This window comes from Lipophrys pholis (assembly GCF_963383615.2).
Source record: "Lipophrys pholis genome assembly, chromosome: 3".
Taxonomy (NCBI): Eukaryota; Metazoa; Chordata; class Actinopteri; order Blenniiformes; family Blenniidae; genus Lipophrys; species Lipophrys pholis.
The window spans coordinates 10,216,036-10,288,124 of NC_137627.1; the positions used below are offsets into that span (position 1 = coordinate 10,216,036).

At 40.7% G+C, this 72,089-nt stretch overlaps 1 protein-coding gene across 1 annotated transcript; it reads right to left on the reverse strand.

Moving 5' to 3' along the window:
* Positions 1–16,623: 16,623 nt before the first annotated feature.
* smtla (somatolactin alpha) lies at positions 16,624–20,501 on the reverse strand (the record flags this gene model as incomplete). The annotated part of the gene is made up of 5 exons (XM_080459696.1): positions 16,624–16,818; positions 17,066–17,245; positions 18,816–18,929; positions 20,073–20,252; positions 20,418–20,501. The coding sequence occupies 5 exons, from the start codon at positions 20,499–20,501 to the stop codon at positions 16,624–16,626; spliced, it is 753 nt and encodes a 250-aa protein (XP_080315822.1).
* Positions 20,502–72,089: the final 51,588 nt, after the last annotated feature.

Consider the following 72,089-nt stretch of genomic DNA (forward strand, 5'->3'; position numbering starts at 1 on the left):
TTTGAAGCATGGGAGCAAACAAGGTCATAGCTCGGTCCCACTAAAGGTGCCATTAGATATAAAGAATTACACTTGCCTAAACTAAGCTTTGGAGTTCGTTTTTTTTTCAGTGGGTTCCTGCGGTGTCAGGCCTCAGTCAGGCTTGTAGAGTTCTTGCACTTTCCCATATATGATAATGCTCCCTTGCTTGAACTTCTTTTTAACCAAATGCATTTGTACCTAACCGTGATAACACAAGGAACCGTGGACCCATAGAGCGAAGTCTCCAAACTGTATTTCGCTTACATCGAGGCTCCCATTGACCCCCACTTCACTTATGATCAACTTCACACATTACGTATTTTTTTTTATCTCAATTCCTTCAAAAAAAAAAAAGGGGGGAAAAAAGACTAACAAAACTGTATTCTGGCTCAGATCATTGTGTTTTGGGTATCCACATACCTGACAATGGTGCTCAGAATCACTGTAAACATAACTTTTTGAGCAAGGTGAACTTTCTGAAAATGCTTTGTCTCAGTTGTCGTGTGGTCGCAGCTTTCTGGAAACACTTGGGCTCAGTCCTGAGGTGATGGCTGAAGCCCTGCTGCCACCACTGCCCGTGCCCATGCGCACTGCGCGCTTCTGCACATGGGTAAGTAGATGGACTATAACAACAATGGCGGCCCCCAGAATGTCATGACCCAATAATTTCATGGAACTTTGTAGTTTTGTCGTTGACAGTCACCCAATTCTGTCGTCTGTCCATACGAATGTCCGCGTACTCGCCACTGTTAATGTTTACAGTATTTTGTTCCCTGCACGCGTGTGTGGTTTTAGATAATGTAGAGGGTGGCTTGAGTGACCCTATAGCTCTTTTCAGCGTGAGGCTCACTACACAAAACTGCTTCAACTCGTGTATTACTACTATGATCACTATACACTTAGACTAATGAATACATTTTTAAACATCCATCTCAAAATCCAGCCACCATCTTGGAAATGTACATTTAAAGCCCTTGCAGCAGTCGCTCAAATACTATCCAGGCGGCATGAAACCTTGTGAAACTGTGGGACTCGTATAATTCTAAATAGGGGATCATGGCAGTATAACAGCCTGAAAAACAGGCTTGTGACAGGAAAGTTGTTGGCTTAGTCTGCCAGTAGGAAAAATTCTTCAGTAATGGTAGCATACCATTCAGCAAGAAATTTACCTGATCGAGCAGAAGTGTGTGTTAAACTGTGGTTGCATTGGAGAGCTCCCAGAAGGAGTATCCGTGCAGTACAAGGAAGATATTCCAAGTCGTGAAAAAAAAAAAAAACAACATTAACTCAAAGGAGAGGACTCCTCCTCACAGGATCTGTTGGAAACAACATCAAACAATATATCTGGTGTCACACTAACTAAATATGTTTCACCCCCATCTCGGATGATAGGTTGAAAACAGCTCCAAATGGAGTCTCTTTATCAGCAGACACTAAAACAACTGTTTACAGAAAAATCACAAAATGCAGACTGCTTGAAGAGAAGAACATTTTTCTCGGGAAACACGAGAGAGCACTTCAAAGTGGTCCCCCGTGAGTGAACTCGTAAATGCTTTGCCCCTCAAGTGTGCTCAGGGCAATCACTCTCACGTAGCGATGGTAAAGAAAATGAGCCAAATTGTTTGTGACAATTAGGTTGATGCCAGATAGTGCCCGCCATGGGCTGCACAATCACTTGTCCCCATCAGCCAACTCTGTTTATCAGTAATTGCAATTTGGAAAGAACTCTATGGCGATTAGGCTCAGGGAGTGGTCAGACAGAGCGCTCACCCAGCCCTAAACAAGAGAGCAGTGTTTGAGCCGATCTGCACGAGGTCCCACTGAGAGAGAGAGCTAGAGGTGAAGAGAAAGTGTGAAAGGAAGGAAGGAAATGAATGAAGGAAATGAGGAAGGAAGGCAAATATGCCGTCTATTTTGTTAAATACTATCTTAAACCTAACCCCGTTATCCTCTCTGATCATTGTCTTTTCTCTTCAGCGATGGTCGGCGATGGCAGCTTCCTTCGACACAACTTCTTCTAATAAAATGTTGTTCTAATTGTATGTGGTTGATTAGAAAAACCATCAATAGGATCTAACTCCTGCAGGAGTGCTTTCAGGGCATTGGGGGTTTGTCTGAGGGCACGTTGCTTCCTACACTGTTCCTACACAGTCTGACACACTCCTACAAGCCAGAAATACAAACAGGAACACACAGACTGGCAACATCGTCAGCGTAGCAGGGCCCCGAACAGACACTGTTTACTCTAGTCCCTCTGATCCCTTTGTGTTGTTCAAACCTCATTCCATCACTGTTCAGTTTCATATTTGAACACTGTAGTTGGTCTTTCTTTTTTTTTTTTTTTTAGCAAGAACACAACACAAATACTGTAATCTGGTGGAGAGACGCAGAGAAACAATGACAAAGACTGTGAGAAAAGGAACAAACCCACACAGCATCTGCTGAAGCGATTGAACAGCCATGCGCAGGGAACATACCATACTATGTTAACCCATCTGTACATCACATCAAAGGCAGCCAAAAGTGAACAGTGTTACCCGAGTGTCCCAATGAGATGCAGTCATTTCATTTCTTTTTTTTTTTTTTAGAGCTTCTACCTTCAAGTCCTCTCTCGTCTCAAGTACGGGGCATTCAAGGAGTTTGACTGACATCTAGTGGAGATGCTCAGTTGCTGCAATAGATGGTGCATGGTCTGTGGTTCAAAGTCAATTTCTTCTCATGGCACGTTTCGATTTTGCAGTGCGTCAAGCGCAACAGATGGTTGCGAGTCCAATACCTGCTTTACTTTTTCTCCTCTCCTGTGAATCCGTTCAACGCGCAGCGCAAACATAAATAGAAGAATGTCATTTCCTTGTCTTTTTCTCAGCAGCAGCAGCAGCAGCCACACACCATTAGACCATTCTGGAACCAGTATGAACATCTTGAATATATGTGTACGATTCAAGTATTTCACATTTTGAACATCAGATACTGTATTTTCAGCCCGGGCAAACAAAGAAAGGTCGACACATTCCCGTTGTTCGGGTAGCTTGTCAGACATAATCACCGACAAATAAACAGAAGACCTGAAAAGGTGCACGATAGAGAGAAATACTAGAGGGAACGTGTCATTTTTAATTGGTTCCAACTGTTCATTAAAAATCCCCTTGGCTTGCTTTTCGTCTTTCGCCTTCTTCCAAAGAAAACACTGAAAATATGATAGCCTGCTCATGTTTTCGTTTTCGGTGTTGCTGAAATATTTCCGGAGGATGTTGTCCATGTCACTGTGGGCAGGTGATCATAAGGGATTTGAGTCAGACTGAGTGTCCAATGGGATGGGGGGGGGGGGGGGGGGGGGGGGGGTTACTTAGGGCCTTTTGATGGTTTTCCTGCCTTTGATGTTCACATACAGTCGACTCAGTCAAAAGATATCAGCGGCTGGACGTGTGAATCCTTCACTGTAGTAATACCACTGCCTTATGCTGTCCATACATTAGAAGGATCACACAGATATTATGCAAACAGTGAGAAGTGAATCCATTTAAGACTTTTAAAAAATATTGCAGTTGGAATTAAACTAGACTTGAAAGGTTCGTGTATCATGTGTCAGCATGAGGAGTTTCGCTATAACAGCTGTGTATTTGTGTGTTTATAAGAAAAACTTTTTAAAATTTGTTTTCAGTTATAAAAGTGGTGCAAAGTGAGCCTTTAAACATTGCCGATCGCAATTGAGGACCTAATGTTCCCAAACAGCGATGTTGTAAACATTGAGGAATAATCTAAGGCGGGAAACAATTTGTCATGATCCCAGAAAAAAAACACTTTTTTTTTTTTTTTTTTTTAGAAATCACAGCACAACAAAGGGATATTCTAATAATACAAAATGAGTAAATTAGCATGGAAATTGAATCTGACTTATCTCTTCCAAAAAAAGAAAAGAAAAGAAAAAAAAAAGCTTCTCTGTTTTCCCTGAACAGTGACTTCAGAAAATGAACCATAAACACACATTTGAGCCTCCAACCTGGGAGGAAGCTCAAACGTTTCATTTTTAAGCCTAAAGCCAGGGGCTCAAGATGCTGCAGGCTGGTTCTTGACTCTGGCTCTGCCAGCTCGGAGTGCCTCTGACTTCTGATTGTCCCCAAAACCCTCTGGGAAAAAAAAAACCCCCAACAACAATCCGTCACAGAGCCATTTGGTGAGATTCCGCCACATCTAAACACAGACACGCACGTAATTTATCTCTGTGCATTTATCTTTGAGCAAGGGGCACAAAGGTGAACTTTCCGCATTGGTCACGTCTGGGAAAAAAAAAAAAATCAATTTAATGTCCAGCTATACCTCAGTGCCAAAGTGAACCAAAACAAACAACAAACAGATATCAGCTGAGAATTGAAAAGTCAAATAAATCACCCTTATCAGTTTTACGCAGAGAAAAACAGTGAATCGTTCTTCTGCCACACCGGGCCCGGTTTTTTTTTTTGTATCTCTAATTAGACGTTTGCCTTTTAGAAGTCACCAGTTGGCAGCCACGCCGCTTTGAAACGGCCAAAGTGAAAACAAAACAGAGGAGTGACGCCCATAGACGCAGCCACCAACGCTGCCTCGGAATCGCCCAAATGAGATTTTCGCTCATTGATCATTGTCGGAGAAAATGGGAACAATGCGGAACCCCGAGGACAACTGGACGGCCAACTACTTACTATATTGCATGTGTCAAACAATAGGCCGCTGCTTGACGGGTGGTGTAGTTGCACCCTTGGGCCCGTCCCATCCATCCTCCGGCCGTTGCTTTGCCACTTTGCCAATACATTTTGCTCAACCTTTGTTCATTTTCCCAAGCACTGCGGTGGATAAACACGAGATCTGCTGTCTGGCTGTCAACGCTTCTCCTTTATATTTGCTTAATTTGCCTTTATATTCCACGCTGGTTGAAAACACACGGGACCCTCATTGAGATAACCTGTCAACTTATCTGAAAACAACGGCCGAGGAGGCCCGTTTTATTTCATAAATAAATAACTAAACCAGCACTGACGCCAGACCAATGAAGTCAATACAATTAAATTGCGAGCTCCTTCATTTCTCTCTTATTCCCAGCTTACAGTACACATCTCACCAAGTTTTTCTTTTTTTTTCTTTTTTTTTTTCGGGAGTTTGTCATTCTCTTTTTGTAGCCTTTGCCCTCCCCCCCATCCGCCCCTCCACCTCCACCCCGCCTCACCCCCACCCTCACCCTTCCATCCTGTCTGCAGGCTGCCAGGCACAGATAAGGTGTCTTGGCAGGGAGCTGGAATGCTGTCCTTCGCCTCAGTGAGTGGGAATCCAGGAACCTGTGTTCACACTATGTCGCTGGAACAATAGGACAGGGAGGGGAAGCAATTGGGATGAGGAAAAAAAAAAGAAAAAAGTAAGGCAGTAAAAAAAAATAAATAAATAAAAAATACTGAAGGACTTCCAAAGCTTTTTGACTGGTTAGAAGTGCAGTCGAAGCTGCACTGATTGGGAGAGAGGAATTAAAATTGATTCAATTTCCCGTTATCATGATCATCGGGGTGCAAAGTGTTGCCCATGCAGTGGAATTATTTCCACAATTGTATTCTTAAAGCAATGAAGGATGTCAATGCATTCATTTCCGTTCTGATTTACTGAGTGCCAAATTTGTGAAACGTCTCCCTGTCATAATGTAACAAGTACAACTAATGTAAGCTCACATAAATAAATCAGCAATGGATGTAATAAACGACCCAGTAGATCAAATGGCTGTAAGGAAACCAGGAAACTGTACTTCACATCCGGTCGACGAAACAGAGCACGTCGTCAGGGCCTCGCCTTTGGTGTTACAAGATCTCCACTGCGGGGACAGAAAATCCATTTCGACTGTCATTTTAGTGACGAAGTTAAAACATGAGGTTTATGGAGACGTTTGCTTAAAAAGTTGTTTATGTTACTCGATCTATTCACATTACTTGTGCAAAACAAACCACATTAAACATGATCTTTAACACTAAAACTACATGATCCAGTGAGACGGAAACGGTCCATCTGAATGAGTTACATGAACGGAATGTTTTTGGCCCAGTTTCAGTAACTTTTTGACTGTCCATACTAGAATTCACTGCTCAGTTTCCACAGTGCCTGTCACAGTAATTCATTGCAACTTGCACTGTGGACTTGTTTTTACACCTGATGCTGTTTCTGCCACAAATGGGATTTGGACCCGAGTCCCCAGCATTAAAAGTAGAATATGATTACCGAACCGCCATTACAAGAGTTCTTAAATACTAATTTGAGGAACTATTTCTCAACACATCTGGGGACACTTTTAACTTTAAAGTCCACTGGCTCGCTGTCTTCTGTGAACAGGTACTTCTTGGACACCAGGATCTCAAAAACAACTCTTTCTCCTTTTGTTAATTTCAACAAAAATAATGGCATGAAGAAAGTGATTTGTTTTGTGAAGAGCCACGTTGATGGCAATTTAAAATTTTAAAGGCCCTCTGTGTACGGATGTTTTTTTTTGTTTTATTTTTAGTGATGAATGCTGAATAAAAGCTCAATCTTTGTCCAACTTCTTTGTCTTGTCATGGAATTTCAGAATTGAATGTGGTAATATATATGATTGGGCTACTTAAGTTTACAAATCAGTTTTATTCACTGATGTCTGATAGTATTTAGGAAACTGGCCATAAAAAGCCACCAACTCCAAATCTCAATACAAACAGGAGTTCATTTGTATTTTTAAATAAAAAAAATAAAAAAAATCAAGTCTTTCAAAGCTCAAACTTTATTAGTAGACTCGTAATTGTCTTGGTCAGGAAACCTGTCTGTTGACTAATTGTTTCCAATGTGTTTGGTTTTTCCTTCGCTTTGGACAATTTCTCTTGTATTGTTGCGGTCATGTCAGTCAATGGTCTGGAGGGGGCACTAGAGGGCGCTCGCAAGCTGAACATAGAAGGGTGTGTCACCTGGTGTGCAGGTAGAGCAAGAGAGCCTGGGGCCACGAGGAGGACGGGTGGCAGGTGAGCGTCATGCTGCTGCTGTCAAACTGAGTTTCTGGCTTGTCTGTAGAGACGCTGTTGGTTTGAGCAGGTGCATTTGGGTGTAAAAGAGGATTAAAGCTGAGATCTTTAGGGGTGACGTTGTGTAACATCGTTTATAAACTCGGGGTTAAGTTTGACCGACATGTAATATTCATCATGTTGTTTAAAATAAGAATCAGTGTCTGATTTTTGCCTTGGTATTAAAATAGCCTGGGTCTGTGGTGAAAGTGTAAATGTTGGTTTTAAATCCCTGACAAATGAGTTGGAAAATTCTTGATTTAATTGGTGAAATTAGTTTGCTTAGACTATATCCTAAGGCGTTAAATGCTGGACGGTTTGATTTATAGATGTTTTTTTTTTTTATTATTTTTTTATTTTTTCAGTTGCACACTGCTTTCTCTACAAAACAAAGAACAACAATGAGGCGTGTTGTCCAGCATCTTCTGTTGTCATACTTTACTGATTGGAATTTAAGTGTGCATTTGAAGCAGAAACACAAAGAGAACTGGACAATCTCTAAACAAAGCGCAGTAATGATGCTGTCATTGCAGTCAGGCGTGCCACAGCAGAGAAGGATCCGAACAAAACACGCAGGACAGCGAATCTCCAGGACCAGGATGGTGAAGAGTCGCAAGGAAGATGCTCAATAAATAAACAGATACTCAGCAGGTAAGAGCTGCATTAATCCACTCCAGTCACTTATCTTGTTTTAGAGTGATGAACATCTGACATAATTTAATTCAGGCATACTTGGAATATATTAAAATTATAAGTAAACTTGGAAAGTCATTTAAGGATCTCAAGGCTGAGCCAAGTGTCCCCCTTTTTTTTTTTTTTTTTTTTTAGGAAGTCAAAATATGGTCACCCTACTTTTAGGAATCTGGAGCAGACCTGGGAAATATCCCCTGGCTTTAATTTTTGAAGGTACTTCTTTCACAGACTTGCGCGAGTGGGTGTGTCCTCCAGCATTTTGCTTCTTTAATTTTATGGTAAGGGAGGGAGTCCACAGCCTTTCTCTGCGGCAGTGCGGGGGGGGGCTTCAAGGAAAAACAGGGTGGGGAAACCAGTGGTTACGGTACCAGTCGAACAAAACTTTCAACGACTTGTGATGGCGCAGTGGATGCATTTGATCCATGTAGAAGCTCTAAAACGCCTGACCAACAGCCTTTTAAACACGTCTGTGTCTTCCAGCCTCTCTTTCCAAACAGCTGCTGAGCTCACATGCAGCCACACGAACTGTCATCACCAGTTCCGCTCTCTGATTTGCAGCTGCACGTTAATCAGGCACATGCACACAAACACACTGTTTCGCGCTGCGTGCGCAAAGAGTTTGCACGCACAGATACTTTCACCATTGTAACCCCACCCCACGTTTCTGCAGCCTTTTCCCACTGTGCTGCATGTCTTTCCTTTCGGCCAGATAAGCCACTGGTATCCTGTAAAAAAAATAAAGTAAATCCTACCCTCATTGCTGCTACGCCTCGTCATATAATGCTCCGTTAGGGTGCCTTCAATGTTTTATCTTGCATCCTGATTGGAATTACGTTCAACAAAGGACGGCGTAAGGCTGTAAACTTTCCCTCACTACACCTTACACTCGTCCTCTCTAAGGCTCAGTCTCCCGTTAACACGATGGCAGGAACTACAAGTGTATTTTAATGTATAACAGTTATATACCATGAGTTGTTTTTGCAAAACTTTAAATCTGAGTGGTAAACATCACTGTTATCTATTAACTATAAAAGAAAAATTGAGGTGATCCTTTGAAATCGAGCTTTCATCAGACTTACTTTGTCTCTAATTCCTGTCTCGTGTGAATAATAAGACGATTCCGAAGACCTATCAAGTGACAAAGAAAAGGACTGAACAGCTCTGGAACGGATTCCACATTTGAATACAGCAGATTTGATGCTGTTTCGCCGGCATCACATCTTGCTTACATCAGTGCAAGGATAAGGTTTTCAAACTACACCCCGCTTACATCTTATCCAGTCTGCTCTGTGCAAAGTCCGGGGTATGGGTTAAATGTGGTTAAATTAAACTTGCAAGACATTCTTTGAAATACACTTTATTTTTTTCCATACCTGCATACACACTTTCTCATTAGCGGGGAAACTTTTGTATCCGCGTTGCAGCAGGTGTCTGCTAAAATGACATGAGATAGTGTAACCTTTTGTATTTAAGCTTTTCTGCTGCCACGCTGCATATATATCGGCGTCCTTATTATTCTCGACTTGTATCTGACTTCCGTCTGCCACAGGAAACTCGCACCACCATCACTGCTTGTTCTCGGTGCATGGAGATGATGTTAATATAAACAGTAGATCAGTGGGAAATGGGAAGAAGCCACACATTTCATCACGAGTCATGGGTTACCACAGCAAGAAAATACTCATCCACTCTCAATGCAACCATCCCGGATGAATCTTTAAATCCAAGTAAGATACGTGCACGCAGCGTGTTGCATTTTGCCTTTAATTGCAGAATGCACTTCAAAATCTGGCATGACGCTAAACCATAACTCATCTTCCTTTTCATTTTTAACTTCCATAGTGACGGGATACTGGACTGGATTGCTGTGTGCTTCCTCCTCCACATAGTCAACCATGACACCAGCAGCTAGGACAGGTTAAACTGCTTAAACTAGTTAAAAAAAAAAAACCATTATGGCTAAAATGTGATAAAATCATTCTTCAAACTTAACCGCTAAAAAAATAGTTAAGAGTCTATGAAATGGCTAAAATGACTTAAAATGGCTAAAATCTGTAAAACACCACAATCACTTAAAAACAGCTTAAATGACTCAAAATGGGTACAAGTGCTGAATCATCTGAAAATATAAAATGGTTTTCGTTCTGAATTGTAATTGTGAAATATATAAATAAATGCAACAAGAGCTGCACTTTATATCCTAAAGTGTGTGTGTGTGTGTGTGTGTGTGTGTGTGTGTGTGTGTGTGTGTGTGTGTGTGTGTGTGTGTGTGTGTGTGTGTGTGTGTGTGTGTGTGTGTGTGTGTGTGTGTGTGTGTGTGTGTGTGTGTGTGTGTGTGTGATTGCAGAACCTCTAACAAAATAGTGTTGAGTATACAAACTCTGAATGTCTCACATGTTATTGGAGGAGGTTTCTCATGTTAAAGGTCCATAGCGTCCAGGGCGTGTCCCTGTTGATCTTCTATTGTGTTGTCACGACCTTCATTGTCATTGCTGGAGTCACGTGGGGTTCAAAGGAGGTCACTTGTGCTTGACCGTGACCCCCGCATTGGGTGTACTGGGTCACTCCCCGAGTGAGTCAATACTGTCTTGTGGCGTAAACTTGCATTGGAACACGAAACGGGCCGGTGTTGAGATACCAGAACAGCCAGTCACAAACTTGATGAGATGACATCAGGGCTTTTACTTTGTCTCATTTGGTTTATTTTACGAGGCTTTACTGATTCACAATAAAGTAAAATTATATTTATTCAATATATATTTTAGGGACACTTTAAAATTCAGTGCTTGAGTTTTCACATTTATTTTTTTCAGTAATTGGTTCTTTTAGACAAAAATAAATCTCTCGTATTCTCATCAATAAATTTGAGTTTTTTTTTGTTTTTTTATTTGAAATGTGTTGCGTTTCTTCCCTCTTTATAGTGCCATATGTCAGGAGAGAGAGAGGGGAGGTGTTCTGTCGGCATACCTTTTTATATTTTGTGTCTCTGCCATCACGGAAAAGGCAAAACAAACAGGGAAGTAGGCAGAGGATGCAAGCGCTGCGTTGCTGGAGCCAAACCAGAGAGGCGGTAAATCATAATCCTTGAGCCGAAACTGAATTCACCTCACCTATCAAAACCCATTTAGGATCAGAGGCCAGAGGTCCAACCATTTACCATTTGTGAGCTCCCCCCTTTCTTCTTCAGTCCTTTTCTTTCAGGGTAAGAAAACAGATAAATGAAAGCCAAATACACATGGCTAATCCTCGGCGTCTTTCCAAAAAGGAAATTATTATATTTGAAGTTATGAAAGTGCTTCCTGAAACAGAGGAAATGCACGAGATTTTTTTTATTTTTATTTTTTTAGCTCCATGTCTTGATCTAAGAAAAACATAAGCAGACACACGCTGGCAGAAAGACAACTATGTGCCCTTGCGCAACCCTCCTTTCCTTTCACCGCCTCGGCTCCATGTGCATTTCGATTTACAGTATATCTTTTTTTGGTCCTTTTTTTTTTTTTTTTTTTTACAAAAAAGGCAAAAGGGGGAGAAAAAACTGAAAAAGTTCCTTCTGGCCAGAGACATGAAGAGAGGAAATTGCACTGATTTAAGCTCGGCTTCTTTCGGCATCTGTCCGCCTTCTTCTTTTTCCTCTGCTAAAGTGAGGGCGTTCGTTCCACAGCCGCCGGTCTAGATGCAGCCATCGGAGACGGTTTGCTTCATCTCTCATCATGTCCTCAGTCAGATGATGAGTGGCACTTACTGCGTGTGCTCCGTGTGATGTTACAGAAACTATTAGCGGGAACAACACTCATGGTCACAAACTGCGACTCTGATTCTCAAAGTTGTGCATGGGTTTGACACTTTTTTTTTTTTTTTGCTGGAAAAATGGACACATTTCTGCAAATCGGAATCAAAATATACTTAATAAAACACATTCCGATTGTATTAAAGAGTACATTGACATTTATTTTGCATAAGCTGAAATATTTTAGTTGTTTTTTTAAAAGTTTTTTCTCAAGTCAACCTTACAATATATTAAAAAGAAAAGTTCAAACAATATTCAAATTTTTTTCTTTATTTTAGATGCTTGTTAACTTGCTCCAGACATGATGTAAAAACTTTTGCTTTAGACCCCACTTATACAATAACGTTTCAAGTGAAAGCACATCGTTTTTGCATTTTCATTTCAGAAAAGTGTCACAGCAATTTTTGGAAATGATGTTTATTTACATGGCAACGGAAGATACAGTCAAAAAAAAAAATTCTGTAGGGCCACTAGTGGGTGCTGTTGGTTGTTTTTGTAACAAGACCACACACACAAATGCACGTGCAGAACAATATGATATACATTTTAACACTGGCGAGTACACAACCCTTTTGTATGGACCAAAGACCGAGTTGCACTATTACAGGTAACGGGGCCTTGAGGTTCACTATGTGAAGACTTGGGAAGTTTTTGTTGTCGCCATTGAATTAAGTTTAAGATTTTAAATGAGGATGTGAAAATAAAATCCATAAACAAAATTTGTGTAATTTAAAAAAACCCAAAAAAAAACATTGCCGTTAAATAGTTTACCTTTGCAAACTTTGTTGAGAAAGTGTTAAAATGAGTCTGTACAAGGTCGGAGCGCCCACATGCAACTGGTTTGTCACTTACTTTTAATCCGAGAATAAATTCCAGACAAAAAAAGCTGTCTTTTTTTTTTTTTTTTTTTTTACAACAACAGCAGCAGGTCGACTCGGAACCTGAGTTTAGACAATGTCTTAAAAGCCTCACATGAAATGTGAGCGCTTCATCTATAACGTTTGACTTTTTTTTTTTTTTTTTTTTTGCTGTATCTTCACCGCTTTTGAATTCTCCATAGGAAGACACATCAATGATGTCCAGCGACGGCGAAAAGGGTCCAGCTTCGGACAATTTGACGGCTGCTTCCGGCCCCGCTGAGTTGACGCGGCATCAGCTTGTTCCTCCACGGTCTCGGAGGTAATCACCTAATTTATTTGTGGTCGTAAATCCTGTCGCTCGCCACGTTCAATAGCCGCAGACCAAGAGAGGCCCAGTAGGGCCTCGTTTCACCGCCGCCACCGTATTCACCTGTTAATCATCGCCTCATGTTGCGCTTCCCCTTTTGTGCCTTGTGCCACATGCGGGTTATATAATGGGAACAACTGTGAAAGCCACTGTGGGGGGAAGCTTTGAGATAACGGTGCTCTGATTTAACGGATGGGTAAACAAAGGCGTAACACCGGAGAGGAGTTGTACTTGTGGCAAATTCTATTTGCTCATCGTTCTTAAGGCTGCAATTTCTGGAAAAAATAAAATAAAATTAATGAACGCGGGGGGGGGGGGGGATAACAAAATTCCAATCCTTGTAAATGACTTTGCCTGTTGTACTTGAACGTCGCTGTAAAGGCGGTTTTAGCCGTAGTTAATAGTCGCAGCTTTCTCACCTGCCATGATGCTCGGCTACGTCTGTGATAGTCTGACATCTTTGTAACATTTCAACAGCAGTTAGGACGGACTTGATCTCTCGTGACCTTTAGACCCTTGGCACCCATCTCCTCCGAGCCTCGATGGGATGCCTCGCCGAAGTGTGGCGAAGGGCGAGGCGAGGCTTGGCTTTGTCGCTGGTTCAACAGACACTCCAGACTTTTAGACAAAACAAACTATCAGATGCAGGCTGCTGTGAGTAACGTTGCCCCAGGTCCACTGAGCTCCGGATTGGAGAGCTGGATTCGCTTTTGACCTCGTGCCATTCGTTGACAGCCCAATGAATTTTTCTCTTCGGTTTTGCAGCGACGGGATAGAAATGATAGAAATGTCTGTATCTCTGAAGCAACAGCCTGGCCTGTCGGAAGGCAGCAATATAGAGTTGTTCATTCACGACTTGCTCCTGCTTGTGTAGAAAGCAGTTTTCCACACAACGTCATATATCCGCAAGTTTATTTAGGCGTCGAAGTAAAAAAGAAAATAAAAAAAGAACTGAAGTGGATGGACATGTATGGAGCTGTTGCTACACGGTATTCAGTGTGGGAGATCACAAAGGGGTAGTGGAAATGTTTCAGGTCTCTCCAAGCTGTCATTTTTTTTGAGCAACGAATGAAAGCTGAACAAGTGTGGGAGCCAACCGAGCCAGTGGAGGACTTGGTACTTTGAGTTTTGGTTTCATATCAAGCCAACAGCACTTCCACGGCCTAACTCCTCTCGCTGTGTACCTGCCTTCCAGCCATCCATTTCCTCTCTCGATCCAGCCTCCTTCTCTGCTTGTCACACTGCTGAGAGCTGCGCTCCGATCCCAGTCATTTCCGTTTGTTTCCTCCCATGCCATCGTTGTACTATTTTAGTTTTTTTTTTTTTTTTTCTTTTTGTACATGATTGACAAATTTCCCCTCACCACTGAGGAGAAAAGACGAAAAACAATTCCCATCCATTTAAAAAAAAAAAAAAAAAAAGTGTTTGCCTTCACTCAATCATTTTATTTACATTTTGTCCTCCTTCCCTCTCTCTCTCTCTCTCTCTCTCTCTCTCTGCCTCTCTCTGCCTCTGCTGCTCCACTTAAGCATCCCAGCAGTCTAGATTTCCTTTCCTGGGGTTATAATAGTTAGACTGTGAAATCACCCCGGCCCCTCATCCCTGCCTTCATCCCCATGTCCTTCTCTCCCCTTCCCTACATCTTCCTCTGCCTCCTCTGATCCCCTCCCTCCCTTTTGCTACTTATTGCCAATCTTAAATATTTATGGACTCAAGGCTCCCGGAGTAGGTGGGGGGGGCGGGGGCGTAGGGCTTTACCTTCGCCGATGTTTTCCCGAGTGTTGTTACGAATGGCGGTGAGGCCCGCTCTACAAGAGCAAGGCTGTGGAGCCGCGGCCCCGCCGAGCAGAGCGGGGTCCACCCTATCTCCTCCAAAGCCCCCATGCTGAAGTGATTAGGCCACAGGAAGCTGAACCTGACATTGCTGACACGAGGCCCCCCCCCCCTCACCACATCCTGCCTCGACATCCACCCACTACACATGACACTGCCTTCCTGAGCCGACACCTGACCCGCCGCGGCAACTGCTGCCTGATTTACATCTTTGGTTCTGGTGGCAGAGGATGGGAGAGGAGATCACGGAGCTGAGGATGCTCAAGAACAATGAGAAAAAAAAAAGAAAGAAAAAAAAAAAAACAAGAACAAACCCGAAATCAGAAATAACAAAGACTATGTTTGTGCATGATGGAAGGGAAATACTTGTGGCAACATCAACATTTATAATTCATCTGTCTCAGAAACAAGCGGCGGAGCATGCCAACTCCACAACATATGCGCTCCAAGTAGAATGAGGACAGCAGGTGCTCTATTTTGGTTTCTACAATCAAAATATGTAGCCGGTACTTTATCACAAAACTTTTTCTGAGGAGTTTTATGGACGGCTGTGTACTTAAGTACTCCAGGTGTGTTCTTTATTTATATATATATATATATATGGAAAGTTTGACAAAGTTTTCGAAGACAAAAACTTGCATCAGTGTGATCGTATTTTGCGTCACCTTTTTGGCTCCTTTAGAAATATAAGGTGAAATATGTTTTAAATGTCCCGTTGTTCAAGCAGATCCACTGATTGTGGTTGACCTTCTTGACAGAGCACCACTGCCCTCTTGTGTTGTGGGGTGGGGGGGTGGGGGTTGAAAACATAGGAAGGGTATTTGATTGAATATTAGTGAGAGAGAAAAAGACAACCGCCTTCTGTACAACACACTGACTGTTAATGTGAAATTTCCAAATGTGGTTTATGGTTTTGTGTCTTTATTACCGTTTAGGTGTACTAATAATTACAATGTGCTGTTGCCATCAAAATAAGATGACATTTTTTTCTTAAGTAGTAAAATGCCTTCAGCAATTTTAAATGCATTTTACACATGACCCTGTTCTTTTTTTTTAAATATGGGTTTCATGTATACAATAACACATTCCCCTTCAGCACATTAAGTACTTACTTTCTCTCATGATAACACACACACACACACACACACACACATTTTTAATTCTTGCTTTATTTGCTTCATAGATTCACAGCAGTTTGCTCAAAAAAGTTTCCACAGCAGGCTGGGCTTCATATAATCACACGAGGGAACTTTTCTTTTGGTTAAGTCAGACAATTTGACAGCATGTAATGATTGAAATATAAATCCTGAAACATTTCTGGCACATAAGGCACATACTTAATACACACTTCTTTTTTTTTTTTTACATTCACCACACTTGGTATAATTTGTTTCCTTTAAGAGGTGAGGCTGTTGTTGCTGCTATTATTTCCCTCTTCCGCAAACTTTCGTTCACCAATCAAGCGTCTCTTTTCAAATAGTGATTGCTTTCCGTTTGAGTCCCGTCTCCAGTGAAAGTGTTTCATTTCACTAATGCAAAAGTGAAACCTAACTCCATTTATCAAGGGAGTCCCGGCGAATACTCCAGGGGCCGTGGGAATAATCAAAACACTGCGAGAACCAGCAAGGCATACAAACGGTGCTTGAGAACAAAGGAAGTGGAAATCAATAGCTGGATATGCAGATTTTTCCGACAGCTTGACACACAAATGATCTTTTGGGAGTTTGCCCTCTGTTGCCTTTGTCAGGTTAAAATAACAAGCAGGGAATATATATATATATATATATATATATATATATGTGTGTGTGTGTGTGTGTGTGTGCAGTATGTTGAAGAAATGGCTCAGCATTACATCTACTTAGTTTTGTGTGAAGGTGTTCCAAAACAATCAATAAGGAACGCACTGCATTACAAGCAAGGCTGAATCGCCCAAGGCATGGTCATATCTTTAAGTGCATGCTACCAACCTTAGGAATTCATTTAAAGCTAAAAACACTGTATTATTCAAACGCTACGCCCTATGTTCTATGCACAGTTGTATTTGTCGGTTTGACGACATTTGAGAAGCTTGAGGAAAGACTCCATTTTATGGGCGTCCTTGGTGAAGCAGCTGAGCAAGGTGTAGTCTCTAATCACAGACTCCATCATTTCCGGCAGTGCGTCGTACTGGAACAAGCCTGGCTCGTTGTACGTTGTGGCCAGGGATCCTTCGTCCAACATCTGCATGTTTAACGTCACGAGACATGAGAAATATTTAGAACATAATGCACACAATGGTAATCAAAGACGACAAAACTATCAGGCAATATTTAAAAAAAAAAAAAAAAAAAAGGGCAGAGAATAGAGAACCTTATGGGGGGGGGGGGTTACTTTGTTTTTGCGAACACTAAATTGTGATCGTCCCAAATTGGAAATCTGTAATTAGTTGTGTACAATAACACTAATGCAGAATTGTAATTAAACCCACCTTCTTAATGAGAACCACCACCCCTTGCTCCAGGCTGATAAGTTTCTCAGACACCCACTTTGTCTTATTGAGCAACATCTCAGGGGCGTTGTCATAGCGATCAAGTGTGGTCTGCAGGTACACCAGTGGCTCAAGCCAGGATTGGACCAACATCAGCACAGAGTGGAGTAACCATTTGTCCTGCAGGACACATGGGTGGATAGAAGTCAGTGAATAAGTGGATACAAACTGTTTAGAAAAAAAAAAGAAAAGGGGAAAAAAAAAAAAAAAAGCACCATATAGCAGTGTTATATAAGAGTACAAACATGTTAGAATGTACCTTTTTAAGTGGACAATATACAGGAGAACCCTTAGGTTTCTCAGACATGTATACTTTCTTTGTAGACTTTGTATTACATGGATTCGTGAACTACTTTGCTGGGGGGAATATACTTCCCCTCTGGTGTATGCACTACTGCCTGTGATGAATTGTTTTACCAAAGGGAAGGATAGAATGCATCAGATAAATGTTTTGAACTTGAAGTACAGCGTGCTGCAAAGTCTTAACGCATTCAAGAGTAAATGTCATGGAATTAACTTTAACCAATAGAAGTGTGATGGAAGGCGTGGCATTTGCTTTTAGATTCAGTTTCTTGTAAGTCGGTCTTTTAAACTAGACTTCAATACATTTACAATATATTTTAATGTGTTGCAAATAAAATGCAGACACTGCACCCACATCACTCTGCTAACAGAAGCAACCCTACCATTCATAGACAATACCATTTTAACACCACATATAACAAATCTAACTTTTTGTTTTTCTATGCAATACATGAATAATGATATCTTCTGTGATAACACAGTGAAGTGTTTTGGAAATCAACTGAAGAGGTTAACAGCTTTGGCATTTAATCAGAGACTCATTAGTCATGAAGCTTTCTGCAGCACATAGTTTAAACATCACAGGTGAAACAGTTGAGCTTCTTTAATGGCCCCAGAAAAGACTATAAAGCCAGACCAACTGACCAGCATATACCAGTACTTTGAAACTGAATTGCAGATGATACTCCGGGAGAAAAGGGCAGGAGATGAATCAAATTAAAGAAAGCCCTTGCAGTATATGAACTTTCAAAGATCACAGTTCTTCTTATATGATGACATTAAGTTAAACCATCACTTTCAATATGGCTAAATATGAGTCCTGAAGGAGCACACTGCTGTGCTATTTATATGATGGGGTGTTTTCTCGTCGAATCACTCCTCAAAGGGCCTTTTCCTGAATGGCTCAATCTGGTGCCCGTCCTACAAACCAAGCTGACCTTTTCCCTTAAAGGCTCTCCCTTTCTAATTAGTAGTCCAAACCACTTCAGAGTAATTACTGCAAACCTTACATAATTCAGCGTCTGACAAGGGCAAGTCGTACGGAGAGGGTACTTTCAATTGCGCACGGAGGCGCAACCAGTAATGCATTCACATCACCACTGATCCTACAAATGTATCCATACATGTGCATGTAGTGCAACAATTATTAACTCTGTCAAATCCCACAAACACAGGAAAAAAAACGACACACAGCCAATAAAATCTATGCTCATTTCATTGGTATTCACATGCAAACGCTTGCTGCCTGTGTTAGCAAAAAGCTTCTGTTGATGCGTGAAATCAAAGGTGCACACAAACACACATACCTGCCATTTTCGACTAGTTAGATCAAAGCTCTGACAAAGAAGATAACAAAGTCTGTAGTGATCAGAGACTATGAGCTCACAGATATCTGTTGGATCTCACTCCTGGAGCTGGGGATGGGTAAAGCTTTGGTGATGCATGCATAGCCGGCCTGGTTAGTCTGGAGGCGCAGAGGGAATGGGATGAACATCTCCTCCTGTCGTCCAGGGGGAAAAGAAAGAAACAAAAAAAAAAAAAGAAGAAGAAAGAAACAGTTTAGGCTGTCCTTCATATTCAGTCACGTAAGCAGCAGTGTTCACATTTACTTACTGTTAGTTTCAGCCCACATTATTATTATTATTTTAAATGTCTTCACTCCAGTCTTAATCCTTAAACACATTTCCTACAGAAAAGGAGCGCGGCATCACAGTAGACTTCTCTAACTGATCTGAAAAGCTTTGTTCAAAAAAGACATCAGGAAAACAACGACAAAAGCTTTGCCTGTCGTTGCCACTGGAGACGTCGCAGAGACACATTTTGTTCTCCGCCATCTGTAGACCCCATGCCGCACACTCCCAGTAAGAAGCCCTACATCGTGTCAATTCAAACGGTGTTTTGACTCTCTAACCACAAACTGTAGGGAATTCAACAGGCTGAACAACCTGTGCTTTCATTGTTGCAGTGTTTCATTATCATGTTTGTATAACCCCACTCTTTTTATTTATTAACACATTTTTGGCTTCGAAGAGGAAAAACATCCCTTTGAAACTTGGTGCTTATTAAGCCAACAATCATGCAAGAATCCAAAGCAAATAAAGATAACAGTATACAGCTAAAGTGCTTTTGGGCCAGCTTTTTAGTTTTTTTTTTTTTTTGTTGAGAAAATACAACAAAGGCATTTTGCATTGTTCTTTTAAAAAAAAAAAAGCCCACTGCTACAACTATAAATGAACAAAGTCTTTTTACTACTGATATGTAGCTACACTGATTCCTCTTTAGAAGATCTTGTTTTCTCACAAACCAAGACATCAATATTGGACTTCTTTTCAAACACAGATTTATAGCTGTTGCTTTTGCCTCCCTTCATGGCCGCTTCTACTGTGCTGCTTTGTAAAATGCTGATTTCACATTTCAAATTCGAGGAAAAGAAAAAAACCAAGGCTTTCCCACTTTACATCCTTCTATTGCTTTCCACTTGAATCCTCTCACTTTCGCACCACAGTGCGGAAAAAATAAAAAACACTTTCTGCTGTCGTGAGAAGCGATTTAATTCACCCAATGCTACGCCGCACGGGGACATGATTTGTCAGTATTCTTTCAGAGCCAAAATAGTTTGGGGGTATTGATCAGGGTTACTCACAAACAAAGAACACGACTCTTCTGAGACTCTGTAGATCAGCTCGGCGTGATGGATGACTCGGTCGAGAAGTTTCTCTTGGGAGATTGAGGGGCAACGCATGAGGCCGTTCTGCTCTTCTTGACAGTCCAGCACCATGCAGGCCACCAGGAGAGAATGCCAGAGCAAAAGAACCCATGCGCTCTGTTGGAGGACTGGAGATTCACACACAAATATGAAATACAGACATTTACAGAAAACATCATGAACTCGTATCTCTACTCGGTAAAACCATCTCGTATAAAGCACATTCTTCTGAGGGGTAAAATCGCACAACAAATTGCAAGCGTTGGTTACGTCTTGCATTACCTGCCATTCTGTGCATGCTGCCAGGTCTTTCTTGCTCGTCCTGTCCTGCAGATTGTCCTTATAAAGCTTGACCGCGCCATGCATAAAGGCAAAAGTCACTTCAGACTTACGTGGGCTCTTGTAAAAGGATACTGAACTTCTCAAACCAAGACATTTCGCTTTTCATGCATATTACCTGGCCCTTATCCGATAAGCCAGGTCTGTGGCTTTATTCATGTTTTCAAGTAACAATTTATTTTTTATTGACTCGATACAACTGGCCAAAAAAGTCCAAATAAATTTAACAAAACTGCCATAAGTGTCCAACATAGACCTAAGCACGCATGATTAAGAAGGTCGCGTTGAACTATCAGTCAGATTTTTAAAGATGCTGAATGAATGAGACCTGGAAAAGAAGCCCACAAATCGCTCTTTTTTTTTTTTTTATTAAATTGACATCCAAATTCCAATCCTGCTCAGAAACAGTTATGGGAGTGTGAGGGGAGCTCTTCTCAGAAGCTACAGTTTCCCGTCATGACGACTGTCTGTCATAGAAGAAAGAACAACGTAGTAATCCATGAATCCTTAAAACGCTGCCAGTCATGGTGTGGAAGCAGGACTCTGTTAAACGCTCGATTTCTGGGTTTTCTTTTATTGCCCGGAGCAGTTGCTGCACTACTTACTTCCTCTGTTCTTAAATTAAATTATGTTAGAAGTCTAATCTAAACTGAGGCCTCGATTTCAGGGGAATCAGATGTATGACAATGTCTGGTCACAAATCTGTTTGCGTATTTGAGATGTAAATTATGAAACATTTTAATTCAGAAAAGGGATAAAACTGGCTGCTTCAATGCAATATAAACCACAATCGCATAAACATAATCGTTCTACGTGTTTTTTTGACTGGAGAAAGCATTGAGCAACACGTCTGGAAGTGTACATTGCTTTAGTGAAGCATGTTTAAGCATAAGCTAAAAACAGGAGATCAGGAAGTAGCAGCTGATGGGTGTCGTGTTACTGAACTCGGCGTCACGGACATGGTTGCTATTCAGGTTACGCTGAGCCGTCTTTCACGTTTTACCTGATTAATATGAATCTCTGTTCTAGTTTTGCCACCATTCTTTCCCAATGAATTTTCTTACCTCCTTCACAGTCCAAATGTTCAATCCTTTTAAATGTGCACATAACTTTAAGGTGCAGTAACAGCTTTGGAAAAGGAGGATGACATTTGTTTGGGTATATGTTCTTCATAGAGGTGCAGGGATATACTCTACTTCCTCTCTGATCTAGGGTTCCCATTTCTCCCGAATTATCATCGCAAAGGGGAGGGGTGAAATTTACCCCCCTCGTAGGGATGAAAGCTACCTCACCACCAGACCAGATAAAACACACCTAATTAATGAATTCTAAGTACAGTAGAGCCACCAAATCCCAAGTGTTGAGAATGAAACTTTGCGCAATTAACTCTAAAGTCACAATCTCATGCAACTCACACCAGAGAGTAGTTTTTCTTTTTGTTGAATGTTAGACTTTCACTTTTTTCCCATTAAGTTATTGTTCAATTGCGAGTGAAATCCAGAGGTCCCATCCCCTTTTATGTCATTTCGAGAACATAAATTACGATCCCTTTGCCAGTATTATGAATGACAATTAGTGACTGTGGGGTCATGCCGGATATATGAAGAGCAAAGAAGCCCAGACATCTTCCTCTGACTACTCTGCCGGAAACCTATGAAAATATCTCTCCAGTCGGTTCTTTGCCAACCCCAGGGCCTCCTCCTTGTCGGACATGCCTGGTTGACCTCTAATTGAAGATGACCAGGGGGGGGGGATCATAATCGGACTCCCAAACCACCTTAATTGTCTCATCTCGCCATGGGCGAGGGGGCTTTACTTTGTCTCTCTCGGTTGGTTGAGCTCCTCACATGAACAGCGACGCCAGGCCGGCCTGTGGTGAAAACTCATTTCAGCCTTGTGTAGCCACAACCTCGTCTTTTGATCCTGACCCAAGGTTCATGACCACAGGTGAAGCCCCCCCCCCCCCCTTCACCACAACAGTCCTTCACATCAGCAGCGTGGTTGGTGCTGGGTGTCCGAAACTACAGCAGATCACACAATCCCTCCCCATCGCATCTATTCTATATTATTTACTTCTCCATTTATACATTATGGAACCGTAATGTACTGCTGCTTGTCTTGGCCAGGACACTTTTGAAAAAGAGATTTTTAATCCCAAGGTTTTTTCTGGTAAAATAAATAATGCCTACAAACATGAAACATCGTCTAACAATTTACTGTTTAACATACATAGAGAATATTTAGCCAATTTGTATATGCTAATATACAATATATGCCAGTTTGTGCAGGTGCAGTTGTTCTCAATCTGTTACTATCGATTTGCTTGTTCCCGCTGACGTTGATGGTATCTTTATCACAGTACAGGTGTAGTATGTAGTTTTCAGTCCTCATTGTATTTAGTACACCAGGCAATACTGGTCTTTACTGAAATGTCCATATTGTCCATTTGATGAGAATTCACAACAAGTCCAATTCCCTCTGAGAGCCATCCATCTTCCATAAAGTTCTTTCTAAATTAATGTCACAAGAGGTCTAAGCTTATCTCGGCCAACATTGTGCGACAGGCAGGGATCGCCCTGGACAGGACATGAGACAACTTTAACAGCCTCAGTATTAAAGGACACCAATTCACATTGTTTAAAAAAGGCAGAACAAGCAAACATCTTACAGAAAGACCCTCAAGCTTGGAATGGAATGTTGTGAGGCAAGAGTGCTAACCGTTACAATTCTTTATCTCTACAACCCTGACCATGTGATTGTGGACAGGTGAAGGTAATTTTGAAAGTGCTTATTCAGTATGAACAGTTTTATAAATGGTTAAATTTTTTTGTTCTGTTTTTAGTCCGACCCTTGTAAAGGTTCTATAATTATCTGTTCCCTTTTTGTTTGCAAGATTTTTTTATTAGATAAGTCTTTCCTTCAGCAAAGCTATATTTTGGTTTTATTTCTTTGCAGAGTAATGGCCAAGGCACGCCTTCATTTGTTTCAATACATTAAACTTTTACATTTTGAAAATCTCCCTTATTTAGATTTGCATGGAGTCCAGACTAATTCGTCTGCTTGATAATGCACTGGATCGCTTCCTGGGCATGTGCTTTGTCACATTTCACTCTCCATTGATTAAATGATTCAGGCTGATTGGTGGTCCCATTGTCTACCTCCAGAATTACTTTGCGACAAGTCTCTTTGTCTCAAAGTAATCTCCAAGGTGCACCCTCACAGTTTTGCACAAGAACTAAATTAATTAGATTTTTACTGTGTACAGATTGACTTTGTTTTTCTTCTCCTGAACTACAATTGATTGCGATGTTGAAATTAAACAATTACTGGTTTTTGATCTCTCATGGGACAAAGTGTTGTGTCATTGTGTGTGAATTCAACAATGAATTATTCTGTGTGAAATATTACCAAAGTTAAAACACATTGTTTTTTTTTGGAGTTATTGATTAAACACTTTCAGTGTCAGAATCTTCATTATATTCAAATGACTGGTGTTGCAAGTGTGATTTTGGATTCCCATGCCTTTCTAATAGATAACCGTGCTCCTCCAAAACTACTTCCACAAATAAATGGAGCGCGTTTGACATTCAGAGATCTTTGTAGTTCTGTATATGGAACATTAAAGTAATTACTTTTGCTCGCTATAAGGTGGCTTGTGCTCACTTCAGCATCATCGGTCTTCTGGCTGGATCTGCATCGCAGTGTTGCTTTTTCATCTTTTTTCTGAAGGAGTTGATCCTTATGTGTCAAAATCGGGAACGGCATTTACTTTTATTGGCTTATAATGTTGTCATTGTCCTTTTTACAGTTGTTAAGGCCCTGGGCTGCATATTTTATATCACTTTGTTTACAGGCAAAATCTACATAATTGACAAATTTTCAGTTAAATCATCCATTTGTTCATCCAAAGCTGGTAGTTTTTTTTTTTTTCCCCCAGCGTTTCTATGGTTTTGTTTTATTTGTGGGGTTGCCATGCTTGGGCTGTATAAAAGCATCTGATTTGTTGTAATTGTTGTCGGTAAATCAAACTGTACTGCACTTTTGTTGTAATGTTTATGAAAGGAACATGCCAAATACACTACTTCTGAATCCAATATTACATTTTTTAACGGTTTGACTCATCAGGCAAAATAATGTGTTGCAATCAACTCTCATTTTTCGGCCAGGCCCTGCCTACGTTATAACTTTTTAAGTCTAAATTACCTTTATATTTTGCGGTGTAAGGCATTGTGCAGATTGCAAACCAATATTACACCACCTTTATCAATTGTCGATGTTGTAAAGTGCCTTCTTCAGCAAGAGTAAATGTTCTTCCACCCAGGTTTAAAACAAGCGTCACAGAATGCCTCATTGGTCCTCCAACTTTCTTCAGGAGTATATCTTCAACCGTTTCCCTGGGCCTCTTTTTAGAAACTATCATCAGAAGTGCTCCATCATATGTGGAGTATCTGCTGCTGAGTTGCTGGAAATGGCAGCTTCGCCTTCTCCTCAGCCGCCAGCTGGTTGGGAATATGACAGTACAACTGTTTTGTATCATGTAAGATGTCAGATTTTTCATCTCTTTCTCAAACTGAAGATACTGTCACAAAGGAGCTTTATAAGGAAATGAAAGGTTTTGATGTCCTGATGACCCTCTCCTTTGCATTCTCGGTACTAATCTGATCTCACTACAACCAAACCTTAAGGCACTTGCTGAAATCAAAATGAATTAAAATATTGTATAATTTTTAATATGGAGTTGTTTACAGTTATTAGAACATTTGAATTGAAAATAGTTTGCCACGCCGGCTTCTGACTCTAAGTAATATAAAATCTTAAAGAGTGTCATCTCATACATTTCAGTGTTATTTTTTTATTTTACAGTTTCATTTGCACATAGCAGGTGTACTCACCCTTGGGTACGGTTCCATTTCCATTTTGGAACCTCATCTGATTTCTGAAGCAATTTCTGGTTTAGAATATAAAGTGAGAATTGCTTTCATCAAAGTGACTTGCAAAGATATGCACTAATCAAAATACATGAAGTTGAGAACTGTGTTAGATTGTATATTTGCACCAAATCTTTGTTTTTGTTTGCAAATACAATTGCCTATGTGATATCGCGTCTCGCACCTACCGTATGTGGCCTGTCATCTTAATTTCCAACCAGTTCCTCTGAGAGGGGGGGAAAAATAAATGGCACGGAGTGCATGGATTTAGATGAATGCGTTAATACAGAAAGGGGGAAAAAAAGAAGAGCTTGGTTGTTTCAGATCTGGAATAACAACTAGGGTTTGCTTTGTTTTCTTTCCAATAGAAGTCTTAACTATTGCAATAAATGATGCCCTAGATTGGAAGACTGTGAAGTACTGCAATATTTAAATAACTCTCAATATTATGCAAAATAGCACGAGACATTATATTTGTCCTCTTCTGATTTGCTTTCAACTTTATATGCAAGTAGGGTTTCAATGATCCTCTGTGTATGCTCTTTGTCTGTAGGCGCCTTCAGAGTTTTTCACAAATTCCAGTCCAAGCAATCTATTGCTGTCCATTGTGTACATTTCCTGGCGCCTCTACAAAATTTAGTCCTGAAACCTTGGGCTGCTCCTGCTTGCTCTCCCCATACATTTTGTGACATAACCAGCATGGTGCAGGGATCACGCTGTCGTGCAACAATGGAGTGTGTGCGATTCTCTCTCCAGGGTTCCTCGCGATGCACACTGCACTTAATGGAAATTCATGCCTCACAGATTCAGTTTGTTCGAGACAAAATGCCATTCCGTGCTTAAAGTATCTGTGCACCTTCTGTTCGTCCCATATCTGTCTGAAAGTCAGAAAACTGAAACGATCACAAAAAAAAGCAACGTAAAACCAGCTTTTTATTAGAAAAACAAATAACATGCTTTTCCTTTCTGTTATCTCTATATTTGATGAAAATGCGTTCGCCAAGATCACCGAGATTTATTCTTACAAATGGAGAAGGTGGAGCGATGAAGTGTTGGGAAGTACAGCTCTGGACGAGTACTCCTACCGAGCCACCCATCCATCCTTTCCATTGAAATACTTTATGTAGCGTTATATTCAACTTGGGTTCAGAGGTGGCTGGAATCGACGCACTGGACTGGTGGTGGCAAGGGTCGACAGAAATGGAAATCAAACACTTAGGAGGAACGAAGAGTTCCCATTCACCCTCTAAAGCTTGTTTTTGGGCAAACTGAACTACCCAGTGATAATCTCATGCATACTCCGGAAATATATGCAAACTCCACATTGTTTTGCTGTGAGCCAAAGTTCTGGGTCTCCTCTACACTTTGTTAGAACAAATGATTATTTTCAGGTTGACACCCTCCTGCATAGGTTTGTTCCTGACGGACTGAAATCATGTACAACTAGTTTTAACATTTAACCACAATAGTACTCCTTCATTTCTCAAGAAATGGCATCAGTACTCTCTTTCCGAGGTAAATTAGTTTAATATATTGTGCAGCCCTTTGGTAAATGGTGGTAGTGATGGCTGCCATATCACCCATGTATATCTTTATCGCTGGTAAGAGGCTTTCCCTGAAGCCTTCTTAAGATGAACTTCCTCCGCCACTGTAAAAACTAACTGGAATTGTGCACGCTCTCATGATGCTTTTATCCAGCTGTTGTCACACAGTATAAAGTCTGCAGCTGTGCAATATATTCCAGCGTCTCGATAAAGTCCCTCACAAACCTAGTACTTTACACTGTACACTTTTTTCAAAATAAGTGTACTAAAATACTGGTCAGTGTTGCTAGAATCATCAATGTTTTAAACAAATTTACAATCGTTCTTACAGAATGCTGACTGTATTTCTAATTGAACGCAAATTAATGAACCAAATGTAAAAAAAAAAAGTGAATATATCAAAAACAAATCACAAGTTCCTCAAATCAGATCCTCCTATGGTTATGTCTCTTTACCTTATAGGAGCTCACATGAGTTTGAATTAATCAGTAAATTATTTTTTGACTGCACTTGAAGGGGAGGGTTGCCCTGATAGTTATAAATTAGTCGACTACGGTGAAATTCCAAAGTGCGTCTGAAAATAGTGCAACATGTACCGACTGCACCATATCAGAGACCCACAAGCTCATTTCAAAGAACAATGGGAAATAAAAAAAGCCAGGGGTATGTGAGGGTTTGAATTGTGATAAAATGCAGAACATCCTAGGAGCTTTAGGGCTTTGCTGGAATAATGTGGAGGGATGGTTTCAGCCTGGACCATACTCCAAAAACTTCAACCACGAAGGACTGGGAGGAAGACTCCCTATGTGGACACAATTATGGGAACAAAGATGCAAAAGACAACACCGATATCTGCAAAAAAAACTGTCGGAGATGTACCACATGTGGGACAGCGTTCTATGAATGGGTGAAATAAACATTGAGCTCTATTGGAATGCAGAACGTCGGTTTGTTTTGTAGGAGACAAAATGAAGCGTCCGACTGAATGAAAAACTTGGAGGTCCTCTCCTGCTGTGGAGCTGCTTTACTGCCTGTAGCATCAAACATGACCTCCAAATGAATGAATAAATACATATTAACATTGCCACTATATTTCAGAGAGAAAAAAAGTTGCCTGCAGTATGTTATACAGTTTGAAATAAAGGGCTTGTAATCTCTCACTTTTTAAGATACACTTGATCTAGTCGAACAATTCCCTCATTCTACCTGAACAAATGATCATGCTGGCTTAAAATCATCAGAAAGTCTTTGTTTTTTGGGGAAAATCTATTTTAAAAGCCTTTTTTGTTTCCCATTCATGTCTGAATTAATTGTTTTTACAATGTTTTGCCTCAAAGATAAACCTATAAAATTCACTGAGCACAGAGAGTGCCATCTTGATGACACCAACAACACATTCAGAATTATAGATTCAATCTCCTGAAAGGCTGCACGTATAAAACTGGACGTAACACGTGATCTTGTGCGCACAGCCATGGGGAAGCCGGTTCACTGTCTGGGCGCACCGAGGATTGGTCCGATGGATAGAGGGCGTAGGTTTGAGATTGTGCGAAATACTGTGAGGAGTACGTCTAAATACAGACTAATGTACAATCCGAAAATTGCGTGCATTTTCAGAGACACAGCTGTGGAGGCATTTCCTCTGCTGGAAGCGTACAGTAAACTACAACTTTTGTTTGCTCGCTTTCTAAAATATTTCCTGTTTTTACATCAAAATTAGACTTTGTGACAAATCCTTTCACACATTGCATCTTTCTTCCTTCCTTTTTTTTTTTTTTTTAATTTTTGCCAAATTCAAATGCATTTGCTGTAAGACTCTAATTACTTGAACCTAAGACGATTCATTTTTCCAGCTGATGGTCACAAAGTAAGCAGAGCCTCAAGAAAATCCTTATTTGAATACTCCCATTTCTGCAGGATTTACTCATGGCGTTAATCTTAGTAAATCATCTGACGAGAAAGCATGCAAACTTCAAGCATGATCGACTGTGCAATTTAGGACTCATTATGCAGGATTTTAGTAAATCGGGTCCTTTTTAGTTAATAATTAAAAGCCTTTAACTGCATTTCGTTGCCTATTTACCTCAGGAGCCGTTGACAAAGATTAGAAATCTAGAATGCCTTAAACTACCCAACTGTCAAACATGAATGTGGCCTCCTAATCCACCAGACAATGTGGTTTGAGAAGTAGTTGCAGTAAGGGACTCGAGTGAACCGAGACATGGAGGCCAGGCCAACATGGTTACACTCATTTTGAACGAGTCGGAGAAGGCGGAGTCCGTCCTGTTAAAATGTTCTTTGGCCCAAGCTTTGCCTGTTTTTAAGAGTATTTACACCATCTGGACAAATGCAAAATGTGAAGAAATCCAAATGTTTAATAATGTCTAAAACGCACTTGCAAAGTTCACTGCATTTCTATCGGAATATTGTTGTACGATTAGTTGACAACGTTTTCCACATTGCAGTGATCGTAAAGCTTTGATAATGTAAGTCTCCCTGTTGTCCTAATCCAACGATGAGTCTTTGTGTTTTTGTTTTTGTGGCTTCTCCAACTTCTGCCTTTCCATCCATACTTCCTCTGGGGGTGTTGAATTTAATCAATACCACTATGCAGATCTGGACAATTCTGCATTGATGCAGCGACAAACCAATCGGTTATAATGTAGTGATGCTGTTTCTTGATTTTGCGGCGGTGGCGCAACAAAGTTCCCAACGAATGCTACGTGAGGCCATGCGTCAGCAACGTCGCCCGCGGGTAGACAAGAGAGCACAGATGACATCAGCGGTTTGGACATTCCTGATATTTGAATGAGAATGACAAAAGTAAGACGAACTGTAAATTATGTTCTGCCAAAATATCAAGAGGAGGTGAAAGCCAGTTCGTGCAACATCAGCAACTTAATCACCAGTGACATCTGGACCAGCTAGAGTTAGTCTGATGTCGCTCATTAGTTTAACTGCACCGCGGTATCACTGCATCCCCAGTTGGCAATTTAATTAAATGTTTAGACATTTATGTATGCATGAAAAGGAAAACGTAGCCGTGTGCCGTGATAAAGAAAATTGAGGGTTATGCTTTGATTCATGGAATCGAATCAGATTGTTGACAAGATAATCCAATCGTGAGACCAGCGAGGACGCGCAGCCACTTCACTGTGTCATGTACTGCTGGGTTCAGTCTGTCTCTTCCCTCAAAGTGTTCCCTGTTCTTGATCAAGTCCCCACCCTAATGTTCTCTGCCTGTGCTTTAGTCTCTTCTCATGCATTAAGATCTGTTTTTGTTTACTTGCTCGTCCTCAATTTTAGACGTTTGCTCAGAATTCTTTGGGGTTTTTGTTCCATTTCCTACTAATATGAGGGTTTTTGAATTTCTTCTGGATAATGCTCATATTTCAAAATGTAGGTCGAGACATGTGGACCCAGTCCTTGAGGAAACCCCCAATCCTCTTCAACCCATTAATGCTGCAACTTCCCTCAATATTACCATCCTCAACAAAAATCTTTCTTTATACTCTCCTGTACCTCAAAAAACCCAGTTATGGATTCTTTTTTTTTTTCCCCCCATATTTCATTTTACATTATTCATGGTATTCCTCCACTGCTTTTGCTCCTGGATAAGCCAATAATTGGCCTTTTTGCTTTGACGCCTCTAACTCTACCACCTGCCTCGGTCCATGAACCTTCCTGTAAACTATTGACAAACCAGCCTCCAATATTATCTTTTTACATGTCAATTTCACCTTTTCTCAGCGTAACTAGCACATATAAATGAACAGTTATCGGCTTACCTTTCTTCCTTTGTAACACTTTTAGTGCCTGCCACGGCTCTTTCACATCGATCTTTCTGAGGATGTCTTTTGCTTACAAGAGCAAAGCCTTGTTGATGTTGGCCTTCGCACCTGTCTCAAAAGACCTCACGATCTGCCCGCTCTTGACTTTTGTTGCCGCCGTTTGTCCTCTGTTTATTTGGCTGCCTCCTCTCACAGCTCCTCCGGCCTTGCCGCTTCACCAATATACGTTTATTTTAAAGATGCTAATATCACTTTGTTCCAGTCAAAAGTCTTTCAAAAGCCTCCGATACTTTGGCTTTCACTGATGTGCCCCCTTTTCTTCATATGAGTCTTCCAACTCTAATCTTGAGGATACACTGCGCCGTCTATGTCATGGAAGGTACATTGTTTGCTTGTTAAAAACTGCCATAAATTCTGTCAAGAAGAACTTTCAATCCTTTGCAAAATTGGCTTGTCAACAAAGCATGTGGTAAATGTGTTGTGCTCCAAAGAGGAAACGTCATCATATTTTCACCATGTTTTCTTATTTCCTGTTAGCCAGACATTAGATTATCCTCTACTGATAACAGAAATGTAATGCTTTGCCCTTTGGACCATAGCATTTAGTAAAGATCTGAATAAGTTACTCAATTGAAATCTAACTTGTAAGCACCTAGGACCTACTGTAATTATATTCAGATTCTTCTCATTTGTTCTATTTACACAAATTCTTTAGTCCTTAAATAATGTGTTTTGACCAGTTTGCATTGTAAGACTTTTTAAAGTACAAACTTTTGCAGATGCAAATCGTGCTGCTCTGTTGAAAGTGGTTTATCAACCATTCTCTGGAATAAGAGCCATGTAAAATGGGAAATCTCTGCTACCAGATGTCATTTTAACCAGACTAAAAGAATCTTCAAGCTCATGCTTTTTGAAGTCTTCTGGTACAAAAACTTCATCACCAAGTCTTTATGTAAAAGTTGAACTTTTTTCCAAAATATTCACCAAATTATACATTGTAAAATCTGTTCAATACACGTCCAAGATTAAGGAAAATAGTTACAGACAAGCTCTCAGTGATTCATCTGGTATTTTGATGGTGAAAAACTCTGATCAGGTGGAAATAGTGTTTTTCACCAGGGGATATTAAGGTTTGGCTGCAACTTCATCTCCACTATACTTTTACTCACTCTGCCAGTCGCGTTAATTCCCCAATCTGGCCACCTGGATGCGTATTTTAACAATATATCATGTCTAATATGACTGTTCTTTGTTTGGGGTGGAAAGGGGATTCAATTTGACAATATATAATAATATAATATTGTGATTGTTCAATATTGTTCTTCACTTATTTTCCTTAAAATATGACTGCGGCTCGATGGCAAAGTCCTCCTCTTCAAAAAGTATTTTGCTCATGCAAGTTGATACACGAGTGGACACAGCATTATTAAAATACGACTAAAGCAAGGTGTAATAACATTTCTTAACTCTGTGGAAAAAGTGCTTACCAGCAAATTGCTTTGCAGTGTGACTGAAAACTTTTTTTTTTTAATGTCCTACAATATTTACACATTATCATTAGCAGTTTCTATTGCAACATATTTTATACATTTTAGACCTTGTACATTGGCCTGATATATGCAGAACCACCGCAACCAACTTTTTCTGTATTCGCCTTGGTTGATAAACTATTATTATCACTTTTATCATCTTATATGCGTGAAAAGACACACACACACACACACACACACACACAAAAAAAAGATATAAACTCTGGACATTTAGCCTCCAGTCTGTTCCATGGCTATGTTGTTCTTTTATGAGGCCAGTGAGATGGAGAAAACGGGCCATGAGAGCTTTTTTAATGAGAAGTTTGAGACACTTAGACACTCAATTTTGCCGCGCAGTACCACAATATCAACAGTCCTCAGGCAAATGATACCATACACACACTGAAGCTTTGTAGGCATTGCAGCTTGTGTGTATGTGTGTGTGTTCCTGTTACTATTTATGAATGCAGAAAACAAGTGAGGAACCAAATATTGTGGTTTAAAAGTAAATATCAAGACAATCTTGATTAATTACAAGTGAAATTAGAGGCATGTTCTTATCTGAATTAGTCATTAGTGATTGCAGCATGTCTTTGGCTCACTGTGGTTTAAGAATTCATTACAGAATGTAGATCTAGTGAAGAATGAACTGCTCTATTCAAGTAAGAATCTGAGGAGCAGTCACTTTATTTTCTGCACCACAATCCTTGGGGGGGGGGGGGGGGGGGGTGTAGGGGGTATGCGATTTGTGACTTATTGAGATAGGAACAAATGAAAACAATTTGTCGCATGGACTGTTTTAACCTGCAAACCCCGAGATGGAAACTGCACGGCTGCCATCCTTAAAAAATATCACTGCAGATCAGTTCAGTTTCTTTTTCAGTTTTGCATTTAAAAACAATACTTTTTTCTAACTAACAACAAGCAGCCGCGTCAATGCGTTTCCTGTACCAACCTACTGGTTGTGGAAGGGGACAGGTTATTGGTGGGACCCCGAATCCAACCAGGGATCGTTCAATGTGCTGTGAGAGTGAGACCAACTAAAGTTTCTTGTTGCCTGCAGGTATGGGACACACATTCAGAACGTCAGCGACAATGCTGTTTATGTAAATCCTTATATTCATTGTGTATATTACTCTTACTCTAACTCGTATTTTAGTGTTTTTTTGTTTTTTCATTCATTGAAACCCCCCCCCCCCCCCCCCCCCACGTTTTTGATGTAGCAACTTTCAGATCTTATTATTTTACAGAACACCAGATGTCATTTGATTTACGCCGAACCTAAAAGCTTGAAGCTCTTTGATTCCTGCCGTTGACAGAAAACTGCTCGCTCATCTGAGGCAGGTCACTGGAGAGTTGCGGATGACAGTTCTGGGCTGATCCATTACCACTTTGCCTGGGGCTTAATTACCATCTCCCTCCAGTAACATGCAACACTTGCTGTTTCCAATGCAATCTTGCTTGAACTTCCCCATTTGGTTGCGGCAGGAGCAACGCTTGTGTCTCCTCTGCATGTACTGTCCCTCGCTCTTGAGCTGTCGGGTGGAGAACACCTGCATACAAAAAAGGCAAAATTAAAGAGCGGCCCCGATAATCACTGATGAGGAATTCAGCTTCTGAATTTGTTATTTCCCTGCGGGATTTGGTGACTGCGGCAGCGGCAGAAGCATGACTTGTCTTGCCATGATGCCTTGTGTCATTTCTGACAAGTCTTGAGGGATAAAGAAAGCGGGCATAAAGCTTTAAATCAAATTGGTCACAGAGCCTTGCCAATCACTGCGGACAACATATGCAGGCTCACAACCAAGGTGAGGCTGCGCTTACGTGGCTCGGCGGTGAGCAATCTCCCTGTGCTCTAAAATGGAAATGAAACTGTTACACACCCACAGCCATTGAGGAAGGGATTTGTGTGGGCTGAGGTACAACTATACTGGATCGCCACTGTGGGAGAAGCTTTAGCTTTGCCCTTCTTTAAAGTGAGATTTACAAAAAGGAAATGCTCGGGTTGGTTTATTCAAAGGAAGCTCCTGATGGTGGGAAGACAAAAGGTACTTCACACTATCCTCCCTGGGGCACATGTACTCCAAAGCTCCACGTCTCTCCTTTACTCCTTCTTCTAAGCACCCCCCCCCCCCCCCCCCCCCCCCCCCCCCCCCGTCTCGTCTCGTCTCTCCTCGCTCAATCTTTTACCGTTTCTTTTTCCAACATTCCCTCTCTGCCCATATTTCTCCCACTTAATTATTTCACCTGTCTTCTCCGGCTTGGATGTCTATCATGCCCCTTCTTCCACGACTCCTCTCGCCTCCTCTCCCTCCTATTCCTGCTTCTCCACCTTCTTTTTCCACTCTCTTCCTCTCTCTCTCTTTGGCTGTGTGGAGCCACGTGTTGGCTTGCTCAGAGCAAAGCCCTCTATTAACAGAAGCCGAGGCCAGATGGCAGCTCAGAAATGGATCGTATAAACTGTGAAGGTCTCTTTTGAGTTCTGCTTGTTTTTCTTTCTTTTTCTTTCCAACCAGCATCATAAAAATAACGTGCACTTTACCATTTCACCTACACACCAAGTGAGGGACTCACTTTAAACGATAATTTTGCCAGATCAGAGAAAAGAAATCCACTTGCATCTAAACTGGCTGTCTCTACCAACATCGATCGAGGAAAACTTAGTTGAGGAAACATTTTTTTGGCCATTCTAACTTTCCTTCTGTGGACTGAGCCAAAAAAAACAATCCGAGGAATCGGAGGGTTTTTGAATTGTCGCCTTTGGACATCTCTTTTTCATTAGACACTTGTTATAATATAAATTCCTTTGTGTAGTCACACTAAAGACTGCCAAACTGTGATGGGTCTTGTTAACACATAGACTTAAAATCCCCTGGCGACACAATTTATTCCCCAAGGGAACTTGTGGCAGTAGATGAGAGACGTAACCTGTCTATGAATCCCAAAAGAAGAGAAACCGGGTACAGTGTATCCACAGGGAGAAAGTCCTGCAGTTTGTCTAATGAGGCATAGCCAGACAATACACTCTGGTCAATTCGGGAGATGAGCGTGAAATCCCCCATTAGATAATGCAAATCTTACATTAAGGGGCCCTCCTGTGGCAAAGTGTCTAAAGTGGGGATGATTAACTCAATTAATCCTTGGTGCCTTAAGACGTTTGTCAAGAAATCAGAAACTTAGATTGAGGTTTTGTTTGTCAAAATAGCTATTTGTCCAGCCCGTGTTGCCCCGTGTATCTGTCTCTGTGGGTCGATGAAATAAGTGCACCGCTGCACTCTTGGCTGGGGCTGGCTGACTCTAAACCGATGACCTGACCTCAATACCAAAACAAGTCATCTACTTCCTGTTTTGTGAATCCATGTCTTCGCCGGCTGCGTAGTGGTGATTGTCAGGTAACATTTATGCCCCCCCTCCCCTTCCCCTCCTCCACCCATCTGTTTGCCACGCTCCAGCTGCACTCTCGCCATTCTTTCTTTTTTTTCTTTTTTTTTCTTTCTTCAACATCCTTCGTCCTTTTCTCGATGCAGAAAAAAACCAACAAAAAAAAAAAACAGGTTCATTGTGATTCTGAATGCGGTTCCACGGCTCAATGGGTTCTGTTTGAAATGAGATTTGAGGGACTGAGCATGAGAGAGGAAGACAGAGAACCTCCAGTCGCCTCGCGTCTTGATGAATAAAAGATGGAGGCGCTCGCGTCTTATAAACAACAACAGCACAAACGGAGCATAATTAGTTCAGTTCTCTTTATTTTAGGAACGCTTTATGTGACATTTCCTTTGTTTGGCTGCTTTCATCACACTCGTCCTGCCTGCATTACATGTGCAGGGCTTTCCCGCTCGTCTCCCGAGTCAACAAGAAAAATTGAATATTTACATTGTATGCAAATGTAAATACAGACATACATTATTTAATGTTAGTGTCTTCTCCCTCTCTGTGTGTTTGTAGGCCACATAAAGACAGATGTTACAACAAGCCAAAATAGTGAACACATTTTCAAATTATTATTACATTTAAGTAATTGTACATACAGATACCATAATAATCCAATTTGAACATTTGTGTTTTTAAATATGGCGTTTCCATGATATCCATGGCTACATTTGTTTGGTGGTTCGCACTTTCACCTCACTGTGGTTTAAGGTGTTGCAGAGAAGGCGGTGCAGAGTTTTGCATGTTTTTCCCTCTGTGTGCATTTTCTCTTGGTATTTCCATTTTTTTCCCATAGTCCAATGATCATAGATTTATTATGCCCTGTGGGGCTGAACTAGATAAAGTTTTGTTGATGATGGATGGATGGATATTGATGTAGAAGCCCAACGTTCGCCATGCACAAAGAAAAACACCCCCTAATCAAAGTCATGCACTACACTCCCAATGTACATGGCACACATTCCCTTTTGACCATTTTGTTTTCTACTTTTTGACTGCTTCTTTCATCTGTTTATTAAGATGTCCGTATTTAAAATAATATCCTTTCTGCAGGTTTTAATATTCATGGGGTGCTTTTTTTTTTTCTCTCTCTCTCCCACAAATAGAGTAGCAATTTGGGCACCGGTTATTTGTCTCCTTTCAATCTTCAGTGGTTGTCTAATGTCTCCCTTAAAATCCCTTTAATGCACTCCTGGTCAGATTTGCTTGAGCAGACCGCTAATTGGCTTTTAATGTTAGATGACCTGTCTTTAGCTGCATTTGTAATTGCAGTCAGGGTTTCTTTATCATGGTGTGTTTACTTGATTTCTGACAGTGTGCTAAAGTCTGAGGGATGATAAAAGTCACATTTTGGATTACGCTGCCTTTCTTGGACCACATCACGTTTTCCATAAAGTGGACAAACCAAAAGAGTTCAAAACCTGGCTTTGCTCGTCAATGGTCTTTCTTTCCCGTTAAGATTTTTTGAAACATCTTTCAGTCCAGTATTAATGTTCTTGAAATATTGTCCAAATGCAAAATCTGATTTTTGTTGCATCTGAATTAATGATTGATGTTTCTCGATGGCTGGCTCGCTCTTGCGCTTCTGGATCCTGAGGAACTATAGATGTCACCTGCTGATCAATGTGCTTTTCTCCCACATCTGTGATTATCTTTTCACTGCCATTCTGCAGTCAGATTTTTTTAATTCCAAAAAATGTCACCAAGGCACTAAAGCTTAACAGATCCCATATGTAATATTTCATTTATGCGTGGAAGACGGTATTTGTACCAATCATGCATCATTTCTCATTTGTTGTATCTGTTAGACGCTTGTTTTAATGATGGATAACTTAGAAGACATTACAGAAAAGTTTGGGAAGACGGAAAGGCTCACGGATTTGGTACACTCGGGAGAGTGAAACAAATGCAAAACCTGCCATATCTGATTGACTCGGGTCTATGATGCAACCTTTTGATGCTCTGTCTGCAGTCTCTCTGTGTATCATCTGCTGTGCTGCATGTGGCCCAGTCTAATGGCACCTGTGATATCCCCAGAGCCCCTCAAGAGGGGCTGATGACAGCGTGTGTTTGTCTTTCCTTCTTAAGCTGTCTCTCCGATCCACACACAAATGCACAGGAATAGAGAAACGCACACCGCGCACCTTCTTAATCTTCCATTCACCTCCCCTCCCCGCCCACTATTGGGGCTTCAGAGTCGGAGCCCTGTAACGTCTTTCGCCCCAGGTACTGCCTCAGGGCTCGAGCAGCAGCGAGGGCAGGCACGGGGTAGCAGAATGAAAGAATGATCGTTGCGAGCATATGTGAATCCACGTGCGTCAGAGCTGTTTGTTGAATACCTCCTTGCCATTCTCTCCTTCCAGTGCTACCTGTGCTTGTTAAATATCCAACCTCCCAGCCCCCTGTTTTTGCTCATCAGACACCCAGTGAGTGCGCTGTGTGTATTCCATTAGCACAGTGGTTAAAGTGAACATGCTGGTCTGTGCCACACTGAGCGCTTGACTTGACGCTCAACAAAAATTGCATAAGCCTGCATACTGATAGAGGTGAAATTACCTTGAGAGACATTACAACAAATATTATTGTCGATGTAAACGTCTTCTACTCAGACTGAGCCTCTGGTGAGACAGAGATGATGATTTCCAGCTGTGGAGGCAGTCAGCCATAATCATATTGCATTTTTTATTTAATTTTTTTGGCAAAGATTAAAATTCAGATAAACATTGTTGATGAGGATAACACATCCCATCAACACTTTATACTCATGTTGTGGTAATAGGGCAGTTCAGATAGTTGAAGGGATAGTGGAAAGGTGAAATTCTTCAATCCATTTGTCGGGTAATACTCAGCGGGGGGGAACTAACTTACCTCATGTGTTTGGAGAGAATAAGATGATTCTGGATACATACAATTATTGTTCTATTAGAAACTAAAATCAGCCATTTTTATTTAGAATGATGGCTTTTTCATGATTCAGCAACAGAATGCAATATTGTTGTTTTTTTTCATTTTGACAACGGCCCTACCCAAAATTAGAAAATACACTTTTAAGAATGACGTAGACAATGAAACAGAAATGTCTCTGATATTTTATCAAACGGGAGTCCTGTGTGAATCACTACAAAGAAGAAAAAGCCTCAAAAGATTCATAAATTCACAATGTAAGAGAAAAGCACCAAGCAGAGGCTTTACTTTAAGGAGTAGAAGAACCTTTAGTTATCTCTAAACTGGCCCATGTTACCAAGGCAGCCACAGTTGTAGTCTATAAAATGTTACACTATCGCCAAGGGTGATCACCTCACATTAGACGAGTTGCGTGAGGGACAACAGTGATGTTCTTTTGATTGAGGAAGATGCCGTCTGTCGTGTATCATGCATCAGAACAAATCTAAAAAGCTTTTTTTAAAGTGAAAATATTATTACTTCTGGATATATATTTCTGTAATGGCCGTGTATGTTGGGATGATTTGGTGGATGTTTCAAGCTCTGTCCTGTGAGCACTTGTTCCTCTTCAAGCAATGAGAGAGAGCTCTTTTTTTTTTTCTGTTTGACACTGGGAACACCATAAGTTAATTTTCTCAGTGGCACTGACTTTCAGCGCTTTCAGCAGTGTAGTCAAGGTAGATGGCTTCAGAGCAAATGACAGGTGGCAGATTTTGACACTTTAAGCTTGACAGAAGGTTCAGTTTTTCACTTGCAGTTTGCACAACATGCAGGTGTACACTGCCGCGACATTAACACCTGAGACTTGGGGAGACTGCAAGGACGAGACAGATTTTAGTGCACATTTCCAAGACCCTCATCAGACACTCTTTCAGAAAATATGGCCACGGGAGTTTTATTGACTTCTGGACATAAAGTGTTTTTTCATTCACTTGTACCTCCATCATTTGTTGATGGACAGCAAATATAACTAAATAAACGGATCACATTTACAGTCCTGTTTAGTTCTTGTAAAACCTTATCAACGAATTTTACTTTGCTGTTACAGGACTGGTTGTCATGCAATACCAAATCTACACAAAAAAGATTTTCTATGCGGTAGCTCTTGCATACACTTCACTTTGCAATTGACGACGAGAGTAACACATCTCCGCTCACCTATTCAAACATTGTGGGCAAAGGTTATACATAAGTTGTCCATTTTCCAATCTTAACATCAAATTGCACAGCACTCACAATTGTGCTACAGCAGATTTTGTGTAAATCTTGCTTATTATGTTTAGCATTAAAACTTGACCTGTCACATTTCTTCGTAAGCCATCGTGTGTTTGACATTTTGGGTGATTCTTCCTTCAGAGGGGTTAGTGACGTGATTTTGCTATTTCAGTGTCTTTCAGTAAGTGACGCCGGATGAGTCAGAGGTTCGAAAATGTGGCAGCGTCTTAAACGTGTCATTCTGCTGTTACATTTGGAGTGAGCGAGCGTCATTCAAAGAGTCAGGGAGGAGGTCACGTATGAATAGTGAAGTGGCACGGCGTCAGGTTGACACGATTTCCACGCACTTGTGCACAACTCTATACATATTATAATTTAGTATCTACAAATGTTGCCTCCATGAATGTTTGAACTTTGCACATAGATCCATGTCCTTTTTTTAGTTGATAATCCTGTTGCCGTCTCAATTTCTTTTCATTGTCTCCTTTTGAGAGCACGACAGGACGGCATTCCTTTTCCATTGTGTCTGGGGTACTGCAGTCTTCACTGAATGACTATCTGTGGTGTAATGGCTTTTGTGTACTTTTGTGTAGATGGCTTGTAGTATTGATCATCTGATGGTGTGGTCACTTCAGGCTGATCTCACTTTGGATACGACTGATTCAGTTTCCACAAAGTGTTTTAGGATATCCTTGCCTGCCCTCTTAGTAATCTTAGGTAAGATAAGATTTCGATGCTGCACGCTTTGGCTGGGTTAACGCTTTTGTTTCAGAAAAATATATGCAGTAATGAAAGTAACAAATGTGGTGGCCCTGTAACGAACACGTTCCTTAAATCTGTTTAGCACAGCTGAAGCCACAGAGGCTAAGATGTTGGTGTGAAATTGCAAGTCAACCGAAACGTCTGCGAAGAGATGAGGCTTTCAACAAGCACATGCATAAAGATGCATAAAGATACTTCAAGACGGTATATGGAGTACTGCATTATCTATCAGTCACGTTCTTTAAGACTTCCTCTGGAACTGCAGATTCAAGAAAAGGGATCCTTACAGATGCTTTTCATATAGCTCTGAGGTCATTCTATGTATATTTCTGGTTACATAGAATGACCATGAAAATGTGATCGATTTTAAAAAAATTATTAAAACTAGTTACATCGCTCATTTCGTTGTTTGTGGTTTTCAAAGAAATCTGAGGCAATCCTGTCAATTCTGGTGCAATATTTTGTATAGTCATCATTTAAATGTTTATGCAATGATTTCAAGTGAAAGCGCAAACCTTTTGTTAGGGCTAGGGTTTCAAACTTCTGACAAAAAGGTCATAAAACCAAGTGGTCATGATGTCATTCCATTGATATGTGTGTTTTGCTTGAATTTTACCTGCCTCAGTTTCGTTTTTCATGAACAGAAAATGTCATAATACTGCAAGTACAACCATACAAAGCTTCCTTGCTGCCGTTGTGTTTGACCTTCCTTCCAACTGGAGGCATGCTCACTTTCCTCAGGGATAAATTAATTGCAAAGACGTCGAGGGATGGAGAAAATGGCACAAAATCAAAAGATCAAGAGCTCAAAAGGAACTTTACGACAAATAAAGTGTATAAAAAGATAATTGCGTCTGTAAATAATGAATGCTGTCTTTCAGCATTTCTGTATTTTGTTTTGATTGAAATTTCCGAACCACAGTCGCCATTCATATTGATCAGCCGTGTGTGAACCAGTCCATGGACACCATGACACGTGACAACCTTAAAAACAAAACAAAAAAACGAAGGCTTTGTTTGCCTACCAGAGGCTCACCTCGTGCCATCTCCTCACTCTCTCTTTCTCCCTCCTTGCACTCCGTCTCACCTGGCATCAACAAATGTGCTTTCTGGAGCTATGGGTGGGTTGTAATGACCAGCCAGAGTGATGCCGCCATCTTTTTGAAAAGCCTTATTATGAGGGAGAGCGAGAGGCATATCTCGCCGACAAAGAAGCAAGACAGACAAAGGAGGAAGGAGGGGACCCAGTTAGTGGCAGATAAAGAGTAGGAGGGCAGAGAGATAAAGGGAAGAGAAGGGGTTGATGTGTGGACATTTTACGAGGTGTAATACATGTGCATGGCTACTTATCTGCCTCTTTACTCTGTTAGTGCATGCGTGCCTGGATTCAGTCACATCATATCACAGGTCATATTGTGTTCGGTAAAAAATGAAGCTACGTGCATTGAGAGGATTTTATTAGTATTATATCATGGATGGCATTTGCAAAGATTTTTCTCCCTCAGTAACGTTTAAGGATATGATCCAGTATTGTGGCTAAATCTGTCCTGACGATAGGAAAAAGTGTGTGAATCCTGAATGTGGTGTGTGACTTGACTGTCTGAAGCGGGATACCACTGTCAAAACATATCTTTTAATCTCTTTTTCCGCTACCCAGCCCCCTTCTTTTCTAAAAAATCTAGGACATTCTTTTTCATCAGTGTGTTTCCCGGTCTCTGTGGTATGCTGTGCATTAATGCCAAAACGAAACTCCATAGTTAAGGAGTCTCTTTCTTTATGCCAGTGAGCACCGACTCTTGCAACCAATGTCCAGTGGTAGGTGGGGGGGCTTGCATGTGGTTTCCTTTTGCCCTTTATATCGGCTGAGGAAAAAAGTCTGATCTCGAAGATGAAGTGGAATACATTAAAAAAGTAAAAACGGTTTCGAGCAATGTTTTTGCTGTCTTTGCATGCATGTGTTTAGAGTGAGGAAACACAAAACAGATTCGCACAAAAAAAGGGGAGGGCAGCCTGTTTGAGAAATGATACTTATGAGCTCATAAGATGAGGATGAACTTGTACTATTGGAAGTCCCATCCGTCAGTAATGCCGTTGGATTCTTTTTGTTTGTTTTGAAAGTGAAATTCAGCATTAGGGATGTATAAAAGATAATTGAAATAACAATAAGACATTATCAGGATGTTACAGTTGTGTGTTGATGATATGCCCCTGGGGAAATGTAACACACATTCAGCAAAAATGATAAGATATTGTTTCCTCTTATCATTTCCATTGCCCATTGGCTTTTCTCGCGATCATTTCTCTAATGACAGTTTCATATCACACCATTTGGCTTATGAGCCATAGTGTTGTTTCCCTAATGTCTCTGAAAGTAACAAATGGCAAATAATATGCTTCTTTCTTTATACTGCTTCTGATTTCTTTCGATGTTTTTGTTTTTTTTGTTAGTTTTTTTTAACCAGTAAAGCCATTGTTGTTTTTCTCTGCATATTCCAAGATGACTACAAGAGAACCAGCTTCTATGTTTCATACTGGGTAAGAAGAAAAGCCTTGATGGAGTTCTAATCTAAATCTCAAGGTCTGGTACCAAAGGATGCCACTAGGTGGTGCTAAATTCCTGCCCTCCATGTGCTGCGGAGGCCTCAAGGGCTTCTTCAAATGAGGCTGACTGTGTTGTTGTTGAAATACTTCAGCAGTTACAGTCCCAGGTTTAATTGTGTTTTGGAGACGAGAAAAAGAACACAAGTTTAATGACATAGGAAATACAATAAAGCTATAAGGCTCCAGAAATTCCAGCTTAAACACTGTACAGCAGAGCACTTAGGAGACCACTGTTTTGAACCAGTGGTAATATAGAGATATGAACTGATCGGGAGCTTTCTGTACTATCAGCCTATTTTCAGACTTAGTCCTGTGATCTATTATTCATTTTGCTGATTCTTTTCATTGCAACTGGTTTGCATAAATCCACAGCATCATTAAGTAAAAGAGGCTAATTGATTAGTTACGCTGTGCTACACTTTGGAGCTCAGTGAACAGAAAACATTATGATCTTGAGCTTTCTTCTGACCCTTAGTTGTTAGTCAACCCATTAAAAATGTTTCCGTCCTGAAGGCGAATGAATAAGCTAAATAAGCATTTTACAGCTTCAGACTATTGATAGCCCATATGCACTTGCCAGAAATGGATTCAGATCAATAGTTGGATGGCAGTCCTATCATCGTATACTCTGATCCTACACAGCATGGCAAAAGTAAGAAATGCAGAACATACAAAAAGAAACATCTCTCGGCTCACAGCTATGTGGGAGAGAGAGAGAAAGACAGATTGCATCTGGCAAAAGGCTATGATCTATAAAAAAGGAGCTGAGGAAGGAATAGACAAATATGACTCTGCAAAAGCAAATAGATATGTTGGTCTCCACCAGTACACCTCACCTCACGCTGGAGTATCAGTAACAATTGCCTATGTGCCGTTCCCCAGTAAAACCACTGATCGTACCAAAGCCAGCAGAGACAGATTACCTGGGATGCTTCTCCGTGGTCCAACATATAACAGTGTATGATTGCCAGCGGAAAATTAATTAGCGAGTGGGACAAGGTTGCAGACACATAATGAAAGTTATTGGCCATGTCACTTCATTTCCCTGCCCCCCCTATTACTTTCCATCAGGTTAGTCAGCCATGAAATGGGGGTTTCATATGATGCAGAGAGGAGTGTGCCACCACACCCTGGCCAACAACACCTCCCAGGGTATTCTCCCAGAGGGTTTGCACATGGATGATCAAGGCACTCAGACTAATGTGGATGGTGCAAGGCAAGGTGAGGAGGACGGATCGGGAGTGTTAACCCATCATTTTACATCATTACATCACATTGAGGGATCATTTTATCGAATGGCAGCTTTCACAACCAGCTTCACCTACTTAACCTGTGTTCGGATGTGGCTCCGAAAAGTCTTTCAACTTAACTGCAACGCTCTCAACACGGATTGGACACATAGCCAGCCCACTGGTCCATTTCAGGTTGCCTGCCTTGTTTCTTTCCCAAAAGAATGAGAACCGATTAAACGACAATTACGCCACAGAGACCTGCGAAGGCATCTGTAGTCACAACAAATATTGCTTATCTGTCACATTAATAGAAAGTAGCAGTGGTGAAGGTGGTGGTTTTTGTTTGCATTTAGTTAGTAGTCATAATAGTTTTCTGCTCAGGCCACGGCGAAATGTGTGGATGCTTTTTATTCCTGGGAGTTCTTGATTTTTATGCTTATCTGCTTTTGTGCTGTATCGGCCTCTGTTTTGGAGCTCCGAGCCAATCAAATCGACTCCTCACACAAACACAACTCCTTCAGTTAGCCTTTTCTCTCAAAGCAGATCATTTGTTCATTATCCGGCTAACGTTGTTAAGTCTATTTTGCCCAACAGACTACACAATCATAGAATGGAATATTGAGAGTTTGCTCGCTCCCTGTATTGAACTAACAAGTTTCATTTTTGTGGGTATGCATCGACGGGATTCTTATTTTATTTTTTGTGTATCACTCTCATTTTACTGTATGTGGGTTTTTTTGGTTTTGTTTTTTTTAGGGCAGTATGCCCTTGAGCAAAAGAAAACATTGGGAACAAAGCGAACAGAGAACTTAGCTATCAGCTCTCATAGCTGCTTATACGCGTGTGCGTAGTTTACGTTGGATAGCAGCACCCTGGTGCACACATCAATCAACATGCATCCAGTATATAAGAAACAAGCTGATACTGTGGGGCTATGGGAGAGCTCAAATAAATCATTTTATAGCAGGAAAACCACATGAAATAATATAGAGAAGTGCTTTCCACTAGCAGACCATGATGAAAGGACATAACAGTTCATCATTAGGTAGTGTTTGTGTAACACACAGGAGCAAACACACCTTTTTTCACCGCTTACTACTTCCTGTCAGTTTTGTGCTCAAATAATTACCTTTTGAAGTGGAATTTGTTTGAAATCATCAAAAATGTATACATTTCTTTGCAAAAAAAACCCAAAACCTAGCCCTAATATGATTGTATGAGACAAAGAAGGCTAAAATTAAAATAAAAATAAAAAAAGAGGGATCATCAAAGAAAAACATGGATATGATTGCACTTACTGTGAAATGATTGTGTGTGCAATTTCTAAAGTTTCAAAACTACTACATCTCATGCTTTCACTAGATTTCATATTATTGTTTTTTTTTTGCCCTCTGTTTAAGATAGGGCCCATCCATCACATAGGCACCTCAGACATCAGCACGGTTCTCCAAATCAATGGCTCATTGACTGCCCCAGCAGCAGACATGGACACACGTCTGTCTCCCTGACAGTTACAAAAAAGAAACAGGAATACAAATTGGGCTTCACTGTCTGGCTGAGAGGGCAAGAGAATAGATCATTGACAATCATGACACAAATCCATCTCTGATTCTTGAAAACCCCTTTCCTATTGTGGCTCGTGGTTACCCCAAGTCCCCTTGCTTAGTGCCCATCGATATAGACATGCCTGGAATAGTCATTTTGTTTAGCTGTCTCGACAGGAGTTTGAACTTACAGGCTTTGGAGGACATTTTGACAATGAGAGAAGGATTGAGGCAAAAGCCCGTCAGTGGCTTTGCTGTTTATTGATTGTAAATGTGGTGAGAGCTTAATTGATTCACACTTTGAGATCAACACGATAATCTCTTAGCCTTGGGACTGCAGTGGGCTGCTCAGGTAGGAAAACAGGCAGATGGGAAGGGCATGGAAAATGGGAAACCGTCTGAGTGGAAAGTTTAGCTTGTCGTTTGCTGAGGGTCAGTGTGGGCACGTAATTCTGACCCATCAATGATGTTTCATCGCCAGCTGAAGGTAATTTCTGAGTAACTGAAAGTACAGCTGGTGAGTATTCATAATTGGCGGTCTAGTCATTGACTTACATTATGCTGTAACAACCACATCATTTTCGTAGCTCCAGCATTCACAGTCTATGTGGAATCATACTGATCATGTGACATGAGATAATAATAGACCCTACTAAAATCCCCCTTTGCTTCTGCCTCTGACATGATTTTTTGCTCAGGCTGTGGTATACAACACCAAAGTGAAGGCTTTTAATGAATCATTATGAGGTTCTAAGTAGAGACTTGCCTCAAATAATGCGTATGTGATAAAAACCAAACACACGAACAAAATTAGGACTTAATATGACTATTTGTGGCAAAAACCCAAGACATTACTTCCAAGGATGTTTTGAGATATTGGAGTCACAAACAAAACACACAGGATACATGTGAGCTCACAATATTTTTGATGTTTTACTTTCAGACATTAAATCTAATGACTTCATCTTTGAGCAACAGGGAATCTCTCTGTAACATTTGGAGACTATCAGACTAGCCTTAAGTCTTAAGATGGACCTTTAAATTATATAGTCAGATAAATGCTGTGTTCTTATATTCTCTTATATTCTCCGCCTCAAATCATATCATCGTTAAAAGTAACTAAATACATTCTATTGACAAAAGAAACGGGCTGTTTTTGGCAGCACTGTCAGAAATGAATACTATAGTGTTCATCAGGTATGTTTGGCCGATCCCTTGTCTGCTCAACAAGGCCAGAATTGGAGCCAGTGCACATCCAGAGAATTGAATCGTTGCTGTCCTATGCACTACGCTTCAGTAAAGACCCTGGCCTCTGTCCATCACGGGCTCATGGGCACGCCTTTCTATCTACCAGTGAGAGCTCAACGGTTTTGTTTTGTGAAAGTACATAAAAGCAAAGCACAAGTATCAAACCTCACCACGTCATGTTTTTAAGGTCCGTTTTTGTTCAGTCCTCACTTTTGATTTTCTTTACCCGACCTGACCAGTCAATGTCGGCAAGTACACGCACACGCACACGCACACGCACACGCACACGCACACACAGTTTGAAGTGTCTGTCTGGTCCTATTCAATGACTATACACTTAAATTGTCTCTGCAGAATAAGCTACAAGCCTTTATAATTTCTTCATTTCATAAGTGATTTAGCTTGGGACACGACCTTGTTTCTCCATCAATCCTTCTGTAACAGGCTTAGTTGTCTTGCTTTTATTCGGTCTTACAAGAACAAAGCATCTTGGTTATGACCATATCTCTTTTTGAGAATCGGGTCCAACAGTTTTTCTCTCCCCAATCAAAACCAAAGGGCCAGTTGTTCTTCGATCAATGAGACTTCCCAGGGTGAAGGCGAGAATCCAACAAGAGGCAGAAGGCACTGATGGGATTGCTGCTAGACCTGCAGGCAGATGGTCAGGGAGGCTAACAAGTACGTAGATGGACACCTTAAAAGCGTTTGTCAAAATGAAGCTGCCTTTTTTCACGGGTGTTCTGCGGCTTAAAATGGAAAAGTCGGGATGAAAACAAGGCTACATGGGACCACAGCCATTTCTCTGTATTCTGCAGATGAAGAAAAGACGCCTGATCAAGCGCAGCAGGGGAAGAAGGCAGCCTGGGAAGCCAGAGGGATTTGTGCCTCGGTTTCTGCGTGTGGAAGAGGGTCGATGTGTGTGTGTGTGTGCGTCCGTGTTTGTGTGTGTGTCTGTATGAAGTGCCATCCATGTGTGTATGTCTGGGCATAGAAGTCATAAGATTTTCTGACAAAAAAAAAAAGAAAGAAACAAAAAAATAAAGGTTGCAAGAGGATGCACATCACCCGTAGGCTAAATCGGCAAAGTCCAGGAAAAGTTTTAACCGGGGTGAAAAAGCTGGAAATTATCTTGTTGCTTTGGATATGAAAAGATGCAAGTTGTGTGGCATGTGATTGTATAGCTCGTGCCGCAATGCAGAAAGTGTTTTTCCGATTTTTAGCCATCTCCCTATCCATGCTTCTATCCATCAACCCTCAGTACCCCACTTCAGTGGGATTGCAGTCACCTGCCTGTCCCTGCAGACGTTGGTCGAATTAAAGGTCACCAGCTGTCAACATGCTTGAGGTTTGTAATTAGAACTGAGAGTTTGTCTTTTACACTGTTGACAACAATGCAATAGAAAAGTCGACTTTGATTTCAATCACTTTCTGACCTTCTATAAAACCCAAGTTTGAATCGAACCGCAGCAAGCTTTGGGATACGCAGTAATCCAAGCTGCATTTCAAACACGTGAGTCTTGCCAGTGGCAATACACGTCAATAATAACTGATCAATATCAGGTCTGAAAGGCCTGAGCTGGTGAACGTGAACTTCAGTGAAATGCGTTTATTTTTAAAACAACCTACCCCAGAGGCGAGATACTGAATGAAAGCTTTGGTCAAGCAAACGGGGAGGAGTTACATAAACCAAACGTGTAGACAATGTCCAATGAAATATAATCTAACCATTTGTTTCTTTTACAATACGTACCGTCACATATCCAGTGGTAGCTGTTAAGATAGAGTAATGAAGGAATTTGCCGTGCCATGGGCCCACCTTAATTTGTTTGTTTTAGTTTGCCTGGTTCAGAGAGTTTAGTGATTCACAAATGTTTTACGGTGTGCACCACTTGAGTGTTCAGCTGTCAGAGTATCAACATTAGTAGAGCCATTTTTTTTCCTAATTGATCATTTCTACCTCCACGCCTCTTTGTCTCTCAAACATACAGTGAGAGCATGAACAATAACGTGTCTTCACTTCTAATATTTATACATGAATTGAATGTTTAAGATGTTCTAATTATTGTCAGAGGACTATGACAGTGGTGGGCAACATATATCACAACAAAGACATTATCACAATAATTTCGGGAACTTGAAAAATGATGCAAATTGTGAAGTCTATCTTACAATTTCTCTAAGTGTATAATCAAACCTTAGTACTACCCCAGGCTGTCTTGTTTGATTGTGTGTCTGTAATAAATCTTTATCAAGACTATTTCTGATCTCCAGGGACTTAATCCAGCTGCCGTCCATCTTACTAAACCCACCGCTGCCTCTCTCCATCTATCAAGGCCAGCTATCAATATAGACTGAGTGGTGAACAGTGTTTGACTTGTTCACTGCAACGCATGGCAAAGTATTCCTTTAGATTTAAAGACACAACAAAGACCCTACCATAGCACCACATTTCCCCGTCGGCTGTTGCTCCGGACGAGGGAGGCTGCACAGGTTTGGGGCAGATCCATTTACTGGCCATTTTCAGATGACTGGCATGTCGTCCAACTCGTCTGACATGTTCACGGTGTTACCGTGGGAACCGTATTAACGTGAAGTGTTTTCCCATCTACTTTTTGAGAATGAATCATGATTTACAAATAATTCCTTGTAGAATGTAACCATTATTTGAATGAAAGCATAAACCGTTTTGAAAACCAAAATTGTTTTATCTTTAATTGATATACATATTTGAAATGATAAAACATTATTTTGTGCCAAGCCATCACTTTAACAGTTATATAAAATCTTGATCTTTGTAGCACTCTGAGATATTTGAATGTAAAGTGTATTACAGATGAAATGCTTTTTATGTAAAAGAAACATTCTTATTATTGAGACTTGCCCTTTTTATGGCCCATGGATGCCGACAATTATCGGTAATATCTTATAATGTGAAAAAAACGTTAAAGGTCATCCTCCCACACTTAACTAAAATAGTCCAAAATGTATGTTCTTTTATAATGTTGGATTTAATTCACTGGAATACAATGGGTGCTATAGGTGTGATGTTTGTTCAGTTCATTAAAATACACTCGAGAAACTTCACCAACCTGATCAAATGAAAGATGTGTTCCTATAATTGTCAACACAGTGGCATCGTGACATTCAGTAGTTTCTCAACACTTGAATTTCTGCTTTAGCTTTTACCTATATCAAGTATTCTATTCTGTGCAGAATGCAATGTGTGAAGAAGAACAGCAGATGTACAAAATTGCAAGTTTATTATCCATTTCTTTAATCCATTTCCACTTCTTCCTCACTTGTTGTCGTTGCTCGAGTTCATCTTTAGTTCATTGTCTCTTCGCCTTCACTGCTGTCCTCACCATCACCTGCAGAAAAAAAACAAAAAAAGAAAATTAATTTGACAGCACACTTTGTGACAAACCTTCTCTGCGCCTTTGGCTGCAGGTGTTCTTTTTGCCATCCATGTTGCCATAATGAGTGTTGGATGCCTTTAATAAGTGCTTGATGCTTTCGGGTGTAATGGCGATTGCTACCTGCTGTTACGGATTTGAACAGCTGTGTGGCCGCTGCTCGGATGACCTTTTGAATTTGTGTAACCGGGGGTATATGATGCTGGCACTTGGAAATCAAAACCAGCCCCCACAAGACCTTTCCGCTCGAACAAAATCCTGAAACTTTCAAGAGGAAACGTCTAATAATATTGGCCACAGCTTCCTCAATTGCATCCTAAAAGAGATGCCATTTCTACAAGTTGATGCCCGTGTTTGTTTAAAACTAAAATATTAAAGTAGAGACTGTAGACACAGTCTGTTTACTGAGATGGGGCATTCTGGCTGAGGAGGGGGGGGGGGGGGGGTTGTATCTGGGCTCAGGAAGAGAAAGCTGGTACTTTCGGTAAAATATTGAAAACATAATCTTGCCAGATTCTCTTGCGCTTCGGTGCTGCTAAAACATTTAAATTTTTTTTTACTAAAACTAGTATTTGCCAAGAGCTTTCCGTTGCCATAACCATACAAATGTCATTCACACATTTCCGTTACCAAAAATAAATGTTGCATAGTTGGATGCCAGTGTTTTGAAGACATATCTGAAATTGGCAGTGATCTATGTGTAAAAAAAAAAAAAAAGTCTGCATTTTAAAATACTTTTTTTTTTTTTTTCTTCCATTACAAATAACTTGAATCTTACCAGTCAGTCAAAAATGGGTGATCAGAAATCCATAAAAATACTACAAGACAGTAGGCATCAAGGTAATACATTATTTTTAAACTTTCAGCTTTTACTGGTGTAAAGATGTTTTTTTTTTTTTTTTACAACTGTAAAAGTAAGAGTATGCAAATACATACTGTGTGACAGTTTGTTTGCACATCTCGTGGCGCTTGCAGTCGTGTGCGCACTCGTGCATTTGTCTGTACTTGTGTTTGAAACTTTTAACATCAGTGGACATGGACCAGATCTCACATTAACGCACACACATTTTAAACGACGACCTTAACTGATAAAGATTAAATGAAATCCTTGAAATGTGTCGTAAATAACGACAACTGTGTGTTCAGATGTCCTTTATGGCCAAAATCAAGGAACCTCATGATTATCACATTGAGTGAAATACAACTTAACAAAGTCTGAAAAGCGACATCTACATATGTAGTTTGTTTTATACATCTCGCCTGTAAAAGTCTTCACTATCAGCTAAAAAAAGAACTTCCTTGACTATCGGCATCACTCGGCCACCGTGACAATCAATGGCAATTAATGTGCGTGATGCACACAATGCAATTGCTTTGCCTTCTATCTCCTGTGGGAGCCCACGTGTTTACGTGTTCACGTTATTCAAAGGTAATGTTGTTTGCTTCGGGTTGTAAACAGCAGATTGATTTTAAATAAACATTTTTTCCGACATGCAAAGAAATCCAAGAGTTTGACTGATGCAGAATGGGGACCGTAGCGTACCAAATGCGTCTGACATACTGCTTTTGATAATGAAATTAACTTTCAGCTGAATTCAGTTCAACTTAAATCGGCCTTCCTCAGCAGTTCTAGTTTTTCCTCGTTACCCCCAGAATAAATGAATTGCCCACCTTGATCAACATCATAGACAACATTCTCATACCAGATAGTATTTAACAATACATGCGTATAATGCTCATATTATAGACATTGCACGCACGCACACACACACACACACACACAGGAAGTGCATAGAGCCCTCACTCGATCCTACAGGCACCCACGAGCAGACAGACTGTTATGTCACCGCTTATTTGTCATCCATCGTCTCTCAGAAACCTTAAAGACGTGTCCTAAATTGCTGCCCTTGGTATGCAAAAGAAAACAGAACTGTCACTTCAGCACTACAGTAAGCCCGAAGATCAGCAGAAATGGAGCAGGGAAAATTGCCGGTGGCATAATCATGACAATTTGTTGGTGGCATAAAGCAGTATTGCAGGTGGACTGGTGGTTGAGTGCCAGCTGTGTAATTGTAGGAACATAAGTTTAGGGGGAAGAAGCTATCCTCTTGCTCAAAGTCTGATTTCCCTACACTTCAGTCATATCCTTTATGTAGTTGTCAAAAACAGGCAAAAGAAAGAAATTCCAAGACTTTCTTTGTGTGTATTCAGAATACAGCGAAGTAACCCAAACCCCAGGCGAGAAAAGAAAAAAACAAAAAGAAACCCAGGGTGACGGGTCTGAATGATTCACCGTACCTTAAATATAAACTGATTCTGGATTTAGTGTTTTGCTGTGAAAGGCACCTGAGGTAGGTCAGGAATGAGAAATGCATTTTCTTGTTTGGTCTGACATGGAAAATATATTTTATCCTCAACATCAAGCACTCCTGTTTTCATCATCTGGCGTTGCCTGATGTTTCTTTTTTTCCGCTCTTCCTCTTCAGTGTAGGTCTGAGCAGGTATCCAGTCATGCGAAAGTAGGATGTTACCCTGAGGTGAGACATTCCTGCATTCTGCAGCTTCCCGTGCATCGGGAATGAGGCATGATGTCTGTCTTGGCTGCTACAAGGAGTACACGAGTTGGTTGTACTCTTACAGCTACTTGACTGCCAAAATGCATTAACTAGTACCAAACTGTAAATAATTAAATATGTGGGTGACTTGGCTTGACAGGAGCATCACATCCCTTGATTAAAACTTTATCACCAGCCACTGTGAAAACTTTCCAAAAACAATTAATTACCCTGGTATTAATGATGTTTCGTGCAATGTAAAACACGATAAACTGGGGGGGGGGGACTTAATTAAAAACTCATTATACTTCCTCTTTCAGAATTTGAGAGTTTTTCCCAATGAATGTGGTGAATCCTTCACTCATCTCACTGTCTTTTCTTTTTACACACACACACACACACACACACACACACACACACACACACACACACACACACACACACACACACACACACACACACACACACACACACACACACACACACACACACACACACACACACACACACACACACACACACACACACACACACACACACACACACACACACACACACTCTTTCCCTCAGTGGGCATTAATTCGCCACCTCTATGGATCCAGAGTGGGTGTGTATGAACTTTTGCATTCATTGTCACAATTATATATTTAAATCCCAGCTCTTTTTTTCTTTTCTTTTTTTTTTTTCAGTTTCATTCATTTTCCTTTTTTTTTTTTTTTTCTTTTTTTAAACCGAAAGTGAGAAATTAATTTCCGTTATCCTCCGGAGCAGGCAGAGATCCACAGGAGAAAGCCTGCCGAGCCTTGTCAGCGAGGACGTGACGCAGGCCAACACCTCGCTGGCAGGTGCTCTTTTCTTCTCTCCTGATCTCACTCAAACTTGCGTGGACCCGATCCTCATCTTTTATGGAGGAAAACTGCATCAGCATAGTCTTTAAAAGAAGCCCATTGTGCCTGACCTCAACCCACCTGACATACTTGGTCTGAGGCTGTGTCCTGCATTTAAATAAGAAGACGGAGGCAACACAATGGCCTAAGTACTCCACGCACAAAAAACCCTCCCTCTTCATTCGGCGTGCTATGTCATAACGAAAAAGTCATCCCGGGGTCCTCAGCCACTCAAAAGGGCTCTTGCCTATGCTAAACATTTTGACAAATACATGAATAGAGATTGCTGGTGGGTCAGAGAGCTCCCATAGGAAATAGAAGGAAGCAGCACTGAAGGGACTGGTACCTGAAAGGATAGATAAACAAGCTCCTCTGCCTGTAACAGGAGTGTAATTGGGAGGTCAGAGTCAGGGCAGCCTGTACTTGCACACAAACATAGATTGGAGCACGATTACGCACATGGACACACAAGTGCTCGGTCTTATTAGTCACTGCTGCCTTAACCTCAACACAGATACAATGTAAATACACACACTCACTTGTGCACACACACACAGGTACGATATACACATACTGTGCAGTGAAAAAGAAACAACCCCCCCAAAAAAAAACAAACAAGCAAATGATGCAAACTTTCTCTATAAAACCCAGTGGCTCCACGTTTGTGAACTTTAGATAATAGGTCAACTACCTACATGAGAGACCAGGAAACATGTTTTACCAAGGTAAAACAACAAACGGCAGGTTTAAGCTTTTTTTATTATTATTTTTTTTAGTTATTGTTTACTTAAGGGACAGACCATGATAGTTGTGTGTGTGGGGACTGGAAATGGATGATCCAATTTCACATCCTTTACAATTTTAACTACATGAGCTTAGAGAGAGAGTGTGTGTGTGTGTGTGTGTGTGTGTGTGTGTGTGTGTGTGTGTGTGTGTGTGTGTGTGTGTGTGTGTGTGCGTGTGTGCGTGTGTGCGTGTGTGCGTGTGTGCGTGTGTGCGTGTGTGCGTGCGTGCGTGCGTGCGTGCGTGCGTGCGTGCGTGCGTGCGTGCGTGCGTGCGTGCGTGCGTGCGTGCGATTCAAGGCTGAGGAACAGAGCAGGAGGGTAATTTTCTGCACTCACTGAGCCAGGCATTCCTCAGGACAAAGGGACCGGGGAGACACATAGATTACAAGGTTGAACAGGAGCGATGAGCGGACTCCATGCACGCGCTCACACAACCGCCGCCACACACACACACACACACACACACAAACGTACGCATCCAGCGCCCCCTATTTTCCCCTCTCGCGGCTTCGCCAAATCCGACTCCACCCCGCGAGCTCACGGCTGCCTGCTTTCTTAAATCCCTCTCTATTCCCAAATTGCTTGTCAAAAGGACGAAATTAGAAAATAAAACTGTGCGGCTGACAAACAAGATTACATGCTGTTTGCACCTGGCCGCGGCAATTAAAGCTATGATGACAAGCGAGGATGGCCTCCTAATGTGGTGTCTCAGGGCGTATCAGCGCTTTCACAACAAGATTGCACCCCGTGTGGCATCGTGGCAGCACTGCCAGCCACTGAGCCCGTCACTCTCTGGCCCTCGGTGCAGTCTGCTGTCGTCTTGTCACGAGCACGTCCGCGATGTGCTTCATTGAGATATTCATAATTAAACCTGTGGCAACAGATGCAGTTACGCGAGTGACAATAGATTTAAAGGTTGAGAAGCCAAATATTAACAAAAAAAAAATAAAAGAAAGGAGGGGGAGGGGGGGAAAACATTCACAGATACTCAGCAAAACAAATACGGTTGTTCTCTTTCACTGGTTTTCTATCATGAAATATGCACGTTAAGTAACATCGAAACATCTTGATTTGATGTGCTGTGGGTGGTGCAAACGGTGCAGTCTGGTATTCCCACTTCAGGCCCTATATTGTACGGCTTCAACTCGGGGGGGGGGGGGATGGGGGGATTTTTTTTCCTGAAAGCCCCTTCATCTTAAACAGTCTCCTCAGAGTGAGAGCGGACAACCAAACCAAATTGTTTAAATGTACCACTTACATGAGCTGATTGCTTTTTTTTTCTCTCCCTTATTTGTGCCAGAATAATAAAATGGACTCTCCGTGTAAACAGACGCCGCATCATTATTTCATAAGTTTGCTGAGTTGAGCGCAGTAAATTATGTACACATTGCTTTCTTGTGGAAAGACAGGCTTCCCCCTCTACATCAGAGTGTGAGGTGCCTTGATGAGGGCAGTGGCTGTGTACCCATATGCTGCGAAATGTATCAAACCCCAGAAATGACTCGGGCATGAAAGGAGAGGCTCATTTTAAGTGCCCGACTTCACAAAAATAATGGGCCCTAGCACATACTGTATATCTATAAATTAACTGTGGTTGAGGTTTTATTATCCAAGACTATGTCAGCATTTATGCACAATAGCTCCATATAAATGCAGTCCGTGAGCTTTAATTGCTCACTGTTCACCAGTTAAATTCCTATTAGCCTTTCTTAAGTTGTTGGTTCAAGTATTTATTTTTTTTTCTCTTCTGGTTTTGATTAGTACTGTAGCTTCTAAAGAAGTCTTTTTCTTTGTTGGCTTGAAATCAAAATGATAATGTTGGCTTTTTCCCCCATCCCCTTTTGGCTCCTTGACTGCCTTTTAAGGTCTATCATTGACTGTGACTAGCCTCTAAAGAGCTCAACTCTGCTCATTAGCAGTCGCTCTCCTCCTGCTATGTTGGCTCTGTGTGGTACCTCTCCCTTTAGTGGTTTCCAGTGTGTCTCTGTCTGCATGTGGAAGAGTGTTGGAGAGCTGGGGGCTTCAGAGTGACAGATGGAGACTGCTTTGTGACCCGTGGAGATTGGCAAGCCCTTCTGTCCCCTCCTGATTGAGTGTCTAACTACTGGTCGCTCTCCTCACGTCAAACAACCGTGCTTTATGTTATCTCAAGCCGCTCCCACTTGGCCCCCTTGCTGTGATGGCAGTGTCAGATCTTGACAGCCCTTGTCATCCGCAGCTTGGACTGATGAATGGCACTTTTATGAAAGTCGTCAAGAGGCTCAGGTCTGAATGAAGATGTGAATACGCTTATGAGGGATAAGACAGAGAAGTGCGAGTCAAATCTGAAAATAATTCCTGCTGGGTGTTAATAACAGATATGTTGCGGTTGCCAAAGACGGCGCAGACTTGACATGTGACTGGAAGCATGTTTATTAAAAAAGTTATTTATTTCTCAGCATTTCTCTCAAAAGTTTTCCACCTTTTTCAAATCTTTAAATGACACGGTTAACTCTTCATTAACATTAAGATGAAAAGCATTGTTGCTTATTTTTCTTGGCATGTTGTTGTAACCATGCTATGAAGTACCAAAAAAATAGAATTAGTTTAACATACTGCTGATATACCATATTTGTAATTTTCCAGAGATTGATCATGGACAGTGCTCCTAAATAACATGTAATCTTTTTCTTAAGCTGTCCAATAGCAGCAGCCTTAACGAGGACAACATTAGAATAAATAAACATTAAGTTTAAATGTAGTTGCAGATGTGTATACATTTTATATTATGCGCAACTTTCAGGAAATTACCTGAATTTGTGGTTGTTCGTATAGGCTCTGTTGGTGGCTGTTAACCAGTCTGCATTTTCTGCACTACACCTACATTTATTTTCAGAGTGCTTACGGCTATCAGGCCAGGCAGGTTATAAAGCAGGTTACAAAACTAGTTTTCCCTCTTTTTATTTATTTTTTTTGTAACCGTTTTTTATATAGGTAATCTCGTTGAGACGCGATCTGGATGGATTGAGTTACCGTAGACCTAAACGCCTGAGAAAGACGCCTTGTTTTTCAAAACAATTGCCTTCCTGTTGCTCTGTTCTTCATGATCAGACTCTGCAGTGCTAATTACAATTTCCATAACTCTGTCTGCGAAAGTTGAGCATGAAGCAACCGAAACCACCTTTTATTTATTTAATATTTATTTTCCAGCAGAAAGCTTTTCTTCTGTTGCTGTTAAACGGTATCCTTATAATGACCCCATAGGCAGTCCCTCAGTTCACTGTCTCTCTGAAACGAGCTGCTGGAGCGTTTTCTCCGAAAGGTCCTCCTCCATGAAAGGCCCCTTCTTTATTGCTGCACTTCCAGGAAGCCTCTTTCACAAATGCGTTGCCTGCCAACATGTAGTATTAAGTGCTTGTAATTTGACACCTGCCTCACTGTCTTGCCAGCTGCAGCCATTTCTTAAATATACTACACCTTGGATCATATGAACATAGAGACTGGACTCATAATTTTTCTTCGCTGTTAGACATTGTTCTTAAAAGTTCAAAACACAAGCTTTATTTTTCAAAAGAAACTCATAATCTTTAAAAGTTCTGGTCATATTTAATGTCCTTGTACAATACTGTAATTATTATTTTTTTTTATATGACTGCAATGCCATTCTCTTCAAAGGAACATGAGGTCACCGGCAGTTTATTATGGCTGACATCTCTTTTAAAATAACAGTATGTCTTTCCATTTATCTACTCTGCACAAAAACCAAGGAACTTTTGCCACAATGGGCAGGCACTGCTATTTGAAAAGGACTTGGAGGCAGTTTGGCCTTGGCACTTCCAACACGCAGCGACCCGGTTCTGTACAGCATTCGTGGTAAAAGAAGATGGTGGTCAGAGAAATGTCAGTCGCAGCCCCCAGAAATGAAGACCTTGGCTCACAGCCTTGATGGTCATTTATTTCTTTTTTTAAATTATTTTTCTTGAGTGCATTTATCCATCTGTCTTTTAAGACAAGTAATAGGTGTTCAAATGTTTCTTTTTAAACTGCTCACGTAGGTTATTGGGCAGATGGGTAGGTTCAAGAAACAAAGCCATTTCTCAGCATTCATTGTGGTATTTTCTCTTTTTGATGAGCAAAGCTCATGTATACATGGGAACACAAATCAAAAAAACACAATATAAGAAATTAATTATGTGACTATAAAGTAAACATATGAAGTTGAAGTAGACATAGCACTCAACTTTAAATAAGATTTGAGTGCGGCCTGTATTTCCTGCAGTATATTTTTGTCCAACAACATAAAATCTGACTTGTACCAATGCGTCCAAACATATCTCATGAATATTGGGATGACGGCGGTGGTTCCAGCTGCAGGACATAAACATAAAAGGAATACCGTCACTTCACTGCTTCACAGTTGGAAGAAGAGAACAAAATACCTTGATGTTCAATATACTGGAAGTGAATATCAGTACATGAGATTTCTGTAACCACTTAACAAAATGGTGACATATGAGGTGTAACTATGCAACTACTGGATCTCGTACACAAAGAAACGAGACAAAAGTTTGATTCCTAAACATGTATATAATCAAACTTTTATTTGCAGTATTGTGGAAAAATAACGTCGACATATCACAGGATTCGCTCACCTCTGACAACATGCTCCTTCCTACACATTGCAACAATTGTCTATTTCCTGGTTTCCTAAGGGCATTTCTGACTGTGCTCAACATCCAAATTTGCCCTCCGCTCCTCAAAACAAGTCATCAGAAGCGAAACACGACTACAAGACAAATCTATTTTGATATGCCTTTCTTTTCTATCCAATTGGGGAATGATGAACACTTTTACCATCTGGTTACATGATCGGAAAATATGTATGTATGTATACGAGGTGTAATTATGTGGAGGGGATCTAAATCACTTTGGTCAAAGGACCATTGTTCCAATGACAAATGGCCCCTCTGCCCTTTTCCCAGAGGTACATTCAGTTCATTCTTGGGCACAATTTTCCCTCCAAGTGATATTGTCCTTTTGATTACTATTTGATCTGCAACTGTAATGCGCATACTGCTCTCAGTGTGTCCACTAAATTGAGTATTCAGTGTTTATTAGTTCAGTTTGTTAGGACGAGTCAGTTAATAGTCCAATGAAGTGAAGTCCTGATTAGAAAATGTGACATGTAAATGTCTTTTGTGGCAGTGTCCAGTGTTTCACTTTCCCATTGTCCCCATAGATAGATTTAGGATGTGTATTTGAAATTGACTTACCTGAGCAACATCTGGTTGTTTGAGTCTATTTAAATTTCTGACTCAAAGTTCAAGTTATAATTTGAGTTAGGTTCATTACGTTCTATTATTTGTGATGCTGATGTCTGAAATGCTAGTGTGTTGTTTGTTTTCTTTACAGAGAGCACACCTACATATCATCATATGGAACTGAAAGAAGCTTAGTTCAATAGAATCTTTGAACTTGTGATTTTGACCAATCACTTCACTGGTGCCCTGTGACTTTTCCAAACTAAAGTTTCTAGAGGCCAAACTGAGTCATTCTCTTCCCTTTCAGTTCCCTATACTACTTTGGATCCAATCTATTTGCATCTTAAAGTGATAACAGGAGTTTGAACAACACATCAAACATTTTATTAGAGAAAGTGTGCCTGTCCACTTTCAGGAAATCTAGAGTAAGAATTTACTTTACAATCATATACAACATGTACTCATCAGCATAAAAAACCCAAAAACAGACTTTGAAGTGGGAGTCAGGTTTGTAGGTCCTAACATATAGGCTGTCACATATGCCAGACCTATAGCCAATCATTTTATATTGTTGTATCATTATACCTCATCTTCATTACATATGCATTGCTTTCAGTATTGAAAATGTGTTTTTAAATAATATTCTGCACTAACCGAAAACAAGACATGCTGGGAAAAGACAACCCTCCTCGCTTTCTGCACAAATTGCACCCTGTGTATGTATAATTTATGAACGTATGATTGAGTGCATAGGCATAACTATACCAAATATTAATCAATATAGTTTCTGCAAGTGGATGTTGTTTTTCTTTGCTGATAAAAACACAATTAGGGCTGCATCATGTTTCCCTCAAAACATGCGGCTGTAAATTAATATTAGCATAATTTCTATTAGACAAGGTAGCTCCGTAGGTACTTGCAACTCTCCGTCTCTCAGCGCTGTAGTCCTTCTTGTATCTGTTCTGGTGCTCTGATTTGGATATGCGGCTGCGTGCATCTTTTACAGGTTCCTCCTTCAGCAAATGAAACACATGTTCAGTTGGTTTAGCGTCACTTCACTGACTTTGAGCAGCAAAAAGCATTCCTATCTTGTTCTTTGTATTTCAAGGATTTATTTCATTTTTTAGTTTATTTTTTTTCTTCTTCATCGTCACTGTGGACGGCAATGCCTGAAAATACTACACAGGCTCTCTAACTCATGGACGACACATGCTAGAAGTTGCACTTTACCCACACACTCGCTGTTCCCTCTCATGTCCTTTTGTGCTGCGTTACAAAACCGATTCCAAACCGGCATCTCTTTCCTAATAGGTTCTGACAGCGCTGCATAATTATTTGACGCATCGCTTTTACCTGTGACTTTGTATATTGTCTGAGGAGGAAGTTTGGTATGCACTGCCGAGATGCAGTTGTTATTTTTTTTCCCTTTTCCACCCGCTCCTGCATACCCAGTCAGTGGAGTGTAGAGAGTGTCTGGTGTACTCAGGATTGAGAGGCACCCACAGATGGAGTGTTTCAGACTGGTGGTGGAGAGCAGCAGACCAAAACAGAGTAATCTAAATGTGTTGCATCTCACCTGTGTTTTCTCTGCATTCCTATATTTCCCTCTCTATTACCTGCTAAATATGTAAACATTATGCAAAGGTCTTTAGCAGTGTTGGCGTGGGAAAAAAAACAAAACAAAAAAAAAAAAAAACTGTCCAGCGTCTTATCATATCAACGTCGTGCTTCATACCTGCTCCGACTGTGCCAGTTTGTTTATTGCTCTCCTGGTAACAGTGCCGAGCCCTCGTGCGCCTTTACGGTAATATCTCCCAAAGAGGCTCTCAGTGGATGAACAGGTACTGAATAATTTGAGTTATACATAGGTCCATCTTTTTTCTCAAGCAATATTTAAGTATCTCTAAAATGGATTCACTCTACCTTTCAACCCAGCAGCAATTATCTGGTGCTCTGTAATTGGAAGTGGAGAGAAGAGAGAGAGAGGAAAAAAAAAGAAGAAAAAAAAAATCAATATTCACATATGAGTTTCTCTGTGTACTTCAAAGCAGCTTTGATTGATGCAAAAAATGTTTCTCTGTACAGACAAGGTTGGATTTATAGGCATCCACAGACTTTTTTTTTGGGTTTTTTTTTTCTTTCTTCATTTCATTGTGCCTCTTTGAGTTTTGAAGCACACTTGCCTTTAGTTATGTAGTAAAGTCTTTAAAAAAGATACCAAGGGCAGGCGAAGCAAGAAGTGAAAATGTTAAAGCTATTTCACAAGATAGCAAAATAAATAGAGGTGCAAATAAGTGTTGTGAAGACATCCAAGGTTTACGATAGACTCGGGTCCAAAATTCCTACAAAAATGTTAACAAATAAACACAGATTTGTTTCAAAAATGTTTTGCATTGAACTCCCTTGTCTTCAATATTTTTTTCCAAGTTGGTGGTTCACACTTAGCGTCTTTGTGACGACGTGCAGCGCAGAACCAGTCCAGGCACCAGGAATGACGCCGGATCCCAGTAGAAAGTCTGTAAACACTGTTTTATATTCACTCTGCTGGTTCATGTCTGTATTTCGAATGATCAAGGGAATACATAGACAACATCTTCTCACAGAGAAAATCCCCCCCTTGGTCTTCTGTTCTCAAAATATTCAATTGCTTTACTGCAAGTGTGTTGAATATTTTATAATTTGCAATCAATAGATAGACAGATATGGACGGTAAAATAAACAGATGAATGCACTTTTACCAAGCCAACATTGTGGACACTAAGTGACATGAGAGATGAAAATAAGTTTTTTAACGAAGACATAGTTAAACAGTGAGATAACTTCTTCCAGTAACGTTGAGATTTCCGAAAACTAATTTCTCCTGTGACTCGACCGTTACCCATCTCACTTAGTTGTTGAATAAAATATGGCTATAGTTTCTACAGCTCTCCCGAGCTATCCAGAGGTTTAACCTGTCTACACGTCCGTGTTCAGGCCGACCGTTCAAGTGATCCCTACAGAACCATTTCACTGGTGTGTTCAGATTGCACCATCTACTATGAAACCATCGTGTTACCTGAAAAAAATAGCTTTCTGGACATTTTCTGATTTCCCAGTGTTGGTACAAAAAAAAAAAATCACAAAAGCAAATCTATGTGTGGCCTGCTTGGGGCAGCAATGAAAGCAAGCATTGTGATGACATCAAACTAAAGAAATGCACCGAAAGAAATACTTTACTCATTGATGCTTGCAGTTTGGTGAGAAAGTCTGTTGTGCAAGATCTTCATGTCATGAATGTGCTACAGGCTGCATTAACCCATTGTATTCCTGTCCTGTTAGAGCGGCATTTGTTCGGGCAGACAATAAGCTTGGACTGTTATTACGGGTGCCTCTCAGCTGAAGTCCCAAGAGAATGTGGACTGGGAGTTTGACTCTCTGGAGGACGCCATTGTTGTTATTATTGACCATCTACTCGCACGTGGGCAGAAGAACTACTATATTTACTACGGCCGTAGTGCCCGTACGAAGTACCAGCGTTTCAGAAAAGTTGCACTTTGGCCCGTTTCCATGGAGATGAAGTCGGATCGTTTTCAAAAAGGTGTATTTTCAGCTGTTTCGAGCACCGTTGTTGGAAGTTAGTTTTCACTTAAAGATGCTGCTCTGTAAACGAGGCGTTAGACTGGTTATGATGTATAGGAAATTCAAAAACAATCACAAAGCAGAGGTTTTGCACCCGTACGGAAGTGCCCCCCCCCCCCCTTGTATATTGGTGTCACAGACACGTTTCACCAGCTTGAAACTAATTTTCAACTTGCGCTCCTTAGTACCATCACAAACAAGAAGTCATTCATTGAACACTTATTCTTCTCTAGCAGCAACATGTAAATACTTTCAGGTATTCTTAATGATTGGATGATTGTAGAAAGAAGAGAAAACAATTTAAATTCCATCGCGTTTCCACTAAATATTTTCTCTTGACCAGATTTTAAAGCCAAATGAAGCATTGTCTCACATATCTGTGCAACACCGGGTAAATGTTTATGCTTCTTGTGGAAAATATGTGTGGTATAGCTTCGAGCTAATTAAAAGGAGAGAGCCGCTTTGGCTACAAGCCTTGGCAACAATGCTTCACTTCACACTCTGTAATCTGCTTCAGGAAAAAAAAAAAAAAAAAAGAACGTTGAAATATTTCCACATAATAGAATTGGATTTTCAGGATACAATAAGTGTGAAACAACAATTACTGCATCCGTATGATAGGAATCATGAGACGGGGAGATACAGAAAACAATGCTTTATGCAGATGCACAATAAATCAAGGGAAGAGTGGCAAAAAAAAAAAAAAAAGAAGAAAAAACTCCACTCTTTCCACTATCACCAAAATGAGAGGTGGTTAAAAATAAATGGCCGAGAATATAAAAACCACAGGAATTGAAAGCGCAGCAAAACTGGCCAATAAAAGGAAAAAAAAATAAAAAAATCAAGATGATTAAACGGAAAGAAAAATAAATCAGTTAGAACATCCAGTTTCTATTCTAATCAGATCCCTCCCCCCCCCCATTTAAAAAGCCTTTTATTAAACTTCGCCATTGTGGTTGGCACTTTAGGAATGAACGCCGTGAATCTCAATAGCAGCTTCACTGAATCCGTTCCTGTACAGACAGGCCCGCGCGCACGCTTTGTGACATGCTTTGCAGATACACATGAATCATCTTTAAAGCCTCCTAAAAAAAAAAAAACTAAAAAAAAACACAGCATTGCAACAAACACAAAACTTGCCAAGGTGACGCACGAGACAGTGGCTATGTGAAGAGGAACAGAAGAGGATGACTGCTAGACTTATAAAGATAAATGTGAAAGTCTCACCGCCTTTAGATGTTTCAGTCCACCTCCTCAAACACAGTGGAAAATAATGTTCAGACTTGATGTGGCTGGAGAACGCACACAGAAGGTGACATTTTGCCACGTTAATCACTTGCGCTGTTTTAGCTGTAGCTGCTACCGAGGCTTTTGGAAATGGGTCGTGGCATTTACATGCTGCAGCTCATAAATATTATACTCCTCTCTGAAATATTGAGGCAATAGTAGCATGTATAAACATAGTTTCTGTCAGGTCCGCATGTAGGCGAGTGAATTAATCAATGAGAGCCACTTGTATCATCCATGGACGTGAAGCTTTCGCGTCTTCCGCTGCCAATGCTCTTGCACTATCCTTGCAAGATTTTTGTTTTCGCAATGAGGCTTCAACATTATGTAAAACGAGTCACCGGGTATGTAAGGCTGCATGAGCGTCGCACTGCCTTCATCCTCTGTTGTCCCTGTGAAACCGGTTACCTAATACACAAGCTGGTTTGTGGCGTGCTATCGCAGTGTTCTGCGCGCACATGTGACTTCCTGGCCTGCTAAGTCACCGTGCAGACGACTGATTAGTTTCCTCTACTTGCTCTTGTATTTCACCATTCCATGAAGCATAACTCTGATTACAGCGTCATGAAACTTCACCAATAAAAGTAATGAAAACAAGGTGCATATTTATCGTCTGCATGTGTGTGTCTATTGGTTATCTATATATTTTTTTCTTCTTTCACGTTATCTCTGGATACACTGTTCATGGAGAACTACATTAGATTAGGTTAAACATGATGTATACAATACAGCTAATGAATTTGTTAAATACCAGTGCTGTAATTTGATTTCTTTTACTATTTCGTTGTAAAGCTTTTCTGTATTTCTTTAAATATTTTAGAGCAGTGTGAATTGCCCTGTGTTTCAACGGCGCTCTAGAAATATATTTAGCTTGCCTTGCCTTTTTAAGTTTATTGTAGGACTGGATTGTAGGAAACACTGACTTTTTGTAACTGTTGTATATTTATTGCTTACATTTGCTCTGCTGGTCACCGAATAGGGTGAAATCTTTTCTGAAAATGTGAATAAACATAAAATAATTTGCCAACTGTCCTAAAACACGTTTTAATTGGTAACTATAACATTTTCCATGTAACTGTCCCTAAGTTGGATATGATGGTATGGGGAATTGATGGATAGAATCTACGGGAAATATTGGAAGAGTTGCTTGACTCTTGCAGACCTTTGGTCTATGTGAATAACTCATCCTGATAGATGTTAGACTTTATAATTGTTAACAAAAAAATCATCCGATTTTTTTTAATTTGAATTCCATTCTGTGCATTTTTTTTCCCCTGTAAAAATGATCAATGAAAAGTGTGTAACTTGTTGGTTAAATATTTACTCCCTCACGCGTCGCCAGCGGAAATATTGACCTGGGAGTGTTTTATACATATGCACGGTGCTGCCGGATGGTCATGCAAAAGATAAAATGCCAACTTTGAGAAAGAATGCTCTGGGAGACAAAGAGTGGGAGAAAGTTCATCAATAAATGAGACAAAGTTGCACGTCGTCTGTGCCAGAGAAACAAAAGTATGATTCAGCGGGAGTAATGCACAACTCCATGGCATGTTCAACCTGGACCGAGATGATAACTCTGCTTATCGAGACAATGCCCCTGCAAGTGTTGCTTCCACATAACTTAGTTTCAGGTGAAAGCTTCAGGAAGTTAATACGTTAAGCCTGACTACACCGCAACGCAAAATGCTAACCACCACAGTCATATTATAGGAGCTTGTGAAACCCGATATGTGTCGCATCTGTTTCAACCAGAGGCTGGAGAAATCCAAATATGTCAGAGACAATGTTTAATACACCTGAATTACTTTTCCGTTTGTTTTTTCTTTCGACTGGTTGACCAGAGGAAATTAATCAACGGGAACATCTCTACATTATTATGAGTTTTATTTTAATGTCAAACACTCTCCTAACACAATACATTTTGTAAACTCGAATATGCTTCTCTAACTTGTCGCAAACGTATTAAAAACAGTCACAAGTAGGAAACCGTCGGCTTTAAACCGAGCATAAGCAGGTGATTACATTTAATCCTCTCTCATGATCTCAAGCGAAGCTAAATTACACTAAACAATATTTTATGTGCAATCATTTTTTTTTTAACAGAACTGCTACACTGGATCATTGTACAAGTGATCCTTGTGGAGTCACCGTGAGTGTACAGGATGAGCGATGTCCACGGTTCATAGCACGCTTCTTATACTTGGTAATTGGAGAAAATAAAGCACTGTTAGTTTAGCTGACTGAAAATATCCCGTTTAGTCATGTCCTGACTCATTCCTTCTGTATATAAATGTGTGGCGCAATCTCGTGGTGGCGTGACATACTGTAACACGTGGAGTACAAAACACAGGGCTGCCTTTTGTGCTAGGAGGAGGAATTTCTCTGTCCATGGTGCTGAAGGTCTGCAGGGGGAGAGCCTTTGCTGAAAGGATTTAATGCTATATAGAGAGTTGCATTGCAAAGCGAATTCACACATAACTGTGACCAATAGTATTATTACCGCATGTTATGAGTAAATTAAAAAAAGTGTAGATGTGATCTGTTAAAAAAAAAAAAACCACACACATTAGCCTCGTGTATGTGGTCCTGGAGTTTGTGCAATTATAATGAATACATAAATCAATTTAATTAGGTTAAGTTGCATTATTGTATTCAAACACAAGTCGGTACGCGAAAAGTGTCCGTCCCCTTTTACATTTTAAGAGAAGAGAAAAGGGGCGAAGAGGAGGTTAACCGAATGAGAAAAGATAAATGAAGAAAGAAAAACAATCCCCTCCTGCTCATTGGTTCTCAACGTCTTCCCTGGTCCAGAAGGAACTCTGTCACATTTATGCCTAAGAAGACAAGAGCTCCCGCAGCTCCCTCTCCTGGGTTTTCAACCTCATCCCTCTCTTTGAAGATCCTTCTTTTTTTTTTTTTCTGCAGCATCTGCTTTTTTCCCTTCCCCCGGCCCACTGCTACATCGCCTCCCTGCCTCTTTTCACACTTTGATTGCATGTATCTCTCATCGGAGTCCTCTGGCTAATTGCATCATTCTAATGGTCTTTTTCATGATCGTGCTCTATGGCAAGTTGACGTTTCATGCAGCTTATTAATTAGAATTAGTAAGAATAGGACAGAAGAAAGTGGGAAGAAAGTGCTGATCGGTTCGTTTCCAGTGTAAAAAATTGCAATTGTCTTGGTTCTGGGTATTGGGACCGCAAGGGGATCGGGAAATGAGCTGCAGATCCAAAAAGTTTACATCATTTTTGGCTAACCCCTTTTTTTTTTTTTTTTAATCCAATAACATTCCCCATATAAATAACGCAGCTCATTCTGTGCTCCTACCAATAAACAGCCAACTGTAGTGCTGCTCTAATGTCTATTGACGTGTTATCTCTGTTTGGCTGCAGCCATTATCAGCAACATCCACACACCAGCAGGACTTGGCCTGCTAGTGGAGAGAGTAGGTGTCTCCATCCTCATCCTCTCCTGGCACACACATGCATAAACAGACACACACACACACACACACACACACACACACACACACACACACACACACACACACACACACACACACAGACACACACACACACACACACACACACACACACACACACACACACACACACACACACACATCCACAGTGGTGGCAGTGAGGATGTTGGAAGACTCCTCCTTTAGCTGGAGGGCTTACCTCTCTCTCTCTCTTTCTGTCTCCATCCCTCTCTCCTTCCACTCTCAGTCACTCTGTGATGCTGCCACGTCAGTGCAATTTAACAGTTCTTTGATCCATGTCCTGAGAGTGAATGGCAACAAATTAAGCAAATTATCTGAACCACCCACGGGCCTAAGGCAACGGGAAGAGGTGGAGGGAGGGAGGGAGGGAGGGAGGGAGGAGGGGCCAGAGGATGCTACAGTTGTCAAAAGGAGGGCCGAGTACCAGAGCTGTGATCGAGGGAGAAAATTAAATAAATAAACGTGTGCTACACTGGATTTCAATGTGTGAGAATTAACTGAGGATGACCTGAATCGGAGTGCTTTTGCCGCAGTCGCCTGGAAACATGGGAGAGCTGTTTAAAAAAAAAAAAAAGGTTGTTGGAGGACCAGCGAGGACCTTTGCTGTGCTGAATGAGTGTAGGGTTTCCATGAACTTCATCATCACGACGTCCTAACCCGAGTAGAAAATCAATAGCGTGTGGAAGGAATTCCTGTCTCTTCTCCTTCTCTCATTGCCTGAACAAAACTTGACATCCCTGTGTTTTGGATATTTTGTGGTGGTGGTCTCGCCGGAATGTTGACAGTCCATTTAGGAAGAAAGGGGAACCCCCTCAAAAAAAAAAGAGAGACACATGGGGAAGTGCAATGCTTGAAGTTGCAGGGTGAAGGACGATGTGCTGCACTCTATAAATGCTAGCATGGATGTTTTTTCAGTAAATTCTAAATTTGCTGTGATTGGCATTTATTTACCTCAGCTACGACAAAAATACAGTATATATGAGAAGTTTACTTATGGTATGAGGGCTTGTGTAGGCTATGTATCCCTCTTTTCACTTATTGTTACCGGCAGGATAAAAGTGGTCTATCGAAGCTATTTCAGCAGCAGACGAGACTAAAGACATATGTATTTCAAAATTTAACTAAAACGGGAGTGATCACCTGTAATGGCATCATTACAGAGCGTCTGCTGGACTCTGGGACACCTTAAACAAAGTGGCCTGCACTTTCTCCCGAAACCCGACTCCCATATAAAACCTCTGGGATCGGCTGAGTCACCATGGAAAGTTTTGCAACTCAGTACCTCAGAACCTCAGTGACCTGAGGGCCGCCCTTCAAGAAGAGGGTGATGCCATGCCTCAGCAGACGAAAAGTCCATTTGTGAACAGCAGGAGACGTCGTTGTCAAACTGTAATCGATGCTCAAGGGCACAAGACAAGTTGTTAAGGCATTGACATTCTTTGTTGTGCTATACTTACCACTGTGTTTGGCTTTTGTTGTAATACATTTTGTCGAGCTGAGGAACTCACCATTGCATGCCTCTACGTAAATGCCTTAGGTTCATTAAAACAGCCAAATAGCCATAATCTATATTAAGTCTTTGTAACTGATGTAACTCAAACGTTTATTGTTATCTTTAGCCTCCTTTCATCAAGATTATGTCATTACATTCTTTTTGTCAGGATTTAAATGAAATTGTAAAGCTTTGTGTTTGAATAAGATTGATAGTGGGTTTTACATTATGTTCATTGCTCTGTTTCAGGTGTCTCCTCAGTTTAAGCTTTTCTACTTTTCCCTCCTCCTCCTCCTCCTCCTCTTCCTCTTCCTCCTCCTATTAGGTGTTGCCACAGTGGATCATCTTCTTCCGATACCTTCTGTCTCCTGTATCCTCACACCGATCACCTGCATGCCCTCCCTCACTGCATCCGCGAAGCGGCTTGCTGGCTCTCCTCTCCCAGTACCTGGCAGCTCCATCATCTGCATCCTTTTTTTTTCCTGCTTTGCTGTCATCTCTCCTACATACGTGACTAAACCATCTCAATCTCCTCCCTCACTTTTCCACCCGGCTCTCTCATTGTACTCTGACCTGCCTTATAATAACCATTTTTATGCAATCAAAAGGTGACAACCTTTCATAAGCTATAGTTAAGATGGAAACTGTTCAGAAACATTTTTCTGAACAGTTTAGACACATATTCAATTTAGATTTTTTTTTTCCTAAATCAAAAAAGAAAAAAAATTTTTTTTAAGAGTTCTACGATGACATAAAAAAATGTGTCATTGAGGTCATACCTACAATAAAAGAATCTAAATGCATATTTTACAACCAAAATGAATGGAGCAGTTTATTTATGTAACACTGTAGCACTGTACATTTTTAACAATAAAAGCCAGAGATGTAGTGATTTAGTCCTGTACATAAATAATGCAAATTGTACTTTGCTGACTGGTTTACAACACAGTCACCATAAACGTCGCGTTTGGTATGATATTCACACTTGAAAAAAGAATGTAACGTGATTTTTAGGTTTTATCACTTATTTTGATTTCCAGTGTTTCATGAAGTGATTAGGGCTCTTTCAAAATGACAAAGTCTGAATGATTAAATGTGAGACAGTTCAGGCTTTTGAAAAGTAATCTTGCAACTTGTGATCATTTCTTCATCTGTTCAACATTAAGTGTAAATGAAATTAACCAAAATGAGAAAGTAAGCCACAAGTGTAATAGCTACAATTAATGAAGACCATGAAGACTGACTAGGAAATGTATTTGTTTTGATGCCAATGTTTTTCCAAAAGCTGTTAGCAGTCATACTGTGAAAAATGTAAAAACCAAATTTTTCTTCCCATAGTGATGCAAACCCCTGCTGGAAGGTATTTCTTAGAGCACATTGATTAATAGTACATGTTATGATGAATGAAAACATTACAGAAATGCAATGCAGCGACAATAACATGTCTGTAGTGTGGATAAAATGTTTAAATCCACAGTAAAAGAGTGTTTATTTAAACATATTAGTCAGATCTCGTTACAGTGAAGTGAATCTGCTGTGGATGATGGAATGGAGGGAGACAGTTTTGCAGTTTAAAATGTAAAGCAGTGCGAAGTCTGTGGGTTTGCCACATCATAAAACATTATGTAATTGACACTGCATACAATTTGAATAATTAACCACCGTTATGTATATTTGGGTATCATAATCATGAATGAACGTACTCTTTGATACGGGGTTTGAGAAATGCAAAAGCTGCATCTCAAATGTCAACAATCACTTACCGATAAAGTGGCTGAGCGAGTGGCCATAATTGTAAACATGTACACACAAAGTAGTTATTTCAGATCAGTTAAATTCAGTTGTCCTTATATTGTGCCAGAAGCATCATATTTCCAAATGAAGACAGCACATGAGCAAGCATAGGCCTCACGGAAAGGACAAAAAAACCCCTGATGTTTTCTCCTGTTCTGGTTGGAGTTTGTCGATCGATGGGACAGCGCGAGAACAAGAAGCACAAAAATGGTCAATTAGTGGCCCCCTGCTGTTGGCAGTAACAGGCAGTGGGGTAGTAGAATGAGGATTATAGAT